The 70,078-nt window shown below is 32.2% G+C and overlaps 9 protein-coding genes, 1 long non-coding RNA gene and 1 pseudogene across 10 annotated transcripts; 6 read left to right on the top strand and 5 right to left on the bottom strand.

Moving 5' to 3' along the window:
• The first annotated feature begins 3,291 nt into the window (after positions 1–3,291).
• On the top strand, positions 3,292–5,720 carry LOC130509178 (probable galacturonosyltransferase 12; annotated as a pseudogene).
• A 196-nt stretch (positions 5,721–5,916) lies between these two features.
• Positions 5,917–6,910, bottom strand: LOC108845786 (transcription factor ILR3-like). Its single transcript, XM_057004900.1, has 4 exons — positions 6,833–6,910; positions 6,672–6,739; positions 6,423–6,585; positions 5,917–6,333 (listed from the first exon to the last, which is right to left on the bottom strand). Exons 3-4 carry the CDS (start codon positions 6,579–6,581, stop codon positions 6,049–6,051), a joined length of 444 nt encoding a protein of 147 aa, XP_056860880.1. The 5' UTR covers positions 6,582–6,585; positions 6,672–6,739; positions 6,833–6,910; the 3' UTR covers positions 5,917–6,048.
• Positions 6,911–8,396: 1,486 nt separating this feature from the next.
• Positions 8,397–12,129, top strand: LOC130509618 (formin-like protein 5). Its single transcript, XM_057005775.1, has 6 exons — positions 8,397–8,917; positions 9,172–9,646; positions 9,726–10,296; positions 10,381–10,580; positions 10,655–10,890; positions 10,974–12,129. Exons 1-6 carry the CDS (start codon positions 8,735–8,737, stop codon positions 11,829–11,831), a joined length of 2,523 nt encoding a protein of 840 aa, XP_056861755.1. The 5' UTR covers positions 8,397–8,734; the 3' UTR covers positions 11,832–12,129.
• A 7,374-nt stretch (positions 12,130–19,503) lies between these two features.
• Positions 19,504–26,313, top strand: LOC130509489 (ankyrin repeat-containing protein BDA1-like). The gene is made up of 3 exons (XM_057005604.1): positions 19,504–19,826; positions 20,651–20,938; positions 25,419–26,313. Exons 1-3 carry the CDS (start codon positions 19,514–19,516, stop codon positions 26,147–26,149), a joined length of 1,332 nt encoding a protein of 443 aa, XP_056861584.1. The 5' UTR covers positions 19,504–19,513; the 3' UTR covers positions 26,150–26,313.
• An 882-nt stretch (positions 26,314–27,195) lies between these two features.
• Positions 27,196–30,182, bottom strand: LOC130509567 (calcium/calmodulin-regulated receptor-like kinase 1). The gene is made up of 8 exons (XM_057005711.1): positions 30,035–30,182; positions 29,090–29,473; positions 28,770–28,923; positions 28,489–28,615; positions 28,265–28,350; positions 28,097–28,168; positions 27,811–28,014; positions 27,196–27,727 (listed from the first exon to the last, which is right to left on the bottom strand). The coding sequence occupies exons 2-8, from the start codon at positions 29,419–29,421 to the stop codon at positions 27,386–27,388; spliced, it is 1,317 nt and encodes a 438-aa protein (XP_056861691.1). The 5' UTR covers positions 29,422–29,473; positions 30,035–30,182; the 3' UTR covers positions 27,196–27,385.
• Positions 30,183–35,862: 5,680 nt separating this feature from the next.
• LOC130509586 (uncharacterized) lies at positions 35,863–37,209 on the bottom strand. The gene is made up of 3 exons (XR_008943613.1): positions 36,496–37,209; positions 36,188–36,302; positions 35,863–36,103 (listed from the first exon to the last, which is right to left on the bottom strand). It is a non-coding gene; the product is annotated as an uncharacterized LOC130509586 (long non-coding RNA).
• A 2,531-nt stretch (positions 37,210–39,740) lies between these two features.
• LOC108846225 (uncharacterized) lies at positions 39,741–40,713 on the bottom strand. The gene is made up of 2 exons (XM_018619450.2): positions 40,239–40,713; positions 39,741–40,049 (listed from the first exon to the last, which is right to left on the bottom strand). Exons 1-2 carry the CDS (start codon positions 40,556–40,558, stop codon positions 39,992–39,994), a joined length of 378 nt encoding a protein of 125 aa, XP_018474952.1. The 5' UTR covers positions 40,559–40,713; the 3' UTR covers positions 39,741–39,991.
• A 2,202-nt stretch (positions 40,714–42,915) lies between these two features.
• On the bottom strand, positions 42,916–44,097 carry LOC108848035 (organelle RRM domain-containing protein 2, mitochondrial). Its single transcript, XM_018621438.2, has 4 exons — positions 43,796–44,097; positions 43,491–43,559; positions 43,294–43,400; positions 42,916–43,195 (listed from the first exon to the last, which is right to left on the bottom strand). Exons 1-4 carry the CDS (start codon positions 43,983–43,985, stop codon positions 43,088–43,090), a joined length of 474 nt encoding a protein of 157 aa, XP_018476940.2. The 5' UTR covers positions 43,986–44,097; the 3' UTR covers positions 42,916–43,087.
• A 66-nt stretch (positions 44,098–44,163) lies between these two features.
• On the top strand, positions 44,164–46,059 carry LOC108848033 (uncharacterized). Its single transcript, XM_018621437.2, has 3 exons — positions 44,164–44,629; positions 44,693–44,839; positions 45,095–46,059. The coding sequence occupies exons 1-3, from the start codon at positions 44,284–44,286 to the stop codon at positions 45,952–45,954; spliced, it is 1,353 nt and encodes a 450-aa protein (XP_018476939.1). The 5' UTR covers positions 44,164–44,283; the 3' UTR covers positions 45,955–46,059.
• Positions 46,060–55,383: 9,324 nt separating this feature from the next.
• Positions 55,384–57,877, top strand: LOC130510098 (uncharacterized). The gene is made up of 3 exons (XM_057006441.1): positions 55,384–55,471; positions 57,184–57,485; positions 57,564–57,877. The coding sequence occupies exons 1-3, from the start codon at positions 55,384–55,386 to the stop codon at positions 57,717–57,719; spliced, it is 546 nt and encodes a 181-aa protein (XP_056862421.1). The 3' UTR covers positions 57,720–57,877.
• A 6,548-nt stretch (positions 57,878–64,425) lies between these two features.
• Positions 64,426–66,717, top strand: LOC108847289 (indole-3-acetic acid-amido synthetase GH3.6-like). Its single transcript, XM_018620495.2, has 3 exons — positions 64,426–64,840; positions 64,980–65,908; positions 66,039–66,717. The coding sequence occupies exons 1-3, from the start codon at positions 64,515–64,517 to the stop codon at positions 66,620–66,622; spliced, it is 1,839 nt and encodes a 612-aa protein (XP_018475997.1). The 5' UTR covers positions 64,426–64,514; the 3' UTR covers positions 66,623–66,717.
• The last annotated feature ends 3,361 nt before the right edge of the window (positions 66,718–70,078 follow it).

Below are 70,078 nucleotides of genomic sequence, written 5' to 3'. Positions count from 1 at the left end.
TTCTACCTATGACAAGTAGTGGTCGGAAGAGACGCAAATACTATACCCAGTTAGAGTTATCAGGTCAGTTTCGTATACTAACATGGTCCAATTAGAGTTATTAGATTATTCTAATAGTAAAGAACATATCGGTTCAGTTGTTATAAGTTGGGATGCAATTAGTAGATTAGATTTTAAGTACTCTGGTTATATCATTTATTAAGCGTGAAAAATATTTGCAACAACGTACTATCAAAACTGAAAGTGTCCAAAATTTAAAATGAATTTTTAAGTAGATTTTTCAGATGCTTCTGTTTTAATAGTATAGATTGTTATGTGTTGGGATATTTAATTTCAAGATTTTAAAAATAAATAAATTATTTTGACCCTGGTAACACAAAATCGTGGATCCACCGTTGTCATGAACTATAACATCTTAGCATTTAAACAAAAATATTAAGGTTTATCACTTTTTACTGCACATTTGTAGTCAAGTTTGCTATCAATTTTATAAAATTAAATTGATAACAAACTTAATATTTTTTAAAGATCTTTTAAAATTTTATTATTGACCTTGGTAACAAAAAATCCTGGATCTATTTAGCAAAAAAAAAACCTGGATCCACCACTGTTACGAACTATATATATTAGCTTGTAAACAAAAATAGTAAGCTTTATCACATTTTATTGCACATTTGTAATCAAGTTTTCTATCAATCTTATAAAAAAGTTAAGAGTATTTCCATACAAATATTAGATTGTAAGTAGTTCCTGGACCAAACAAAGAAAACATGGGCTTATAAATAAATAAGCCGGCATAAGCCCATGTTTTCGTTTTATAATTTCATGAGGTCGTAGTTTTCGTTTTATGATTTCTCTTTCGTTTGATTTTGAATGATCTAAATATTTCACAATCTAAATAAATATTTCTCATTTCATGAGGTCGTAATTTTCGTTTCATGATTTCTCTTTCGTTTGATTTTGAATGATCATGGTTGAAGTTCCTTTCTTATTTTTAAATCGATTTTATTTATGTTTTGGTTACAAAAGGTACAAATTAGGTATTCAAAACCAAAACAAACCAATTTTACTTATGTTTTGGTTACAAAGTAGGTATAAATCAGATATTTTTAAACCGAAGAACCGATTGGGACCCGGATCCGAAAGAACATTGGGTTGTACCGGTTCTTTGAAGATTTACTAACCCCGACCCGAACCCGATAGAATCCGAACCGGTCCCGAAACCAAACTTTTAAATAATCCGAATGGGACTGATTTTGATAAACCCGAAAAACCGAAACCCGATTGGATAAAACCGAAACCCAATTGGGACTCCGAATGCCCACTAATTTTTCCAATCAGAATTATCTAACTTTTTATATGCAACCGTAATTGCCGAGAAATACTTATTCATTTTTAAAAAATCAATCAACGAAAATTATTAATTGATTACTAACATTAATTTGTCTATGCAGACTAATTTATTTTTCAAATTCAACACAATGGTATACATAGATAACATGTCAAGGTTATAGCTTAGTTCATCTCACTTAAACAAAACTTGCGATTTCGGGACGATATTTCAACAACAAAATCGTGTGATACAATTTTAAAAATTTGGATACATAATCTACTTTTCTTTATATACAACTGTAATTGCCGAAAAATACTTAACGATTTTAAAAAATCAATCAATGAAAATTATGAATTGATATCTAAATTAATTTATCCAATCATACTAATCTAACTTTCTTTATATACAACCGTAATTGTCGAAAAATACTTAATGATTTAAAAAAATCAATCAATGAAAATTATGAATTGATATCTAATTTAATTTGTCCAATCAGACTAGTCTAACTTTCTTTATATACAACCTTAATCGCCGAGAAATAATTATTCATTTTTAAAAAATCAATCAACAAAAATTATTAATTGATTACTAACAATAATTTTTCCATGCACACTAATTTATTTTTTCAAATTCAACACAATGTTATACATAGATAACGTGTCAAGGTTATAGTTTAGTTCATATCACTTAAACAAAACTTGCGATTTCGGTACGATATTTCAACAACAAAATCGTATGATATAATTTTAAAACTTTGGATACATAATCTACCTTTCTTTATATACAACTATAATTGCAGAGAAATAATTAATTATTTTTAAAAATCAATCAATGAAAATTATGGATTGATATCTAATTTAATTTGTCCAATCAAACTAATCTAACTTTCTTTATATACAACTGTAATTGCCGAGAATACTTCTTGATTTTAAAAAACCAATCAACAAAAATTATTAATGATTACTAACGTTAATTTGTCCATGTAGACTAATTTTTTTTTCAATTTTAACACAATATTATACGTAGATAACATGTCAAGGTTATAGCTTAATTCATCTCGCTTAAATTATGTAGAATAATATAATTAACAGAATCATGTTACTGATGATTAAATTATGTAGAATAATATAACTAAAACCGACATGTGAACTCGCGAGAAACCGGTCAGACCCATAGTCTAGGCAAAAAGGGAAACCTTGGTTCAAACCTTCGGTAATCAATATTTTCTTAAGTGTTGTTTTTGCTTCGAACGTCCGTCTTTGTAGCTATCCTATCAAGGGCCGCCGTAGAACTAGGACCAAAAGGTTTCCACTAATAGCAGAAAATGAAGCATGCAAAAGAAAGGCAAAATAGACATCTAGTTTGGGTGGGTACGAGATAGAATCAACTGACAAATTAGAGAGGAAACTAGTCTTTAAAAAGTAAATTCTGAAATTGAAGCCCCAATGTCTTTGTTCAAAGACATTATTTTAGTGGTGAAGCTATGTTATTCTTGTAACCACCAAACCAAACAGCTCCTTCTCATCTATAACATATGTTTGTGTTGCCTTTGCTTTGACTTGTCCTTTCTCTCTCCAACTACCCTCCTTCCACCCAAAGTCTAAACCAAAATCTCCAGACCGAACTGACTTATACCGAAATGTACCAAACAGGACCCGGACTATCGGATAATCCAACAATAATATGTTGAACTACCGCTATACTTAACAACATTCCGTGATATAAAAATTATGAGATTCAGTTGCTTGATTCGACTGCTTAATCAGTGGTATTTCTGAGTAAACCGGAAAACCCTGAATAAACCGTAATCTTTTCTTTTTTTTTTGCTAAAATAAACCGTAATCTTTCTACCTGTAACAAACACTCATCTCATTTTCTTCACATGGAACATCAGGTACGATCTGCCACTAATAACCTAAACACAAAGCAAGGTTAGGTACATGAAACAGACCCTTTTGAATAATCATAACACATACATAACAAACGTAAGATCATTTTCCCTCTTGGGACATCCATCTCCTTTCAGACAAAACAAAGAAAAGAGGGAAACAGAGACTTAAACAGAAAGAGAGCAAAAGCAGAACAAAAAACAGAGAGAGAGAGAGAGATGCAGTTGCAAATATCTCCAAGCTTGAGACATGTGACGGTGGTCACAGGAAGGGATTGAGAGAATTCATAAAAGTAAAGGTTGGCTCAAGGAGATTCTCGTATCAAATGATGTTTTATTCTCTACTCTTCTTCACTTTTCTTCTCCGGTTCGTCTTCGTTCTCTCCACCGTTGATACTATAGACGGTGATCCCTCTCCTTGCTCCTCTCTTGGTATGTTTTTCTTGTCCGTTCATTTATTCGTTAGAGTGTAATGGCCGCCGAGCTTAATAAAAATAGCTTATATCCGTAAACATTTCAAGAGAACAGATATAAATTAATTAATCTTATAGTAGCTCTACATGTTTTCAAATTTTTTTTTTTGTGTTTTCATGCATGTTAAAAACAGAATAATTGATTATAAATACATGATTCTCCATGATTAATTTTATCCATCAATTTTAAATTAATATTAATCTAATAAATACATTTACTTTCTTGGAATAGTAAGATTTATCATTTTTTTGTTGACAAAAGTCAAATACTACAATTTATCATTATATGTATACATAAAAAACAAAATTTTAAATAAATATATGGATCTTTTTAGAATGATGGAAGTATTTTAATTATGAGATAATGCCTTTCTGTTTTATTTAACAGCTTGCTTGGGGAAAAGACTAAACCCAAGGCTTTTAGGAAGTATTGAGACTGGTGTAAATTCTCTAACTTCAGTTTTAGACTCTTGAGCATATTCAACTTCACTGTTAATTAATATCTTTTTGGTTATTTATCTAGAATGTACCAGAAGCTATGTACCAAGTTCTTGAACAGCCTTTAAACGAACAAGAGCTAAAAGGAAGATCAGACATACCACAAACACTTCAAGACTTCATGTCAGAAGTCAAAAGAAGCAAATCAGACGCAAGAGAATTTGCACAAAAGCTTAAAGAAATGGTGACATTGATGGAACAGAGAACAAGAACTGCTAAGATCCAAGAGTATCTATACAGACATGTCGCGTCAAGCAGCATACCTAAACAACTTCACTGTTTAGCTCTTAAACTAGCAACGAACATTCAATAAACGCAGCCGCACGTCTCCAGCTTCCAGAAGCAGAGCTAGTCCCAACCTTGGTCGACAACAACTACTTTCACTTTGTCTTGGCTTCAGACAATATTCTTGCAGCCTCGGTTGTGGCTAAGTCGTTGGTTCAAAACTCATTAAGACCTCATAAGATCGTTCTTCACATCATAACGGATAGGAAAACTTATTTCCCAATGCAAGCTTGGTTCTCATTGCATCCTCTGTCTCCAGCAATCATTGAGGTCAAGGCTTTGCACCATTTTGATTGGCTATCTAAAGGGAAAGTTCCGGTTCTTGAAGCCATGGAGAAGGATCAGAGAGTGAGGTCTCAGTTCAGAGGTGGATCATCGGTTATCGCCGCTAGTAAAAGCGAAAACCCTGTTGTCGTGGCTGCCAAGTTACAAGCTCTAAGCCCTAAGTACAACTCCTTGATAATTCACATCCGTATTCATCTACCGGAGGTAAGTTTGATCAGTGTGACTTGTGAAGAATGCTCTGGCCATTTAAGACTTATCAACTTATTTGTTTTTTTTTTTTTGCAGTTGTTTCCGAGCTTAAACAAGGTTGTGTTTCTAGACGATGACATTGTGATACAAACTGATCTTTCACCACTTTGGGACATTGACATGGATGGGAAAGTTAATGGAGCAGTGGAGACATGTAGAGGAGAAGACAAGTTTGTCATGTCAAAGAAGTTCAAGAGTTATCTCAATTTCTCAAACCCCATAATTGCCAGAAACTTTGATCCAGAGGAATGTGCTTGGGCTTATGGGATGAATGTTTTTGACCTAGCTGCTTGGAGGAAGACTAACATAAGCTCCACTTACTATCATTGGCTCGACGAGGTAAAATCAAGAACAACCAACTAGCTAACAAACACTAGTAATCAACTTAACTTTGACAATCTTTCATGTTGCAGAACTTAAAGTCAGACCTGAGTTTGTGGCAGCTAGGAACTTTACCTCCAGGGTTGATAGCTTTCCACGGCCATATCCAGACCATAGATCCGTTTTGGCATATGCTTGGTCTCGGATACCAAGAGAACACAAGCTTCTCTGATGCTGAAAGTGCAGCTGTTGTTCATTTCAATGGAAGAGCTAAGCCTTGGCTTGATATAGCGTTTCTTCATCTACGTCCTCTTTGGGCTAAGTATCTTGATTCCTCTGACAGGTTCATCAAGATCTGTCACATTAGAGCATCATAATAATAATAATCACATATCTAAAACTCAAATCACAAGTTGGCTACCAACCCAAGAGAAGAGATTCACAGATCAACACATGGGAGCAAACCTACAGATCATGTTTTGCTGTCTCTCCTGTTTCAATTTTTTGGACGTTCACAAGACCTATTCTATGTATTAATGTAAGAGCTCATAATGTGAGAGACGATCTGTCAGACTCTGCTTAAATTTACATGTGAATAGATAACATTGCGTCAAGGAATTAGAGTTTACAATGTCATAACATTGTTCCAACAGATAACAGTTATATAAACATAAAACATAGATAAAACAAAAGCTGAGGTTTCTTTTCTCCCCAGTTTAAGCAACAGGTGGACGAAGGACATGATCCTGAGAAGTATCGACAGAAGCAGGAGGCATGAACTGCCACATGGCAACTCCAGTGTAACTGATGAATGGCACCATCTTGTTTCCAGGAGCTTGGCCATGCGGAGAAGAAGCAAAAGCAGTTTTTGGCATCATAGGTGGTGGGGATGGGAAAAAGCTTGGTTGAGGAGGAGCATTCATGGCTTTCAGATGTTGCTCCAGCTTCTCTTTCTCTGTCTTTAGTCTCTGCTTCTCATCTCGCAGCTCGTTCTTCACGGTCTGATCGAGACATCACAAGGACGCTAGTAATAAGTATACAATGATTTTTTATAGGGAGAAAGGAGGATTGCAAGTTGAAGGAACTTCACCTTTAAGTCTTTGATTTTGTCTTGAAGATTTGAATTAGTGTCCTTCAACTTCTTTGCCTCGCCGCGTAGCTGTGTCACCATGCGGACAGCATCGACCAAGATTGCAGCCTTGTCTGTTTTGGGAGGATGTCCAGGTTCCAAAATTACACCCAATTCCATAAACCTGTTATTCATTTTAATGAAGCTGATAAATTTCAATTCCTACAATATGAAAAAGAAGTAAAATACAAAAATTTTAAAAAGATTTACTTGTCATTCGCTGCTTCTCTCTCTACATGCTTTCGAGCCTAGTGGAAGAGAATGATTCACATCTCGCCCTGAGAAAAAAAAAAAGGTAATAACCTTGTCAAGCCAAGAAAGTATTTCAAGGGAGCCAAATAAGTTGACTAGGAGAAGGAAAGCTTTTTAACCTCTTTCTGGAGGCAGGTTCATTGCTGGCTTCTGAATTTCCAGCCGAGCCATCAACTCCCACGACGCTGAACCAACAAGAAAAAAAACATCAACGAAACTGAGTTATAAACTAATAATACAATGCAGAAACACACAACTGCTCACTTCCAAGGAAGAAATATATCAAGAAAGATTGACAATGGTAAAGGTCAAACTAGCCACACTCAGATAGAAGGAAGGCCCTAGAGCTCACTCAGACAAGAAGGAAAGATGTAGTTTTAAGAGAAACCTGGAGTTAGAAGAGACGACGGCGATAGGTTGTTGGTGAAGAGGCCAAGAGAAACTTCCGTAGTCCTCGGCATCGATCAGTTCGCTTATCCAATTACCGTTTTCGTGCGAAACCATCTCCTGATTCGGAAAGAGGGAGCTTTAGCCGAAGCTATTTCTGCTGTTAACTCTTTTTAAAAAATTCGGTTGAGGAAGGAAGGAAGGAAGGAAGAAGAAGAAAAACCGTTGGGAGGAGAGGAGAGGGAGGGAGATGTGGAATCCAGAGATTGCTTTCACGCACACTCTTCCAAGAAGCTTGTGCCTTTTCAACAGCAAGTCTTGCTTCTTTCTCTTTACCAAGAGAATCATTCGCAGCCTAAAGCAGACCATATTGAATAAAATATGAGATAGACATAAGTATTAAACTAAAACTGCTACTTCTTACCAACTTTTCCACTTGTTCCCTGGCAAGTTCTTGTTTATCAGATTCTAAATTCATTCTTAATTCTTCAATTATCATACTCAGCTTCTCTTCCTTGCTTTTCAAGATAACCTGTATCACCAAATTGCAATAATATAAAGTTTAAATTCCAAAACTACGAACTAAGAAATATTCTCAACAACTAAACTCTAACTTGGAAAACGAACCCGTATCAGCACGATGCTTCTCATTCAAATCCAAATCGTTCTTCAACTTCTCTTGCTCAAAGAAAGAGTTTGGATTCTGATATTTGCGGCGTATGGAACTAATAACATGTCAGTTCAAAGAAGGCGCCAATGCGACAAATAATGATTTTTTTTCTTTGAAAAAAATTGTAATGCATAAAGCCATTTTTCAAAAAATTAAAATAAAATTGTAATGCATAAAATGGAAAGGATAAATAAATTTTGTTATTTCTTCCAATACTCCAAAGTAGCATTTACTTGAGCAAATTGAAACAAAATATACTTTTTATTAAGTGTGATTACTATTTTTCTAAATTTATGCCCATAATATTTATATTTAAATATAAAATCGAAGTAACACGAGGGACTAACATTTATTATTAACTTTCTTTTTTTTTAATAAAAGATCTATTATTAACTTCCATGTAGTATTTTTGATTTTATTACAAAACCTTTATATATTTATTATTATTCGTAATGAAAAATGAATATAAAACAACTATTTTCAAGTTACCTTCGTTTTTTTTTCTCTTACATCAGAGAAATTAAATTAAAATAAATAAAGAAAGAAAGGAAAAAACAAATATTTCCAATAATATTAATAACTCAGCGTAGTTATCGCGTGTTTGTGTTCTGGGGAAAAGAATGAGGCACAAACAATTTTGACAAAAGAAAAAAGCTTCCCAAGTTTGAAAGCTAATTTCTTCCTGAAAAAAATTTCGTCGACATTAAAGGTTGAAACTCTCTGGGGACAAGAATTGGTTTGGTTGAGCAGCGCACCAACGACAAATCGCATTTTAGGATCTGGCCCGCAAATCATCATTAAACACCAAACTCTTCTCCTTCCTTTTTGTTGCTGTCTCTTTGTTTTCTCGCAACGTGTGTATTTATTCTAGAATTTCGGATAAAAGTTTCAGCAAAAAAAAAGTGTCTGCATTTCAAAGCTGTAAGAAGAAGCCTTTTGCCTTATGAAATGAGAAGCAACAGATATGCTTGGAATGATTCGAGGAGGAGGAATGTGTAATCAGAATTGGGCTCGTTTGGTTCTCTGCTGGTTGGTTTTGATCTCTGGGTTCTTCTTGGTGATTACCTTGGAAGAGAGTCCAGAGAAAGATGAGACTTTCCTTACCCAATTCATGGCTCCATCTACAGGGCATGTCGATGAACAAATGGTATTTATTTATTTTTTCCTTTTCAAGCTCTTTTGTTTCTTTTTTACATCATTACCTACAGTCATGTCTGATGGGAGTTGTATGTTAGGGTTTAAAATTGTATTTTGGATATGAGAGTTGAAAGACATTTTCTAAAGTTCAGGTTTAGAGACAAAATTGCTTTCTTCTTTTTAGTTAGTACTATGCTTTTCCTTTCAATTTTGTAGCTTATAAAGTTGTTTTGTCTCTTGTGTCTGTTGTACAATATTGTACAGGTAGAAACATTATGGGCACATCGTTGCTGGCAAGATCCAGATTGTGTGAAGGAAACTGTTGCATTATTCAACTTATGTTTCCCAGGATCAAAGGATAATAACTTGGAGCTATTTGGTTCCACCCCTTCCCATCTGAAACAAACTCTTCTTGTTTGTATCCAAAAACAAGGAGATCTGAATGCTCATAACCTCAAGCTCTTACCATCTCTCCTTGATAATGCTCCCAGGAGAAATCTAGCTTCTTCTACACATGTCTCTTCCCCTCCTCATGCTAAGAAAAGCGCTTCATCTGCAAAAGGAAAAGAGGACCATCAGAAGACAATCATCATCGCGGTTGTCACCACTGCTGTTTCCACCTTATTGCTAGCTGCGTGCCTCTTCTTGTGCTGTACTAAGGTTTGTGGAAAGGGTTCAGGAAGCAGGATCAATGATGAACGTCCTCTTCTTAGTTTAAGCAGTAACGAGTACTCTCTTGGTAATACAACATACTACTCTCCTCTTTCTAATCTATTAACAACATATTAAACAAATACTCTTTTAATATGCTTTTTCAGGCTCCTCTAACAACTATGGTGGTTCTGGCAAAGGTCATCAGTCTTTCAATGAAAACAACTCTGACAATTTTGTTACCTTAGAGGAAAGGATGTCCCAAGACGGAATGTTTAATACTACCATCACCAGTCATGGCATTCCACCGTTGAAGGCTCCACCTGGAAGGAAATCTTCTAAAATTTCATGGAAGCCTCCTTCTGGTAGAGTGGAGCCACTTTCACATGAACCACCCAAGTTTCTCAAGGCATCCTCTTCAAAAAAGTCTTCTCCTGCTTCTGCTGCTTCTCCACCGCCACCGCCCATGCCGTCTTCTGGCGGTCCTTCAAGACCACCTCCTCCAGCTCCTCCACCTGGTCCTGGTGGTGGTCCTAAGCCACCTCCTCCTCCTGGACCAAAAGGACCACGTCCACCTCCACCGATTGGCAAGAAAGCTCCTCCAGCGTCTCCTGGGCCAGCGAGTTCAGGAGATGATGATGCTCCCAAAACAAAGCTGAAGCCGTTTTTCTGGGATAAAGTGCAAGCAAACCCTGAACAGTCTATGGTTTGGAATGATATAAGATCAGGATCTTTCCAGTAAGTCATGGGCCTTTGGAGTTATTTGCTTTTTAAAAAATCCTTTTGAAGTTTAATTATTTATTTTCTTATGCTTTTTCTCAGGTTCAATGAGGAGATGATAGAGTCGTTATTTGGATATGCAGCTGCAGACAAGAACAAAAACGACAAGAAAGGAGGCTCCGGACAAGCTGCTTTACCTCAGTTTATTCAGATTCTTGAACCAAAGAAAGGACAGAACCTATCTATTCTCTTGCGTGCTTTGAACGCAACAACTGAAGAAGTGTGTGATGCACTTCTTGAAGGTATAAAACCTTATAAAGTTTAGGCTGCATCATTCTCCTATGCGTTTCTCTTAACACAATCTTGGTTGAATCAGGAAATGAGCTTCCTGTAGAATTCATTCAGACTCTATTAAAGATGGCACCAACACCAGAAGAAGAGCTAAAGCTCAGATTATACTCTGGCGAAATAGCTCAGCTGGGAACAGCTGAACGGTTCCTGAAAGCTGTAGTTGATATCCCTTTCGCTTTCAAACGTCTAGAGGCACTTCTCTTCATGTGTACACTCTATGAAGAGATGGCCTTTGTCAAAGAATCGTTTCAGACGCTAGAGGTAGTCCCTTTCCTAATCTTTTACCAAAAGCTATGTTCTGTTTTAGTCTTTCTCAATAATCTTTCTTCTCTCTTTGGTGAAAGGTTGCTTGTCAAGAACTTAGGGGAAGCAGGCTGTTCCTGAAGCTCCTAGAGGCGGTTCTCAAGACCGGAAACCGAATGAACGACGGCACATTCAGAGGCGCTGCTCAAGCCTTCAAGCTAGACACTCTCCTGAAGCTAGCAGACGTGAAGGGAACCGATGGGAAGACGACTCTCCTCCACTTCGTCGTCCAAGAGATCATAAGAACCGAAGGAAGGAGAGCCGCGCGCACCATCAGAGAGAGCCAGAGCTTCTCCAGCGTCAAAACAGAGGATCTAATGGCAGAGGAAACAACCGAGGAGATGGAAGAGAACTACCGCGGCCTCGGGCTTCAGAAAGTCTCTGGCCTCAGCAGCGAGCTCGAGCACGTGAAGAAGTCTGCGAACGTGGACGCTGATAGCTTGACAGGGACTGTCCTCAAGATGGGACACTCGCTGACCAAAGCTAGAGAGTTTGTGAACTCTGAGATGAAGAGCTCTGAGGAGGAGAGCGGGTTCCGTGAGGCGCTTGAGGATTTTATACAGAACGCTGAAGGAGGCATTATGGAGATTCTCGAGGAAGAGAAGAGGATCATGGCGTTGGTGAAGAGCACTGGGGACTACTTCCATGGGAAGGCAGGGAAGGATGAAGGGCTGCGTTTGTTTGTGATCGTGCGTGATTTCTTGATAATCTTAGATAAGTCTTGTAAAGAGGTGAGGGAGGCGAAAGGGAAGCAGGTGAAGATGGCGAGGAAACAGGGTTCAACGGCTTCGTCAGTAGCTTCTGAGATTCCGAGAGCGCCTTCGTTAGATCCTAGAGAGAAGCTGTTTCCTGCTATTACGGAGAGGCGTGTGGATCAGTCTAGTTCAGATTCAGACTAAAAGAAAAGTATAGTAATCTTTGGGGTTTTGTTACTTGTGTTAGGAGATGCGGTTTTTGCTGAGAGCTTCTGATGGTGTTTAACTTGCAGAGATGTCAGATCAGGTTTTGAGGTAAATATAGCTGCAGGGAGTTGTTGACTTCGGTTCTACTGACATTCTTAGCCTTAGTTTTTAGAAACACACGTTTTCCATTTATTTTTGTCTTGAATCTTGTTGGAAATGGAAGAGTAATCCTTGTGTGTTTGTTTGCTTTTGTACCATTACTAGCAATTACATTATATGTTCATTTCGAACTGAAACCTAATTAATTTAATTTTTTTAAAGGGTACAAAGTTCTTTGTTGCAGAAAGAGACTGTGATTTCAATGATTTTTTAAAAATAAAACTGAATATAGTATGCCTTGTTTTTTATTTGATCAAAGAAGTAAACACAAAGAGATTTACGGTAAATCCTTGTGTTATTTTATTAGAATAAATCATTTAGCTAAGAGTATTTTCAATATATTACTCTATTTTTTGTTCTAAAATAGTGCAACACCAAAATGGAATTGGATTTTGTATAATGTATTATTCAATTTGTACTCCAAAAATAAATATTCTAAAATAATTGCTCTTTTATTTAATTAATAATTATTAGTAATATCTTCGACTTATAAAAATTATCAATTAATCTGTGACAAAACTTTCAAAAAAATATAATTTATTTAAATTAAATATTTATTATTAAAAATAAAATAATCATAAGTATATAAGATAACCTATTTTGGTTCAATAATGACCATTAGAATTTTTTTTCCACAAATGGTTAATTAATGCATTTTATAAATATTATATTTAACTTTTTATAAATTAAGCAAGGAATATTTAAAATCGGTCATTTTTATCGTTTAGATAATACTTCACCCATCTTAACGGTTCCAGAAATGATTTACTTATATTTTTTATATTTATTTTTGGTGTATTTATTATTAGTTTATGCATCTTTATTTAAAATTATTATATAATCTCTTATGAAAATTTTGTGATTAGCTGTTTAAATTTAATTTTTTGTTACATCGAATATATAAATGTTAATAGAATCATATGAGTATAGAACGTCTCAATAATAAATATTTATATTAAAATATACTATAAATCTGTATCCATATTATTGAAATTTAATTATATACTAATAAAATAAATAAAAATGAGTGTTTTGATTTATTTACCAAAAAAATATTTATACAATTATCTTAGAAGTGAATTTGTTTATGGGTCATACTATCTGTAGTTTTAGCTAATTTTACTTATTTTTCATATTCTCCATAAATAATTTTATTAATTTAGTTGCTAATTTATCATTATTTTCTTTAAATAATTTTAATGATTTATCTGATAATTTTAAATAAAAATAATTAAAAAGTTTAATGATAATATCAAATTTATATTACATCTACTTGAGTAATATTAAAATATTATATATGTATTCATAAAATTGCATAAAAAAACCTCGAAAGTGTCATTTACTCATACTTTAAATCTTGAAGTGTTTTCACTAACACCTTTAACCTCGGAAGTAACATTTGTGTCATAAAAAATCTTCCAACTAAAAAGTTGACCTGTTTAACAGGTAAAAATGTGATTTGTCAAAAAAAAAATTAAAAAAGATTATTTAATTCATAAAATAAATAAAAATTAAAGAAAAATATAAAATTAAATAAAAATTCATAAAATTAAAAAAAAAATCAGAAATTAAATAAATATTCAGAAATTTAAATAAAAATTCAAAAAAATAAATTAAATTCCGAAATTAAATTAAAATTCATAAAATTAATAAATAATTCAAAAATTAAATAAAAATTCATAAAAATAAAATAAAATTTCGAAATAAATAAATAAAAATTCATACAATTAAATTGAAATTCATAAAATTAAATAAAATTCAAAAATTAGTAAAAACATAAAAATCAAATAAAATTCAGAAAATTAAAAAATTAAAAAATAATCATAAAATTAAATAAATATCAGAAGTTAAATAAAGTTTCAAATAAATAAATAAATAAAATTAAATCAAAAGACATAAATTAAATAACAGATCATAAAATTAATTAAAAATTCATGAATTTCACAAATAACAATATTTTTAACAACCATCAAATTGGCATTTTAATCGTGAAAATCGCATAATGGTTGTATTACACTAACTTTTAAACGATTAAAATGTCAATTTAATGGTTGTTAAAAACATTGTTATTTGGGAAATTCATGAATTTTATTTAATTTTATGATCTTTTATTTAATTTCTGTCTTTTGGTTTAATATTAGTTATTTATTTATTTGAAAATTTATTTAACTTCTGATATTTAGTTAGTTTTATGATTATTTTTTAATTTTCTGAATTTTATTTTCTTTTTATGTTTTTACTATTTTTGAATTTATATTTAATTTTATGAATTTATATTTAATTTTATTAATTTTCTTTAATTTTCTGAATTTCTATTTGATTTTCTGATTTTTTGAATTTTTATTTAATTTTCTGAATTTTTATTTCAGTTTTATTTCATTTTCTGATTTTTTTTAATTTTTATTTATTTTATGAATTAAATAAATATTTTTTGAACACAACCCGACATATCACATTTTTACCTATTAAACATGTCAATTTTTTAGTTTGGAGGTTTTATATGACACAAATGTCACTTTCGAAGTTGAAAATGTTAGTGAAAAAACTTCAAGGTTTAAAGTGTGAGTAAGCGACATTTTTGAGGGTTTTTTATGCGACTTTCCCCATACATATATATATATATATAGCTCTATGTGACGTTAAGGCGAATAGAGCTCTACTGGAAACATCGATCTTACAATGGCGGGAGAATTTTCTCCATCTATACTTCATTATTTCCTCCAACCCCTCTGGAGAAGATTGAGAAGAGCTCTGGATCAGCTTGAAATTAACAGAATCACATTGATCCACAAAGAGTGTAATATGGTGGCTTCGTCAATCGCTACTAGTGCCTTGCAAGTTCAGTGGCAATAATCTTATGTGGCAACTAATGGGCCTACTTGGCTGCAACCTCTTATCAGGAAGGAAACAGCAAGTACTGCCTAAAGACTTTGCTATGAAGTATCTCGGAGCTCATGGAAGCCACCGAGCAAGAAGATTTTGAATCTTTATCCCTATGTGTTTGGGGTTCGATGCCTATTGGTATCTTATGTTATTTTGCTCTGTTATGTTTTCAATTCTTCCTCAACTTTGGTTGTTGGTTCCAGAAGTTTATTCAATGACAAAAAAAATTAGAATGTATAATCTATATTTTAAAATAAATTTGTTAGAACAATCAAAATCATTCATTATGATAATTTCTGAAAAAAATTTAAAAAGTTCAAAAATATTTATAGTATTTACAGTATTATTTTCAAAGTGATTTTTCGCTCTATGTTAAAAATTAGAGCATTTAAAATCTTTGTAACCCTTATTAATAAACAGTTATATTGGATTTTTAATAGATAATTACCCTTAAATTAAAAATAAATTTCATTAGTTTGATAATCATCATTATCTAAAAAAATTCTATAATAGTTTAAAAATAAATAAATCCATGTATATTGTTTTATGTATATATGAATTTATAAAGTTTATTTATGTAATAAAAATATTTTATTGAATTAAACTTTATATATAAAAACTAATATTTAATTAATTAATAAATATTTTAATAGCATGTTTAATTTATTCTAATGGTTTTTAAATTGATAATGTATCTATTTATATATTTTTTGAAAAACTTTAAGGATTCAGTTTGAGTTATAAGATTTTACTAGAACTTGGTCCGTCATCCCGAACAGGTGTTTGATTTAACTTGTGTTCAACGTAAACTCATAAATAGCTGGTTTTATAAAAAAAATCTCATGTATATTTTATATTTTTCAGTTTACATATATAATATACTATTTTATGATATAGATGTTTGGTAACAATTTCTTATTTGTAGATAATATTACATTAAAAAGTTGTAACTTGTTGCAGTTTGATGTAATTGTACTATTCATATATTAACATGTTATTTTTTTTTTTTTTTTTTTAAAATGAAATAACATACTAAATATTTTAATTATTTGCATTATTTTTCTATGAATTTATTATTAATATTATGATATAGTATTTTGTTTTCTTGAAAATTGAACTCTCAATTATATTTGACTAAACTAAAGTTAATAGTATTTTTATGTAATTGTACTATTCATATATTAACATGTTATTTTTATTTTATTTTAAAATGAAATAACATACTAAATATTTAAATTATTTGCATTAGTTTTCTATGAATTTATTATTAATATTATGATATAGTATTTTGTTTTCTTGAAAATTGAACTGTCGATTATATTTGACTAAACTAAAGCTAATAATATATTTAAAAGTTGCTTTATATAGTATATACTATATATTTCAGTTTGTGTTTTTTTATTTTCACCACAAAAAAATAACAACTTTATAATTAATTAATTTTAAATGCAGTCGCAGAATCTGTAAATAATACGAAATACAAAAAGTAAGTACTTAATTCATTATAAAAGCAATAGCTAAATGTGTAAATAAAAAGAAGTACTAATCTATTATCCATGTTTTTAAATAGATCTTATTTATATTATTATCCATGTTTATAAATAGTATCAAAAAGTAATTCAGTTTTAATAAGAAAAATATATGTTAATGTGAAAACCAAAACTTGTCATTAATTTGGTGAGATATCTTTAAGTTGATTTGATTGATTTTAGGTTTGGAAATATTTTAGTAAACTTTAAGGATTTTGTTTAAGTTATACTCCCTCCGTTTCTTAAAGAGTGTCGTTGTAACATTTTTCACACAGATTAAGAAAGTTGTTGAAATATATGTAAGTTGTAATTAATTATATCTCTTTGACCAATAGTATTTTAGATAAATAAAATTATTTATAAAATCAATGCAGTTTGCAATTAATTTTCAGCTGAAAGTTAGTATAATTTACATTGGAATTGTAAAGTGACATTCTTTGTGTAACAAGAAAATAAGCTCAAAATGACACTTATTATAAAACAGAGGGAGTAAGATTTTTTGTTAATGTAAAAACCACAAAATGGTCATTAGTTTGGTGAGAAATTTCTTTATAATAAAGTTTTAAAGTTTTAAAAGTATTAAGTGTGGTACGTGATCGGTCTCTTTCTCGGAAACAAATAAAAAGGAAAGGAAAAAACAAAACATAAATCATGGATCAACTAAGGGCCTGACTGGTGTAACCGCAGCGGTTGCGGTTGCGGTTGTGGGAGTTTGCGGGTGCGGGTGGTTGCGGTTTTAAGCATTTTTTAGAGATTTGTACGATTGGTACAACTGTTAGAAATTGTTGCGTTTGCGAGACTTTTATGACTGGTAAACTACCAAACGCAACATCTGTTAAATAATAAATTAACAATATTTACATTTTATGTAATTATAAAAATATTAAAAATCATAATAATATGATAAATATAAAAATTATATTTATAGAATCATATTCTTAAATTTTAAAAATTTATAGAAAATATTTTGGTTTTAAATTTTTATAATATAAATTGAAATATAATATGAATACATTTTATAATTTCTATTATTTCAATTTAAAATTTTTATTCGATATTTTTAATATTATTTTTATTTATTCTATTTTTTTAAAAAAAAATTTACCCTCCCGCAACCGCCCGCAACCGCAAACGCTAGCTGGAACCAGCTTTTGATTTTAAGAGGTTCGGAGCGGTTTGAAGCGATTTGTAGCGTTTTCTGTGATTGTTTCGAAACGCCAACAACCGCTATAAACCGCAAAAGCTGTGTTTGCGGGTGATAGCGGGAAAACCAATCAGCCTCTAAGTCTTCTTGGGATTATACTTTTGGTAATTTCTCCTCCATAGTGTCTGAAAATAGGGCCGCACACTTTTTGGTTACTATTATAGTGAGTTTTTTTTTTTTTTATAGTGAGTTTTTTTTATTGATAAATTTTAGAAGATGTTGAAATACTTTATACTATGAATAAACTAAGGTACAGTAGGAAAAACTGTCCTACTCGACTTTTAGTTATTATTATTATAGTGAGATTTTTTTTTTGATAAATTTTAGAAGACGTTGAAATACTTTATACAATGAAGAAATTAAGGTAGGAAAAGACTATCCCACTCGTCAAAAAATCTCTAGTGCCTATTGGGCAAGAAGAAACTCTTGCACACATATAACATAAAAAATTTCAAGGTAATTTTCTAAATCTAAAGATATACATAAATCTTTGTTACTATGTTTTCGATAGATAGTGGGGTCCGCCTTACGGTAGTCCAAATGCGTCTTCTGATTTGCTCTATTAAGGGCTTGTAGTCCTGAGCTCCAATTCGCTTAGTCAGTAATGGTAGACCGAGATATCTAACTGCCAACTGGTAACTCATCTTCAAACTGATATTGCGTTTGCACTGCTTGTATGGTAGATTGTTTTGATTTCTCCATACTGATTTTTAATCCAGATACCTTTGTTACTATGCTTTCGATAGATCAAATTTTTTCCATTAGTGAAGACTAGAATATCATTAGCAAAATTCAAGTGAGTGAGCTCAAGATTCTTACAAGTTACAACTTACAACCATACAAAAACATATATTACATTTACATACCTAAAAACATAAAATGTGCACAAATCAATATGATTCGGTGAAGAAATCAGATAACAGGACAAGAATTATTTAATAGATGGATTATTGAAAAAGTCAATAAACTCATCCTCCGAAAGGTTACGTCTTTGAACCGCAGTAAGCATTTCGATGGTCCCGTGTAAATTAATTTCTTTTCATCTTAGCGGGGCCCACAGTTTGATGTCAAATTTAGTAAGTTACATGGAAGTTTCATCGGACGTTCTCGTTTCAGAATTTGAATCGGAATCAGAAACCTTGTGAAAATTTGTGTAATTTCGTTTCTCAAACGCTTCTAAAATATTTTCTTTAATAACACGTTAGAAATTTACAATTTCGTTTTAGAATCACGCTTCTATTTCTAAAGACACAATGTTATAAATCAATAAAAATAAAAAATTATAGTTTTTAATTTATATAAAATTTAAAATTTAATAGTAATAAAGTAGAGAGAATATAAATATAAAAATATTAAAACTAATACTATAAAACATGATTTCTTTATGTATTAAGACTTTTATTAAAGATATAGCATATATTCAAATGTATTGTGTCAATTATTTATAAAGTACTAAAATAATTAATATAATAATTTATATCAAACTTATTTTATGTGTATTTTCACAGTTTTAATATGAATCATTTCAAAATTATTACAAATAAATGAATTATTTATTTTAAATTTCAATCATATAATATTTAGTCCTAGTTTTATAACATTTTCTTTTATATATATATATTTATGGATATACTTCCATCACGTACCGCTTTCTAATTTTTTTAAAAAATTTGTTTCTATGTTTCTGAACGTTTCCGCTTCCACAAACCTGCTTCCGTATCCATATAACATAGATGATGACTAAGTAAAAAAAAAAAACTAATTTCTCATTAAAGATCATGTTCATTTTAACACATAAAAGAGATCATGTTACTATACCCCAAAAACTCTATAAAAGACAATGCTTCGCCTAGTGTCTTCCTGAATTATGGTCCTTTCAAAAAAAAATTTCTTTATTTGCAAGTATGGATCCAAGATTGCTATGGGTTGCTCAATCGGGTAGCGTCAATGCTTTATATTCTCTTATTCAAAAGGACCCATGTATTCTTCAGAACGTCGATATTTTACCTTTCATGCACACACCTCTCCATGAAGCTTCATCAACTGGCAAGATAGATTTGGCGATGGAACTGATGATTCTAAAGCCATCTTTTGCCAAGAAGCTAAACGCAGATGGGTTTACTCCATTACATCTTGCCGTCGAACACCAACAAGTTGAATTAGCACTAGAGCTAGTCAAGTTTGATCCCAGTCTTGTTCGTACTCGTGGTAGAGGAGGTATTTACTGATCAAAATCTTAATTCTTGTTTGTTCTCTTGAGTTTGTTTTTATTAGGTTAGACTTTAGACCATCTCCAATAGTTTCCATCATTTTTCCTTCGAAATAAGTTCAAGTTTTACTATAATGGTTTCCATCATATTTTCTCTCAATTCCTAATATTATTTATTTTTCAGCTACTTGTTTATTTATTTGTAATATTATTTTTAACACTCTTTACTTGATAAGATTTAAAATTAATACTCACTTATTTTAAAATTTTAATTTTTGCCTAAACTTTAACTTTATTGAAATAAAATATTTATTACATTAGTAAAATACTAAAATTATTCACATACAAAATAATAGTTTTTTTGCGTATTTTTATTTTTGCTAATAGTTATGTGTTCTTAATGTTATTGTTATATATATATATATATACATATATAATATCATTATTGAATTAGAAATTTTATACTCAACTATTTAATTATCTTATTATTTATAATTATTTTTTAAATTTTCATATTAAATAAAAAACTGTAATGGTTTTATAGAATTTTTATGCATAAACTGAAGTTTTGTCAAAATATTAGGAATTATTATGCAAATTGAATTTGTGAATAGTACTGTCTCAGATATAATGTAACATTATTCATATTCTAATCTCTTCCCCCATGTACCATTAAGAGAGATTTCCTTCATTTTTAATGTTTCTCTCAATTTGATGTATCATTGCAGATGATCCTACCAAAAAAAATTCTCAAACATATAACATAAAATTATTTATTTATCAATTAATGAAGTACTCAAGTATTTTAATTAGTTATATCTCATAAGAACAGGTATGACGCCATTGCATCTTGTGGCAGAAAGTGGGGACGTGGATCTTCTTACAGAGTTTCTCTTGGCATGTCCTGAATGTATCAGAGATGCAAATGTAAATGGAGAAACAGCTTTACACATCGCGGTTATAAATAATAGATACGAAGAGCTCAAAGTTCTCAGAGGGTGGATGCAAAGAATTCGCAAAAGTGATGCTTCAACCACCGAGATTCAAGTGCTGAACAAGCGTGATCGTGAAGGCAACACGGCCTTGCACTTAGCGGCATATAAGAATAACCACCAGGCATGTTCTTACCTTTCCTGAACTCTTTTCCAGGGCCGTGTCTAAACTTTTTGATGCAGTAAACAAAATAAAAATAATAAATAGTTTGTAACAGTATTTTATTATGACACACTAATATATAAGTAATCAATTTTGAAATAAAGTTTTGATAAAAATATAGAAAATATTTTATTACCATTTTATGTTTATTTTACAAATATTAAACTGCAACATACAAAGTCTTAAATAAATATTTGTTCAAAAAGGTCTTTTATATACATAGTTTCTTTTAAATTGGTAGACTAAGCAATAACAAAAGAACAGACAAAATAGTCATATAAAGATGAAGAAAAAATAAAGTAGTGGGATATGTAAAAAAAAGAACATGAACATGTAGATACATACAAAGAATAAAACTAGGATGTAATTATAATTAATTGATTATATCATCTAAGTTGTTATTATAGAAAAAGAGCAGAAAATATTTTTAGTGATTTACTGTAATCATGTTAACAAGAAGTTAAATAAGTTTGTTTATGTAAATACTAGGTTAAGATCTGCATCTTGCGCGGAATGAATTTTTTTTTACGTATATTATTATTTATTTTGTATTTTTCATATTATAAAATAATATATATAATATTGAATAATTAAAAAGAAATTAACTATTAAATATATAATTATATTGGCATGAACACATATATAAAAATAGTCACACTTTTTATTTATAATTTTTATGATAAATAAATCAAAACAATTATATCTACCTATTTTATATAGTATATAATTAAATTTAAATGATATTACAATACATATATAGTACAATTTAATATTGTTATCTATTAAATAAGACTTCATACTCATATGATAATCATTTATATTTTTTAAAACAAAAATTTTGAACTGCCGAAAACAAAAACTTTAATGTGGACTTTAATAATTTATGTAATTTATAATCGTATTAAAAGTCAATACAAATTTAAAAATTAAAATATTAAGTTTTCAATACTTGTTCAATGAAAATTTTAAAACTAAAATATCTATTTTATATGGTATAAAATTTAAGTTAAACAGTACTAAAATATATACATTTAATATGAATAACTATTAAATGAAATTTTCTATTCATATAGTTTTATGATCATTTTGTATTTTGTTATAACAAAAAATTTAAACCATTTATCACAAATTTTAAATATGAGACTTTTTAATTTTTTAGTAATTTAAAGTTGTTTTTACAAATTCAAAATATAATATATACAAGAAAAATTAAACTTTTATTATATGGTGAATATGATTTTTAATTTATTTAAATAATATTAAATTTTAAAAAATAAATGAATGATATTAAATTGTTACCAAATATTTATTATTCAAAACCATTAATTGCAATATATATTTAATCATATTAGGTAATTGCATAGAATTTTTGTTAAGTATTATTTAAGTGATTGATCTGTAATCATTGTTAAACATAAAACTAGATTTTGACCCGCACGCCCGTGCGGGTTTGTTTAATTTATATATATTCCCTCTGTTTCAAAAAGATAGATGTTTTAGAATTTTCACAATTTTCGGGTAAAACATATTAAAACTTAGTTATAAATGCATCGTTTTCTGTAATTTTATATTTATTATACTTTTAAACCAATAGGATTTTACGAATTACAATTAATGTTTTTGAACTTCACAATTTTTCATTATTAGTTGACAAAAATTGTATTGAAAATATAAAATATCTATCTTTTTGAAACAATTTTTTTCTCTAGAACATCTATCTTTTAGGAATAGAGGGAGTATGATTCTATCCTAGCTTTGTTGAACAACATTGATTTTAGGTTTATTTAGATTGTAAAAGAACATTCATAATTATCTACTGAAACCCATTTAAAATTTGCTCTGTTAAAACTGGTTTTAGGATTAAAATGACTTGAGTTTAGTATCCTTGTCTCTGATTGGATTGATTAATTTTGATGTTGTTTTGTTTGATTATTTGGATTAGGGGTGGGCGTTCGGATACCCGTTCGGGTTCGGATCGGATATTTTGAATTTTCGGATATTTCGGTATAGAGCTATAATACCTGTTCGGATATTTCTGTATTTTGGGTCGGGTTCGGGTATTTTTAGTTCGGGTTCGGTTATTTCGGGTCGGGTTCCGATATTTAGATTTTGAAAGAAAAAAATTTAATTTTTCATTTTTTAAAGTTTATTATATTTAAAATATAGATTTTACTTAACTTATTTTTAAATTTTTAATAGATTAAATGATTAATAGATTTAGAAATAACATTTCAAAAATAAATAAACATTAGTTTTACTATTACTTTTAAAATTTGGAGGTAAATTTTGTTAATACATGAAACAAAAAGCTTGACATATATTTTAAGTGAGTGGCGAATCATTTTTCTATAATTATATGTATATTATATGATCTTGAAGTATGTATAGCATCAAAATAAATATTTTAAATAAAATGAGAGATGTAAACTAAAAATATAAGGGTAAGTATATATACGTTCGGTTATCTTCGGATATCCATTCGGGTTCGGGTATTATCCATTCGGATTCGGATATCCAATCTCTCCTAACTTAATATCCGTTTGGGTATTTTGCTACTTCGGTTCGGATTTCGGTTCGGGTGCGGTTTTAGATATCGGTTAAAGTGCCCACCCCTAATTTGGGTGATCATTGCATCCAAGTCCACTAATAAGAGTATAATATATAAAAAACTGTGGTAAAAGTCTATACAAAATCTTCGGTTCGGGTTTTGGTTTATCCAATAATGGGTTCTAATTTCTCAAATGGTATATATACTTAGAGGAGATTGGTTCTCCGTAGAAAATACACTTTTCTGTGAGGTTAGACATTTTTCTATTACATAAATGAAGAGATTATAAAATTTTCTTGTGTGTGTGTGTGTTTTGGTTTTTATAGACACAAAGATTGTTAAAGAACTTATTGAATGAGATAAAAAGGTGGTCTCATGTAGCCTAATATAAAGAAATATTTATGGTGAAGGAAATGCTAAAACTAAGAAGAAAATGGTAAAATCTATTTGCCTGACAAACAAAAGTTTTTTTTATTGCTTATGGATGCAAATAAAATAGAAGGTAAGAGATGAATACAGTATAAATTCTTTAAATTAATAATTTATAAATTAATATCTTCATAAATTAATATAATTTCATAGTCCTAAATTAAGTTTTTGGTTCAATTAGTATCTTGATAAATTAATAATCTCTATAAATTAATAAAAAAATATAGGTTTGGTGTTGTCCCAACATTATTAATTTATAGAAGTTTCACTGTATATAAGAACGATGGTGTGTTTAGTGTGCTAATTAAATTTGTATTTAATAATTAGATTTTTCATTGATTGTAGGGATTATATATCTTGGAATCTTTTTGTAAGTTAGTAACTGGAAAGAAATTTTATAAAGCAATTTATAAAAACTGAGTGTATCGTGTTCCAAAAAGAAAAAAAAATGAGTGTATCACGTCAAATATATATGCTAGATTGTAGGTGTAAATATGTAAAGTATTTAATATTCCAGAGATTTCTATGAACAATCTATAATATTTTAAAATATTTTTATTGTTATTAAAAGCTCGAAAAATATGTGTGTTGTAGGTATATAGATATTGAGTTTTTATATACTGGATAGAAAGTGGGATATCTTCCTACTCATCTAGATTAAATTAGATATCAACATAATTAAATTTAGATTTTCATAAATATTTTAGATAGATATCTCAGTATACAAATTGTTTTTTTAATGGTTAGTACATACCATTATTTTGAATTGTACATCAAGTTTGTTGTGAAAACAATTCGTTTGCAATTAATAAACCGGTTTGATCATTGATAAGGTGTAAAGTAGCAATTGCTAAACCAATTACTCTGTAAGCCATCAACTGATACTATACTCCATAGGCAACGTTTAACAAACAATGCTAAACCGTTTAATAGATTGTTGCAATTACGAAAATGAATTTTATTGAAAAATTAAACCAATTAATCTGCATTCCACAAAATGGATACTATAATCCCAGACCTTGGATTTATTTTGAAAAACGTCATAATGCGTTATATATGATATGAGCACTTATCCACGTGTGTAATTGTTACATTCATAGTTTCCATAAATAAGGACCAAGTCCAACGAATGACATGGTTAGCATAGAAAAAAATAGTAAGAAATTAATGGGTTAGAAAAGATGTAAAACTACTGTGTTTTGATTAGTGACATTTAGTTGTAATTTTTGTGCAAAACTAAGGGAACATATCTAAGTGTACTTCAGTTTTAATAGTTTAGATTAATCATTTTTTGGAGTGCAAACTCTCCATAACGAAAACTAAACTCACTTGTTTAGATCCTTAAAAATTAACAGTAATCATACTACCATATTGATTTGGTATATAAGCTTAAACTATTAGTGATAGACATTAAATCCACACACTCTCATATCTTTGAATGTCAATATAAATGTGTATATACAGGCAGTAAAGCAGCTTTTAAAATGCATGCCACTGAACCGGAACATCCAGAACAAAAGTGGTATGACAGCCCTTGATGCCTTGCGAGTCAATGGACCACACATGAACAGAGAAACGGAGAGCACTATACAGAAATCGGGTGGTAAGAGTGGGATGTCTCTATCCAGGGTTAAGACAACGTCTCTTTTCCTAAGCAAACCTGTCACTTTCTGTGAATATTGCTCTACCGGAATGGCACGTTACAGGAGTCGCATGTCAGACGGAACAAGGAACTCTCTTCTTGTAATAACAGCCCTTATCATCACAGCTACTTATCAGACTGTGGCACAACCGCAAGATGACAAGTATGAGGCGGCACAACCGCCAGGAGTCTATTATGGGGCGCAAGATTACAATTATGTGGACTTTGATGCGGTAAAAACAATATTAAAGATCGTGCTACTATGGGGATTCAATACCATGGCCTTTTTCTTGGCGATTGCCTTGACATTCATACTCTTACCAGTTGGCAGAACATATACTTGGTGGTATATCTTCATAATGGGGCCTCTCCTCTGTTCATATACAATTTTGGTGTACCAGGACATGACAATATTCATATTGATGTATCTGATGATTGCGTTCATATTTCTCATCTATCTACTTGTATTCTACGTGAAGTGGAAGCGGACTACGCGGAAGAAAGTACCAAAACCTAGAATCGAGCTGATTTCCGAAGGCTTAGGAACGATGTTCTAGGCCAGTTACACTATTACAAGATCCCAAATGTGAGCTGAATATCCAAAGCATCTTACCATGGTCCAAATGTTTGTTGTAAAACTTCGATTGTTATAAGCATATTCGGTTGCTTTGTAAAATACTTAGTAAAGATTGTAATCTTTTTGAATAAGGCACATGTTTAAGTATCATTCTTACCTGACTTTTAGGAAGCAAAAATGTGTTTATTTGGGAGATTTAAAACATGAGGAGGGAAGATGATAAGATGCGAGGCAACTGCAACTTTCTTTTTGTAACTGAGGCTAAGGCAACTGCAACTTGAGTTGTTTCTTTATCCTTTGCCTCCTTAAGTTGCTTCTACTTCTCAATGGTGTCGATAAGTTCACCAGTTTTGATCAGATATATTACCTTCTTTCCATCTTCAAAGACCTTGTGACCTACCCTGCTTACAACCTCTTTTTCTTTCGAATACATCATCCCATTTGATCTGTGGATCGGTGCTTCGATCTAGAATAAACGTAGTACATTTTGCACAATCTTCAATTATCATCACTCAAATTTCGCCAAAGAAAAAGTGAAAGAGAGAGAGAGAGTCATGTCTCGTGGTACTGACCTTAAGAATTTGGCCAGACTCATTTTACCCTTGTCTCGTCCAAATATAACTTTGACCGTATCACCAAACTTGACTTGCATTTTGTGCAGAATAGGAAGACTGTATGGTTTGCATTTTTTTCGTTTCCAACGCGTACGCTGAAATAAAAAAGCACAACATACAAACAGAGTAATGTTGACACATTATCTCTTTTGGTTCAAAGCTACTATACTAACAGACAAATGCAGAGTGGGAAACTTAAAAGTATGTGGTAACAGGATCTTGCTTACTAACCTTAGCAGAAACAAGACATGGGAGATTAAAAAAAAAAAAAAAAAAAAAAAAAGACATGGGAGATTAATACAATTTTTTCTAAAGTCAAAACACCCAAAACTGAACAAAAAATATGTATCCATAACCAATACATCAAATAGTTGTATTCCTTGCATAATTTCCCATTTCTAAACGTGGAAACAAGCAAAAAAATAAACTTTTTCATTCACAAAATAAAGATATAGACAAGCTCTTGTTAACCAACATTCAATTGCCATCAAGATCAGTGTATTCCTCCTAATAAAATCTACAAATCATCCTAAAACCCACCCAAAAATAAATAAAAAATTCAATAAAAACAATAATAAGAAACTTAAAAAACACATTTTGTTTCAACAATATTCTTCAAGTGTACTGTCCAAGGAGTTATCTCTCCTATGATTTTCCGACCGAACTGATCTGTTTCCAGTCTGCTCACCACCAGACTCCGCCGTAGGAGCAAGTGGAGAAGGCGAGGCAGACTTCTTCTGACGTTTTCTCGAATGTCTCACCTTAATGACACGCGTCAAAACCTGCACAACGTCCCTCATGTTGGGACGTTTCCTCGGTGCACGAGAGATGCATTTATAAGCAAATGCCGCGACTTCATTCACTTCTTGTAGATCAAATCTCCCATCTAATCTCGAGTCCACGATCTCTTCCCACCCAACCTTCTCCTCTCCATTCATCGCCGCCTATGTTTCCATCAAAACAAAACGTTGTCTTTTAAATCGAATCCTTCAAAGATGTAAAGGATCAGGTTGGTTTTTATTTTTACCAGCTCAACGTATTCCATTAGACCTTGTTGGGGGTTTCTTGCAGCTATAAGCTCGAAAAGCAAAACCCCGAAACCATAAACATCGCTTTTCTTGGTGAATGTTCTTGTGGAGATGTACTCTGGATCGAGATAACCAAACGTTCCTCTTATGTTAGCAGCATGCTTGTCTACCATCTCTTCTCTAGACAGACCAAAGTCTGCCACCTGTGAAGTTAAAAATGCCACTCAGAATGAAGGTTTCTTGAGGAAACGAGATCTCAAATGGGTTAAAAAGAAGTTTATTTACCCGAGCTCGCATGGATTGGTCTAACAAAATGTTGGAAGATTTGATATCTCTGTGGATTACAGGAGGAACAGCCTGGAAAAAGAAAGGTTGAATATAAACATAGCTCTTCAAGTTGTGTTTCTTAAGAGATACAACAGAATGGTTTTTCAACATAAATCAGAAGCTTACCCCATCGTGAAGATACTCTAGACCGCGTGCCACGTCTAAAGCAATATATACTCTCAGATCCCAGCTCAGGGGTTCATGTTTTTCACCTGTATAAAAAGCATATTATACTGTCTATCAAATTTTTATTAAAGCAAATATTTATATATTGCATTCGTTTTTTTTTTTTTGTTCAAAATATATTGCATTCGTTTACTGACAATATATTATGAAGAGAAGTTGCTTACTGTATAAGTGAGAAGCCAAGCTTCCTTTACTCATGTAGACATAAATAAGCATGTGTTGTCCTTTCTCTGCACAATAGCCGACCAAGTTCACTAGGTTACGGTGATGCAACCTTCCCAATAACATTACCTGATCCAAAAATGAAAGTGATCAAGTTTAGGATTAAACTGAAGAATGACAATAAGAAATACAGATGCACCAGTTACTACAATAGCCCGTCTTGTGATGTCATAGAGAATCATCATCAAAGCATATTTCATAGAGATGCTATATATGTAATTACCTCTGTCTGAAACTCTTTCTCGCCCTGTTTAGAATCGGTGGCGAGAACTTTGACAGCAACGGTCTCACCGGTGGACATTTGAGCTTTGAAGACAGGTCCAAACGCTCCTTGGCCTATCAAAGACGTGAAATTACACGTCGCTTTCTGCAAATCCCTGAGTCAACCCACCAAAAATAACATATGTTCAAAAACAATATATAAAACCAAGAATGCATAGATAAATCCATCAAGATTCAACGCAAGAACCAACTTAACACTCCAACACAGTATATATCCCCTTCTTACAACACAAAGTCTAATCCATACATTGGTTAACTAACCTGTAAGAGTATTCCAAAATACCAGAAGCAGAGATGACACTGGTCCTCCTACTAAACCCATCAAGCCAACCAGACCTCCCGTTGTTGCTCGAGGATCTGACAGGGGAATCAGGACCAAGAGTGGAGTCAGACATAATGTTGCAAGAGTTAGCACCGTTCTCTCTGATGGGAAGCGTCGCACTTCTTCTGCTCGAGCCACCGCCACTGTTGACAATCTGAGATGATGTCTTTCTATGGTACCTAAAGCAGAAGAACGCTGAAACAGCTAACAACACACCAATCACCACGCCTAGTGAGATACCAACGATCAAACCAAATGACTCTCCTTCCATTTTAATTCAAATAAAAAAATGTAATCAAAGCCTCAAGCTCTTGTGCACGCCTCTGCAGAAGAAAAACAAAAAAAAAAGTAAATAATGGGAGAATGTGAGAGGGAAGAGGAGGAGGAAGACAACTAAAATAAAATAAAAGGGAAAATAATAATAAGCCGTTGACAAATCAACTCTTCAACAAAAGCTTGCGGTGAAAATTCATAATCACGGATTCAGCGTGAATCAATTCGTATCTTCAATTATCCTATAGTAATATATAAATAAATATATTATACCCTCCCAAGATGATAAATATTTAATGAGGTTTCGAGAAGATCAGAGGTCACATTTGACTTTTTTTTCTCCTATTTTCTTCTGCGAAATTCAGCTTTGGAAAATTAAAAGTTTCTTAGTAAAATGGTTATACTAGTTTAGTTTAGATAGTTGGTTAGAAAGGAAGAAGGAAGGATATGAAATTAATCTGGAGAAATGTGCAACTTTTGATAACGCCGACGACAAACAAAAAAAAAAGCTCAGGAAAAACTCACCTACTACTACTACTACACAATAGAAAACTCGCATAGGATCCTTATTAGAAGATGAAGAATAAAAAACAAAGGAGATGCGGATTTACCTGTGAATATATGTATGCATTTTCGATTCAAGAAGCTTTGAAGCGAGAGAAAGTTTTTTGAAGAAGAAAATTTTCCAAGAGCTTTGCTTTGATTGTAGAGAAAAGTATCCAAGAGAGAGAGAGAGAGAGGGAAGTAAGAGGTTCTATACTTCAAGCAAACTATTACAAATGTCAAATTTAGAACTACTACAAATGTCAAAAAAGACATTGGATAAAAACAAATGGCAAATTTGTAACTCTTTAATTTTTCTTTATTGATGTGTAAAAAGAAAGAGATTCCAGTTTTTTTTTAAAAATACTCTTTAGCAACGTCTGCTTCAAAATTAAACGAACGAAACGGGAAAGTTTTGTTTTTTTTTTTTTTACTTTTAACCATTGTTTGAATTGGAAATGACGTTACTCCTTCCATTGGCTATGGAAAAGAAAATTGATTTCTATAAGATTTGAGTTTTCTATATTCTCCAATCAGAACTGATTAAAGATTTTTTTGTTGATGTTTGGGGATTAATTTCCATTTTTATATTGTCAAGAGTAATTAACAACATGATTATTACGGTAATAAACTAGAGAAAATAAATCTTTATCTTCAAATTTTGACTACTGACAGTCTAACACACATTCGACAATTACATTGTGAATTTGTTATGTGTAAAAAAAGATGTTGTAGAATGTAGATGTAGTTTCACAAAAAAAAAGAATGTAGATGTAGTTTCATAGAAGACCTTGGATAAAAAGATGTAACAAGAAAGAAGGTGTATATAAAATTAATATATTGATAAAAAAATGTAAACTGTGTTTCTGTCGTGGGCGTTTTGTGGGTCCCACGATAATGGCTATGCTTATCATGATTATATGGATTTTATCTCTTGGGATCCGTACATTCGTTCGTAGTGGACTTTTTTGTTTCTCGCGATGCATTTCAAAGGTTGTGATTACCGGTATCGCGGTCTATCATATTGTATTCTGTAATACCCTTTTTTGTAAAAATGTAATCCCCTGGTCTATATTTGAGAAGTGATTTGACACATGTCTACTCTACAATCGTTTTCACAAAAAAAATTGTGACGTGACTATTAAGATTGATGACATATCATATGGTTAAATATGACATGGACAATTACATTTAATACTAATATATATTTTTAGAAATCTTTTTAGAATATGGCAATAACTCATATATTACATTTAATATTGATTTATATTTTTGGTAAACTTTGTAAAATATTTTAATAACTCATAAATCATCACTAAAATAAATATATTCAAATATGACATTTTGAATTTCAAAATATTATATAATTTTACTTTTATAATTATAAAATTTTTATTATCTAAAATTTTCTAAATTTTCTGAATTTAAAAAAAAATCGTAATATCATTAGTTTCTTTTAGATATCTACAAATAATATAAATATTATTTAGTTTTAATTTTTTGATAACTATACAATTTTATATGATTTTTAGTAATTTTGTACAAGTTGATTTAATACATTTAACCAAATGAAATAAATAATTTGTTTATCTAAGATTTAAACTTTATATATATATATATATATATTCTTAAATATAATTTAAAATAAAAAATATTTCTCTTAATTTTATGCTTAATTAATGATATTTATATTAATTATTGGTCAAAATAATAAAATATATGATATTAATAAATTAGGTTTTAAAATATAAAATTTAACTTTTACAAAATTCATCACTACACATGGTGCAAGAAAATATCTAGATTAATAATTGTGACATGGCTACTAAAATTGATGACATGTCTTATAGATTAATATGATATGGACAATTATATTTAATGTTATTTTTTTTTTGGTAAACTTTTTAAACTATGGTAACTCATATATTACATTTATTATCGATTTATATTTTGGACTTTTTAAAATATGGTAATAACTGATAAATCGTCACTAAAATAAATATATTCAATTATGGCATTTCAAATTTTAAAATATCATTTAAATTAAAAATATTTCAAAATATATACATATTTTTATAAAATTATAAAAATTAAATCATAAAATCAAATTAAAACGTAAAATCATTAGTTTTTTATATATATATCTATAGATTTTATAAATATTGTTTAATTTTAATTTTTGACAATTATGCAATTTTACATATTTATTTAATATATTTAATTAAAATAAATAGATAGAAAAATCTACCTATGATTATAATTATATATATATATATATATATATATATATATATATTTAAATATAATTCAAAATAAATAAAATTGTTTTTATCTTAATTTTAATGTTCAGTTAAATCAAATTTATATTAAAATATTGATAAGAAAAAAAAATTATAATATTAATAAAAAATTAAAAATAATTTATATTTATCTATTAAAAATATTTTAAAATTTTTTTACTGCACATAGTGCAGGAAAACACCTAGTACCCTTTATATTAGTAATATCTTTATTTTGTCAACAATATTAGTAATATCTAAGAAAATATATATTAGTAATATCTAAAACCGAAAATAACATCCCAAAAAAAAGGAAATTTAATCTACTATCATCTACGGTCCATATAGTTCATAAATGTGTTTTTATCTTATGCTAATTGTCAAAATCTTAGTCTACTTTGTAAATTAATTGAATCATTATACCCTTTTCACAATTTTATTCAACCAGAACTAGATAAGCTTCACATAATTATATTTTTAGTCACCTCACTATGAACAAGTTTTTCCAAAATGATGATGATCTTTATCAATTAATCTCACCAACTCACGGGAGATTCATGTATGAAATTAAATAGGAGTAAGTTAATTTTGTAAAGGATTGGTGACAAATTAATCTTATCCAAATATGTCGTAAGAATGCAGTTGGAGTTTAGGTTAATAGGTGAGAAGATAAAATGTGAAACTCTGTCTAAAACCAGTAGCAAGCAGTTACATATATCCACCTAATCTGACCTAATGTCACATTCATGATTATTTGTTTGGAGTTCATTTTCATCAAACGACAACTAAAAATGTTGCTAAAGACCGAAAAGATAATGCACATATTCAAAAGTACAATATGAACTTATAGCTGATTTCTCCACCATTATTCTAGCAATTCCTTAATATTAAATTGAAATATCTTTAACTTGTTTCAGTTCTTCTGATATAATATGGAGACATTTTTTAATTTATAACTTTTTAATTCGAAAATTTAGCAAAATTGAAGTATTATTTACTTTGTTTGTGCACAAAGATGAATAAAAAGAAGATAAAATCCCAGAATTACTGCCGCAACTAATTCTAATATACTTTGGATATGACCAAATATAATACCAACAGGCACACGACACGGCACATCTCGCACAAAAATAAGATTGTCCAAAAGAGACATTCCTTAAACTTCAATGATGCAGTTTTCAAATTTAAGAGTTAAAGATCTTTCTTTTGTCTACAAATTTTATCCAAAATATCGAAAGAGCTGGAAAGGTGTTTTAACGCTAATAAACGGTATCATTTGACTGAAATTTAGATGTTAAACTTTATGTGCACTTTCTTTGATTAAACAGAGTGGCTTATGCCAAGACAACCAAGAGAACACGTGCAGATCCTCTATGTTACTGCATTTGACCTCTTTATCTATATATTCTTACGATATGATGTGGGAGAGATCATTTGTACATACTACACTTATTATTTATTGTTAGTTTATATATCAAAATTATAATGTTTCTTTGCTTAGATTATTTGTCATTTTCATGTTGGCGCGGAGAGAGTGGGCGCAATACAAGATCCTATAATTTCTCTTCTTTGATATATATATATATATATATATATATATATATATATATGTAGATCTCAAACTTCTTTGTATCTTAAATTTGTGAAGATGAGATGGATTTGATAACTTAGAGAGCAAATATTCCTCAAATTCAAAGTTTACTTGTTCCATGGTCGCATGATCATTAAGCAAGACATGTCTTCTCCACGTGCAACCCCATGTTCTCATGTCTCCATCTATATATATTTACATAGTCGTACTCGTACACTCGTATACATACATGTAGATACACCCAACTTTGGAGTTTAATTGATTATAGAAAGAAAAGGTGATATAAGAGACTACATGTGATGGTAATGTGACTAAAGATGCAAAAAAAAAAGAAAAAAAACCGCGTTAACGCCTTCAGATAGTGTACAATATCTAAGGGTTTAAGAACCTGAGTTCACCTAATTTTACATTGTAGTTTTTGAGCCGAATGAAGACAGGTTTTTCCGGATTAAAGATTTAATGGGCTGTGGCGATTGGTCTCGGCCCATGATCCGGACACAATAAAAAGCATTCAAATAAACTATTGATCTGTGGTTATCACGATTGCTTTGAACCTTCAACTATTTTGTAACGTCCAGTGTAGTATATGAAAATTAGATTAAGAGAACTGGTTTCGTTATATATGTCACTAAAGTGTATTATATCTATAAAGAATTATAAAATTAAGATGTTTAAGATAGAGTAATGATGATTTCTTGGGAAGTGTTCTTGATATTGTCTAAGTGTGCCCAAATCATGAACAGTGCCGGTCCTGAAATATTCATGGTCCAATACGAAATACAAAACTGAGGCCCTTAGAAAATATATAAAAAATCTGTCGATAAAAAGTTCAAGTCTATAATAAGAAAATTACGATATCTTCAAAACTAATAAAAATTATCAGTTCTTAAATATAAATTTTCTTGTATTTTTTTCCTATAAAATTATCCATCTGATTCTCGTAATTAAGGATCTTGATCATATCCTTTTCAATCGATAATATAGCTAAACTATTCAATTTTGTGAAATAGTTGACCGTAAATAAGACTTAATCAACTTCAGCTTCGAAAAGTTTCTTTCGGCTGAAACAACTGAAACCAGAATTGTAAACATTACTAGAAGCGTAAAAGAATGTTTGCTAAGAAAAAAAATTAATTTAGAAGATAACTATTCTTTTTTTTTGAGTAACCAGAAAAAAAACTATTCTAAATCAGTTATTTTCCTTTTTTATTGTCATCATAATATTTTTTCATTTTTTCTTATCTTTCAATTTACTCATGTTTAATAATATAAAAGATGTCCACGGCCCACCACCTTCCTTATTTATAGACAATATACAGCAATACACATAACAAATTTCTATATTTATAAGTAATACAAATGAAAAAACTAGGCCCTAAAATTTTATCAAAATAGTAGGCCACATACGGTTGCATCTAATGTTTGTGGTCAAAGCCGGGCCTGATCATGAAAAAGATTATGTGATAATTGCAGGGTCAATAAATAAACAAGATTTTAAACCTGCGAAAAATTAACGCATTAACATCGCAGTGAACAAGGTCGAGTGAATGGGTGTAGAAAACTTATTAATTGTGGACGATCGGAATGGTATAAGTGGTATCAGAACCTAATCCAAACGAATATAGATTCATGTGTGGGCTCTCTATAACGATCTTGGGGCATAACGAAAAATGTTGCATTTTGTGATAGAGAGTAAATTGTAACATTCTGGTCTATGGTATATGTGAATTGGTTTAAAATAATTGATTTAGTTATTTATGTCATATCAGTAAAGTGATTTTCGATCACATATCCAGAAAAAAGTTCTTAAACTTGAGTAATGGATGGATGGTAACATATTGGAAAGTGATTCACATGACGTGTGAATGAAGCCGAATCATATCACAAAAAAAGATCATATAAAAATTGAAAGATCAGTATACAACACTTTCCAACATGCTTGGAGTCCACAAAAATTAGGCACGGCCCTCTATAGAAGGTCCATTAAGAGCATCATTAACCCAAAACCCCAAATAGGAGTGCTTATTCTTTTTTTAATAATTTTAAGTTGTAAAAGTGATTTAAGATCCAACGCTAAGCACCCTGAACATTTTTGTGCTCCAACGGGAGGTTTTTATTTTGGGATTCTTAAAAGAAAAAAAACTAAAACAATACATACTTGGTAAGTTGATCCAGGCTCGTGTACTCTCTGAGGGTTGGAGTTAAGATCGATCATGCTATGATCACCATTCCCATTTGAACCAACACGAGGTGCTTGTTGGGACCAGCTTGCATCACCATAACAATTAACAATTACATAAACGTGTGGAGACAGGAGAAGATATCTAAATCAATAGCACAATAACACTCACCTCAAACATTGACAAGTCTTGTTAAGTCATCCCCACTCTGCCCCTCTCCATATCCTTCTTCTGTCTTAGTATCCTCATCCTCATCTACAACCAATCCGAGCTTCCTCTTTTTAGCCTGAAATGCATTAAGTGAGACCAGATACACAAACAGCATAACTTTAAACTTACATATGATTACATCAAAGTGTTCTATTAAACAAAATCCAAAACAATCAAATCTACTGAACATATCATTATGATCAAAGTACTTGTATTCAAAGCCAGAGAGAGTCAAATTACAAACATGAAACAACGAGACATTCACATACTAATCTCATCTTGTCTCCTCCTTAAAAGAAAGTAATGAACAGAGCATCTATGTGTGTCCAAAACCAAAACGTTAAACCAAAAAAACAAACTAATCTCATCTTGTCTCCTCCTTAAAAGATCCCTGCAAGAACACAGATGAATCACAACAAAGAATAGATTCAGTCAGACATCAAAGTGAAGCAAAATCACAAAAACTAAACACAACTAGTAGAGATATTTACCCAGAAACTAAGTTCTACTCAAAAACAATACGAGGAAGGGATATAAAAGTTTCAATGGCGGTTTCTCTCCCGAACTCGTTTCTCCAGATCAACCCATGCGCTCCTTCTCTGGTAACTAGAAAGGTAAAAGCTTTTTCTTCTTCGTCTATAACACTCCTCTCCTCTCCTCAAATCACTAAATTTTTTGTGTAGGGGATTCTGAATAGCCAATTACGGCGGCAGCTATTGGCGCGAGAGGAGGAAAGAAACCGGCGGTTACCAATCCGGTGGTGGCCAAAGTTTACTGCAACGGAGAGATCACCAGATGGAGTCGGAGTCGCCGAGGAGTCACCAGAGAAGATGATTCGATCGTGAAAGATAGAGGATGATGAATGTGTGACACGTGTGCATAAGCTCCGTTGCTTGTGAGTCTTAATTAAGCGTCGTTGTTTGTTTAATTACATAATTTTCTTTTTCTTTTTAACCTAAAAACACTAAGCACCCGCGTTAAGCATCCGCGTTAATGATGCTCTAAGTGTGGACGGTCAATACATTACATATTCAATGCCTAATACAAATTTTGATGATGATGTATATCTCATGCAAATAACTTATACACAAGCTCTAATCTAGTAATTATCAGTAAACGTTAAACTTGATTATTGCTGGGGAGTTGTTCACCATATGGTTAGTTCCTTGGCCATTGATTTTTAAAGGACAACATCTTTGTTAGGTATTTGGCTAGCATCGGGTAGAAACCTGACAATAGGAGGCGAACTTAACTAATTTCATCTGCTCGTGTTTCCGGGTGTTAGGTAGCGCTTTTTAGACAGTATCATAGTTATGATAGCTTTCCAAATGATTCAATTCTACACAAGTACGAGATGGCTTCAGGGCAGTGTATAAACCGGGCAAAATCTGCAATCACTTTCTCTTCAAAGACAAATCAGGAATGCAGAACCCGGGTAAAGAGAGAGTTGAACATTTGCAATGAGGGAGGTATCGGGAAGTATCTAGGACTGCCGGAACATTTTGGAAGGAAGAAACGGGATATCTTTGCGTCTATTATCGATAGGATTCGACAGAGAGCCCAAAGCTGGACTAGCAGATACTTATCTGGGGCAGGGAAGATGGTTCTCCTGAAAGCAGTGCTTGCGGCTATGCCTACCTACACGATGTCATGCTTCAAACTCCCCGTCTCCCTCTGCAAACAGATTCAGACAGTACTTACTCGCTTCTGGTGGGACGTCAAACCAGAGGTGAGAAAGATGAGTTGGGTTTCTTGGGACAGGTTGACCTTCCCTAAGAGTGCTGGAGGACTTGGGTTTAGAGAAATAGAAGTTTTCAACGATGCACTCTTGGCGAAACACACCTGGCGGCTCCTAAAAAATCCAACATCACTACTTGGGCAAATCCTGCTTAATCGCTACTGCCATGACACTGACCTTCTCTCCTGCTCAGCTCCTAATTCAGCTTCTCATGGGTGGAGAGGGATATTGGCAGGAAGAGACATCATTAAGAGAGGAATGGGCTGGAACATTGGAAATGGAAGGTTGATTAAAGTCTGGCAGGATAATTGGTTAGCCACGGATGCCCAGGAGAGCCCGATAGGTCCCCCTACGGAAGCTGATCAGGAGCTACGGGTTTGTGACCTTATGCTCCCTAACTCTACAGAGTGGAACGTCGAGGAGCTCAGGCGCAAAGTTCCTGTTTATGAGGCGCATATTAGGAAGCTGACACCGAGCGAGAGCTACCTTGACGATGAGATCATCTGGCTCCATGACAAGACGGGGAACTACACCACAAAGTCAGGTTACGCACTTGCAAAAGTCCACAATGGTAATCTTCAAGATACCTTTAACTGGAAGCAGTATGTGTGGAACGTTCAATGTTCTCCAAAGTTGCGCCAATTCTTATGGAAATTGAAAAACAACGCAATGGCGGTTGGAGAAGCTCTAGTAAAACGTGGTATGCAAGTTGATGGGAAGTGTAAGCGATGTGGAGAGCCTGAAACGTTGTTACATGTTATGCTCACTTGCCCAACGGCGCAAAAGGTATGGGAGTTGGTCCCGAGCTTAGCGAAACCTACGTTAAGCCCCTGCAACTCCATGGAGGATCTCCTCAAGACCTGTACGCGCATGACTCTGCTCCCACCAGTAGGTCTACAAACCCCCCTCTACCCTTGGCTATTTTGGGTGCTGTGGACTAGTAGAAATCAACTACTTTTCGAGGACAAGTGTTTTACTGAAGCAGAGATGGTAACTAGAGCAATCAAAGCGGCAAAAGAGTGGCAGGCTTCTTTGCCACCGAAGAAACATCTATCTGCTTTACCTAAAGACTGTCCCGTGGGGAACAAACTGCATCAGGTTCCAGCACACGCGTCTCTCCTTTATACGGATGCTGCTTGGAATGGATCCTCTTGTGCAGGTGGGCTTGGATGGGTTTGCACAAACTCAACAAGTACTGAATTGTTCCAGGGATTTGAGACTCGCCGATACATAGGCTCTGCCCTTTCAGGGGAGGCTTTGGCGATGAAAGCTGGCCTCTTGAAGACCATTGCTGCTGGGTATAAAGACTTGATCTGTTTTTCAGACTCTAAAAGTCTCATTGAAGCAATCACAGGAAAGAAAACTGTGGTGGCGCTCCAAGGGATACTCCATGACATTGGCGTGTTGAGTAACTCCTTCTCATCTATCTCCTTTAGACATATTTCTCGTTCTGATAATGCCCCGGCTGACCGGTTGGCAAAGCAGGCGTTGTATTTGCTTTCGAACAATCGTGAGATTGAAAACTCTGTTTCGGTTTAAGTAATATAATGGAAGGTTTGACCAAAAAAAAAAAAAAGCTTTCCAAATGATAAAATGAGGGTTTTCTTTCCGAAAATTCTCCAATGTTATTAACTTATTATGTAAAAATAGAATATGACGAGACAAAGAGCTGGGAAAGTGTAGAAAGAAGAAATTGTCAAGTTTTGAAACATGTTTTAGAAGCGATATTTTGTATAATCTAATGTTTTTGTGAGCTTAAAATAATGGCTCAAGAGATAGAAACGATCGATGATATTGTTGGGGGAAACTGGATTTCAACCACATATTGAGCAGTACTCACATAATTACATTTAACATTCAACATTGATAGACAAACGATCATGAGAATTATTTAAGCTCGGCGAAACATATTTGTTGATATATGCTTATATATCGGTGGCAGTTACTAATTATCAAGTATATATACATAATTACATATTTCCATTACTTTTTGTATACATAAACAAACTTTACGAAGAAACTGAAACTCAAAACATGAACGGAGTTGGTGAGAATGTCGGAATTACTGGTTCGAAATCATTACTCCTGCAAAACCCATCAAACAAAAGTAAAATAGAAATGTGAAAACTATATAATCATGAAAACAATAACCTTAATTAAAACAAAATATATCATGTGAATTTGTTAAAAAAATTCTATATATAATTTTGTAAAACAATTCATTATAATCATTCTTAAATAACAAACTAAAAGTTCAAGAATTGTGTGTCATACCCGAAACCGTCACTGCGGAAACGAACATGACCACCACCGGGTCGGGACGACGCGTCTCCGCCGCTTACTTCACTTTTCCGACGGACTTTCCTCTTTTCTTCCGATCTCTCGGTTAACGCCGGTTTGTGCTCGGAGATAACGCTGAGGGACGGTCTCCACTCTTGTCCCGGTTGGCCCGCAACTCTTACGCGTTTCCGCTGCCTTCGCTGTTTCATTAGCGACTGCGTTTCGCCGGAAATATGATCATCCACGGACGCGGCGGATTGGTGGAGCTGCTGCGAACCAAAGCAAGGCACGACGAGCTCCAGTAAGAACTTCATGCCCTACCACACCACTCCTCACCTGAACTCTTCTCTTCTCTTCCTTTTTTGAATTTTAAGTTTGAAACTAATATGTAAAAGTGGCTAATATTATGACATGGATACTGATGTTTTAAAGAAAATGTTTGAGAAGGTTACTGGAGTGGTGTTTCTCTTCTGAAAGCGGCAATTTATAGAAGCAAGTGAGAAGCCATGACTCCCTTGATTACGTAAACATGTGATCTGTGCGTTATTACTAAACTGCCCCTTACCACCTTATCTTAAAGAGGACTGGAGTTGGTTTTACGTTGAAATCAAGAGGTGGGCTCATTGCCAAATATCATAATCCCCGGCGTTATTACTGTTTCCAAATGGGATTATTTATAGTGACCACCTCAACCACAAATTAACTGAGAATAGAGTCGTCTCGTCTTTCATACCAATATGAGTTATGAAATCGATTCTTTTGCTGAAAAAGATACGGTATCTCATGGTGGCTCAACTCTTAGTGAAGTTAGGTACTGAATTAAATACAAAACCGGCTTGATATAGCTATAATATGCTTGTTCTACTATTATATTACTAGCTAAAATCCTTCAAATTCAATGTCACTGCCATTTTTCCTTCGGATACTTGTAGTTTGTAATCTCAACTCCCTAATATTGATATGATCTGATGATACGATCTGTATACTCTAATAAAATGCATGTGTAAATAATACGTGGCGATGAGAAAACCTTATATTGCAAGAATTTTTTTTTTTTTTATATTGCAAGAACTTATGTTTAAACTCCGGTAGATAAGAAGTACATTAAATGGATAGACCAGATTCATATCTCCTAGCCATAACCAACATGAAGCGGTCCAACATAGGCTAGTTCACGAAATGAAAACAACTCCATCAAACCCTTATTTAACGACAGAGGACGACATATCCAAATTGCTGCCACGTTTGAAATAATCACACATGCGATGCAACAAAAGCGACGATGAGTCATCTCCTGTTAATTTGTTTGTACTAATTAAAATGATACAAATACGCTTGTTCTCATTTTCTTATTCATACGACGACTTGATAGTAACATATAGTTTTTATGAAATATTGGAGTTTAATCTGTTAGTTATGTTGCTACTCGCTAGGTAATACCTAGTAACTATCAGGTGCCAATGTAATTGTAAGATGTCTTGACACTAATATATATATGATCCTAACCCACACCACCGACTAAAATAACAACCTTAAGAGACAACAAGAGTTTGATGAACATTCTCAAGATTATAGTATGTGGTTTGCATTATGTCATTTTATCCAATATAATGATAAAATTATCGTAAAAAAAAAAACTTGTTTGGAAACGTTATCCAATCGACTTGAAGGAATCGCTTTTAGTTTTTTGATCCAGTTAAATTTGACCTGGGCTTATTCCTTAAACTTAATAGTCGGAAACAAAAGCCCTTCCACACGTTGCGGTCGATATCCTCACTATAACTAATTTTTGCGTCCAAGAACTAGACAATCAAACAACAAAACATATCATTATCACCATTATAAGCTAAGAAAACTCTAAAAATTCTAGCTGAAATAGATCTAAAAGAGAATTGGTTGCATGAGAAAGAGGGAACTTCGCACCTAAACATAATTGGGACAGCGGAGGAATGTTGTAGTATGAACGGTATCTCTTTTGTTTTGTTTCCTCTTTTGTCTCTGTGACATTTATTGCATAAACTTATATAAGCCATTAGTATTTTGATATTTTTTTTTGTTCTTTTGCTCAGTCCACATGTTTAGAAATGTTCGTGTAGATTCCAGATAACTCCAAGCTAAGATTTGAGAACTCAATGGTGGTTTGTGGTGGCCCAATAGTGACATTCCCATATGTTGAAATCATCATGATGGTTGCATAATGAAAGTTTTTAATCATCTCAAGATTCTCAAAAGATTACGAGTTGGTGATTGGTTAGTGGCTACGGACCCATTGGGTTACATGAAAATGTTCATTCAGATTGGGGTTCAAAGTTTTTCAGTTCACAATTTCAGATATAAATTAAAGCAAAATTAATATATTACTTTTTTTTTTGTCAACTAAATTAATATATTACTAAAATCAAGATATTATGGTACTTATGATAGGTACGTTAATCAAATATCAACAGACCAAACCGGATCTGAAATATCCATGATATAAAAAGAAATCAATCTCAATTTAAACCGGCCGATACAAATTCGTGTTAGGATTAGATCAATTTCAAAGAATCTATCTACGTGCATCTTACCAATCGAAACCACAAATAACAAAAACGACACGTATACATTTTTCAGACTTAAACCATGTTCATGTATGCTTAGATTGGCATCTCAGACGCTGATACACTTAATATTTGTCTTGTAAATGAGATTCTTTTGGTTATTACTCACGAACATAATATAAAGTTTGTGAAACTTCTCAAGGCACAAGACGCTACTAAGAGGACAGTTCAATCATAGTAGATAATAGAATGACGCACAACACTGGTAAAAAAAGATTCGTCCTCAAAAGCAAGAGTCTTGTTTCAATAGCGGTTACCATAAGGAGAAGAAGGAGGAGGCATGTTGTTGTGAGGTCGATATGGCTCTCTTGGTCTTGCATACTCTGCGAATATGACCCAGCCGTCAAGAAACTGCAGAGAAACAAAGCGGAGGGAATTAGCGCCCTGGATGTCAGTATACATAGTTGATTTCGATTACACATTTTGTAAATGAGAAATATAAAAATTACCTTGCCATCCATACCAGCAATGCCTTTAGCAGAATCTTCTAAGGTGGCATAACGAACAAAGCCAAACCCTTTTGAATATCCTGAGACTCTGTCTGTGACAACTTTGGCTGTAAAAACCAATCTGACAGTTAGTTCTCTGTTCGAATTAGCTTTGATGCGCATAAAATGATTCATTAAAAAAAAGGAAGTTTATATACCATCAGCAACTTCTCCAAACTGAGCAAAAGCTGTCCTAAGACCTTCAGAAGTGGTACGCTTACTAAGCCCTGAAAAAACAAAAAAGAACAGATGGCACAAATATAAACCTTTAGATTTCAGAACATATTCAACTTCATATATAAAGGTAACATAACAAAAACGAAACTGAGACACAATATAAGAACAGAACAGGGCCCTCTTAGTTAGGTTCCACACACCTAATGTTAATAACTTTTGTTTTAGGCATCAATTAGAAATGGAAAAAAAAAAGAGAGGTTTAAAAAAAGAGGCGTGTTTTACTTACCGGAGACGAAGAGATTGGTGCTGGGATCCGCCTGAGGACGAGCCGGAGCTTCGGTATTAGCCTGTGGAGAAAGGAACGAAAAGTTTGTAGCGTTCGTACTGAAGAGACGTCTCAATCCAACGGGAGCCGCAGCCATTTCCGTCGCGGCTCTCGCTATCGCCGGGAGTCTCATAGCCATCATCGCCGCCATGGATTCGATTAACCGATCGGCGTGTTGATCTCTTCTTCTGATATGAGAGAAACAAAAGGTTTTAACTTTGAGAGCTAAAACCCTAAACTAGAAGCCGATCAACCGATTGAGATTCTGCGAACAAAGGGTTTTTATTTTGTGGCTTTGATTTTAATATGTATCGGCCCATTAAGGTGGCCCAAAATAAAGCCTGGCCCAAAATAAAGCCCACGAAGGTTCAGCTAAAATCGAATTCCAATTCAGTTTACATTCCGATCTACAAGCACCTCTCCGGTGGTTCGAATCACAGAGTCTTCCGATGGATCTCTTACGCAACTCCTACGCCAACGACTCCGACGAAGAACCCGAACCGGTGACCGATAACCGGTTAAAATCTATAACCGCCGCACCGTCTCTTCCTTTTAAACGCCCATATCCTGAACCGGAGGACCGACACTACAAACCAGCTCGTAAACCGAATCCTCCGTACGGTTCCTCTCATCCCGATCCTCAAACCAGCTCTTCAACTACCCCAGTTCCGATCACAGTCCCTGGTCGTTACGTTTCCAAGAGAGAGAGATCGCTTCTAGCCTCTCTTTCAACTGTTCCGATTCAAAATCAAAGCTCCGATTCGATTCAGAAACCTTCCGTTAGCTCTCCTACTGGTAACTTGCGATTTGCTCTTAATCTTCCGCTAATAAAGTATTGACCTTTCTTAAAAATCTCAGTTCTCGGGAGCATCTCTGATTCACAAGTGCCTCGTCATGTTCTGTCAAAAGGATCCTCTTTTCGAACCGGAATGCCCGGTAGGATGTCGGTTTCGTTAACCGGTCATACAAAGGCTGTAACTTCCATTGATTGGTCAACAAGTCATGGTATGTTCTTCCCTAAAGTTTCAAACTTTTATAGAGTTTGTGAATTGATTAGCTTTGTTCTTGTTGGGTTTATGTTATGAACTTTATACAGTTTGTGATTTGTTAACTTTGTTATTGTTAATTTATGTTTTAAGTATTAAGCAAACTCTGTATCTGATGTGGTTAGGGCTTCTTTATAGTTACTAATCTTCGGTTATGCCTGTTGCCAGTGTCCTTTGCCTCATTCATTTGTTCATTTTTAGAGTTATTTTGCAGTTCACCTTCTTGCTTCAGCGGGGCTAGATGGTGCTGTCTACGTGTGGAATGTATGGAGCAGCGGTGAGAAGAAAGTACGTTCCTTTCTCCATCATAGTGCCCCGGTCAAAGACGTGAAGTGGTCCAAGCAAGGGCTGTCTCTGCTCTCTTGTGGATACGACTGCACGTCCAGGCTGTTTGATGTTGAGAGAGGGGTGGAGACGCAAGCCTTCAAGGAGGATCAGGTTGTTGGAGTTGTGAAGTTCCATCCAGACAATGCCAACCTGTTTCTCTCGGGAGGGCTCAAGGGAAGTCTTAGATTATGGGACATCAGGAGCAACGAAGTCGCGCATGAGTACGTCGTCAAGGATCTTGGCCCGGTTCTCGATGTTGAGTTTATGTCCTGTGGGAAGCGGTTCATCTCTTCGAGCGATGTTTCGGGCAGGAACATAAGCGAGAACGCTGTTATGGTTTGGGATGTTTCGAGGGAGGTCCCTCTATCTAACCAGGTCTATGCAGAAGCATACACATGCCCTTGCGTCAAACACCACCCTCGAGACTCGGTCTTCGTCGCGCAATCGCACGGGAACTACGCGGCGATCTTCTCAGCAAACCCGCCTTTCAAGCTCAACAAGTACAAGAGGTACGAAGGTCACTGGGTCGCTGGTTTCCCTATCAAATGCAACTTCAGCCCTGACGGAGAAACCTTAGTCTCTGGCTCATCTGATGGTTACGTATACATGTATGGATACAAATCCACTGAGCTCATTAAGAAGCTCAAGGCTTATGAACATCCCTGCGTGGATGTTGAGTACCACCCTGTATTGCCTAACGTGATTGCGTCTTGTAGCTGGGACGGACAGGTCTCTGTTTTTGAGTAATCTCACATTAACCACACAGTGGTTACTCAAAAAACTCATGGTATGATTTTTTTTGTTTCTTAACGCCTAAATTGTGGTTTGTGGATCTTCTGACACTGTGACAAATAGATGTTCGAGGATTAGTTACTTATAACGTGAAATAAATTATATTACAAACACACACAAAATGTAATGGTCATAAAAGTTTTTTTTTTGTTTTTTAAGGATAATAATATGATTACTCATAAATTTTTATTAAGGATAATATGATTACACAAAGTACAAAGTAGTGTCAACAAAACAATACATTTAAATACTTTCAAACATTGAAACACTAGTGAAAAATTCATATAATTTTGTAAAGCTAACTATTCTAGAAAAAGTGTTTTGTTCAGCGAAAAAAACAGTCGTCGTATACAGCACAACTGTTCACGTATATAGGAACCACATACGGTTTACATAATTATGCCGTAGACGTGCATACAATCTTGAAAGATCAATTAAATTTAAAGCACACTAATCAAAAATATCTAATAAAAATTTGAAATATAATAAATAAAATTATTATACATTATTTGTCTGATATCGAAGTTCTCATTAAAATTGTAAACACACAGGATAATGAAATGGTGAGATATATACCTTTTTCAAGGGGGAGCAATTTAAGATAGTGGGATACCAGCAAAAAAGAAACGAGAAGCCTCCTTATCTTTCACACCCAGAAACACATAAACCATATAATATATATTATTGACAAAATACATACACCACAACTCGAGAAAATGAGGAAACAAATATCTTTAGGAAAAATCCAATTCAGAAAACATATTCGTTTGAAAAGGTTAAAAAATGATTCATCACATTTTCGTCTTCTTCGTCTTCCTCTTTGTCTTTTTGATCGCACTGAGTAGACAACCAAACAATTCATATACAAGACATCGATTGGTCCACAAACACAAACCCTTTAAAGCTTAAAGGCTTTCCAATGTTTCCATTACCAAAGTTCGTCTTCAAACTTTTGTATTGAATGAATCTAATAAGTACAACATCTTCAATTGGCAAGGTGTCTACTACTTATTCAAATGCTCATACATTTTTGCCGTCCCGTAAATTTTTGATACATTAAAATTTAAGTGATCATTTACTAGGTTTTATATATCTTCTCGGCTAATTGGTAAAACAGTATTTAGTATTACAATATATTCATTCCGTTTAAAAAATACATATTTTAGATTTTTCGCATATATTAAGAAAACACATTAAAATTTGATTGTAAATGTATCGTTTTTTTTGTGCATAATAATTTTTCATAATTTTTAACCGATAAAAATTTAATAAACACTATTAACTTTTGAAAACAATTATAATTTTTCGTTAAATAATACATTGAAAAAACAAAAATGTATCTTTTTGAAACAATATTTTTTCTTAGAATATATATATTTTGAAACGGAGGGTGCATATATTTTTTTCTAAAAGAATCACCACATTATGCTAAAGAAAAAGAAAACAAATTTCCACATTATTGTTTGATTCGAGTTTAAAATATTTGTTAGTTATGATAAATGGTAACCGAATCGCATGTTATCGAACTAGTAAACTGTAAACCGTCAAAAAATACACAATCTCTGACGTATCTGTATATGGTTTCTAAACAAAATCAATTTCACTGTCAAAGAACAAACATTCAAAAGTTCCACCAAAGACTACTTGTGCATGACGTATGCGCATATAATTAACTTTTAAAAACTAGCTAGAACTATGCCCTAGTCTAAGTAACATTGATGTACTAAACAATAGTCAAATGTGTGATTTGATTCGATTTGTTTTGTTGTTTATTTTTCATATCTACTTCTTGATTTCTATGGTCAACCCCTTTTCGCATATTTCCTATAGTATTTTCCCCGTTTAGTAGATAATTGAACTGGAATTTTCCAGATTAGGGTCGAACGTATGCGTCTACTATCCTTACTATATTCCTGACCTCCTGTTTAATATTTTGATTTATTGTTTTGTGCAAACATATTTATGCACCCTATTTGCCTAGCTACGGAACCTATCATCTATACATCTCTGTGTTTTCCACAATGTCTTGAGTTTGTTCCCCACCTTCTTTGGTCTCCAACAAAAGATCTTCTCCTTTTCTTTTCCTCTTTCTAACTTTTCCTTCTTTCTTCTATTATATATCCAATATAATTTTGCTCTCAAAATTTATATGAAGGGCACTAACTATATCTAAGCTACAAAATACATCATTGCATCATCCAAAATGTCACAATCTAAATTATTTTCCATGCCATCTCAGCCCCACATCTTATGTTTTTACAATGATCCGACAAGAATGAGTAGAGTAGTATTGTTGCTACGATTTACTCTGCAAAGTCCTAGCAAATTCATGTGCTATAGCATCGTGTAGATGCGTTATATCATGCATCCAGTAACTATCTTTCATATATGGATGAAACAATTTTTTTTTTTGACAAATGGATGAAACAATGTTGAAGAAAAATTACATGGCTATATAGTGTCTTAAACTTCTAATCCAAGTTTTGACTTATTAACAATTTTATGTGTTTATAATATTATAAAAATATATAAATTATATATATAACATATTTACTGATCCAAAAATCATTCAAATTTGAGACTAAAAAGAATATAGCATAAATATCAAAATTAGAAGGTAGAGAAATTGTTTCACAAAATAAAGCAATTATTCTAACTAAAAATTAAATCTGAAGCATTCATGTGAAATTAATGCCTTCACTTTAAAATTTTACGATGAACAAAGTTTTATAAAATAGGTTTTCTTAAGAAATCAACTACAGTATGAATTCTAATTGTCAAGTGAGTTAGAATGAAATAACGCCATGTAAAGTGAAGTGATGACATGAAATTAGTGTTTTGTGTGACATTGGCACGAAATAAATGAAAAGATTTAATTTGTTGTCATGGAAAAGGATATAAAGAGTTTTTGTGGTCAATTGAGTGTTATATGGACCCACCAGATCGTGTTATTGGAGACATGACCGATGGGCTTAAAAGTTCTTACGACTTAACTAAGAGTTAATTAATTCATCACTTCTCATTGGATTTAGCTTCATGGTCTCCGGAGATTTTGATGCACCTTGTGTTTATTTATATATACTAGTATCATACAAGGAGACTAATTTGTTAATACCAACTTGGTTTGTTATTGTGCCTCTATTTCATTTATTTCTTTAGCTTAACCATGACTCCATGACCCTACCTTCTTAAAAAGCACAACCTTTGCCTGAAAGAGAGTTGATTACATTATAGAACACAATATGACTTTCTCTTTCATTTTAGGACACATTCAGCATGTGGAACACTTTTTCTTGGCAGTTTGTGTATGTTATGACAACAATGCCCTTAATGAAAGCAAGAATGCATTGTATTTTAATAATGTGAACCGGTTTGGTTATTCTTTGTTTCCTCCGAAACATTATGTTGGTTAGGTTTATAGATAGAGCTGTCTTATTTTTGACCACTGGATGCTTTAAATCCGAAAACCAAAATTAAAAATTGAAAGTTATGGACAAGGTTGTCTAAAACAATTGTGTGGACATGAGCATAAAATATAGAGAATCCATGGACATAAACTGAAAGTTGTGGACAAAATTTTATTTTACAAGATTCTGGTTTACAATTTGTGGACAGAAAACTGAAAATTGTGGACAAGACATTGATGAATCTGAATCACAGCATATAAAAGATCCACAACCATGGCAGCTCTTGAGTAAGGATCCATGGCAAATCATTGTGGACAAGACATTGATGAACTCACCCAAAGCAAATCTCGAGCTTATCCACGGTGAATCCCGAGCTCATCCACGCACTGAAACTCTATCCAACTACCCCTGGAGATTGCGTCCATACACATCACTTGTCCCCTTATTAACCGTCCACACACAATCCATCCACGTCCACACACAACCCATCCACGCTTCAGTATCCACACACAGCCCATCCACACACCACCCATTCAATCCTCCCGAGTCCACACTTTACTCGTCAAATTAAAATCGAAAGCTTCGCAGATCTGGGTTTTGAATCCGCAATGACCCTAAGAAACCAATAAAACAAAGACGAATCTTATAGAACCTAAATTTGGATAAACTAATTAAATCCCAGAATCAGAACAAATATGTATGGGTTGTGGAGAAACTAACTTTGCATGTCTTGAAATCGAAGCAAACTGAACAAATATGTATGGGTTGTGAAGAAACTAATCACTTGTAGTAAATCAAGCCCAATTTTCACACCTTACAGACTAAGTGACAAACTAAAATTCGATTCAAAGAAAAGAGAGAGACAAATACATTAGAAAGGGTGTTTGGTTAGAGGATTGAGAGAGAAGATCTAGGAAAAGGTCGTGGAGTTGGAGAAATGTTGGTAAGATGTCTACGCCGGTGAGAAGCAGACGCAAATTTTTTATCGACTGGAATTGAAGAGGTGAAACCGACGAGTCTGTAACTAGGGTTTTTCATCTCCGCCGCAAGCGTTAGGAGAGAAAGTAGGAGAGAGAGAGAGAAAGAGAGGAAATTTGGAAAGATCGATACTAGTTTTCAGGTTGGTATAAGTTGGTTTTGGTAGGATTGGGTTTAGGAAAATAGATGTCCGGTTTGGTTTAATTTAATATAAGGGTATCGATGTCTTTGAATAATAAAAAATGTTGCCTCAAGTGTAATATGCCTTATCATGAAATATGAAACTCAAAAAGTGTCTTAAAAAAGTAAAAAAAATCATAATATTTTAAAATTTAGACATTCTGATTACTGTACCACCACGCATAGAAGTAGAATCATCTATTTTATTTTATCTTAACATACTTTTTTTCTTTCTTATTGATCAAATATAGGCGAAATTCTTGAATAGTTGACAAAAAATCAGAACTGTTAAGAGTATAACTAATTTTATATAATATATATTACTATCTTGAAACTAATTTATAATAATCAAATCGGCAGTCATATATATATATATAAATATATATTACTTGATGGGTTATTATGAAATTGTAGGAGCATCCGCTGCACTGAAATTTCAATGATTTTCCTACTAATAAAATAATTATATAAGAATGAGACGAGTTTTAAAATTAAAATAGTTTAATAAAATTTTGGAAAGGTTTACTTAAATTATATTAAAGTATATTTATTATATTAATTATATACTTAATTTTTGTGCCAGTGTTGCTCAAAAAGTTTTAACCAGTGGTTTAAGGATGATCTCTCTTTAGATTTGTAACTGTGCGCTATCTTTTCTCGACCCATCTTGTCAAACTTTATATATATGATTCATATGAAGGTTTCTTTTTCGAAATTGCTAATTACCGTGCTTTTCAGCGTCCCGCTGTTTGTAAACCTATGTCTAAAGTCTACAATTAGTGATAGTTAGCTAGAGTGATAATATATTAATATGTTATATATACCAAATAGAAACTATTAACATAAAATTATTATAAAATACTCTAATATTTTAGTGAAAGGTAAATCGATACATTCTTTTCTTTTTCTTCATATTGTAGTAGCATGTGTATTGTTTCCATACCATCCATTTTTTTCTTCAAGTTTGTTAAATATCAACTTTGTTAAGTCATATATAGAGAGCGTCTTACAACATCATTCCGTCTTGCTATATAATATCCCCGTTCCCATATATATAAAGTTGCAAGTTTGAATACATCATCACTTACGTAAGCCAATAAAACTAAAAATCAAATGAAGTTGTATCAAAATCAATTAACGAAATATTGGTTTATAACCTGATTAGAAATCAAAGGGACTCCTTGGTAAAAACTACTTTATGTCTGAAACTGATCGCATAAACAAATCTTTAAGCATGCGCATATCATGCGGATTATAACATATCGCCAATTATGTGCTCACAATATTAAAATTTTTCTGTTAAAGAAATACAACTAGTAGTTTTTTTTTTGACCAAAATACAATTAGTAGTTCTGTTACTTAATTTCCAATATACTCAATTTTTTGGTGAAGCATATCAATTTTATGTATTCACCAAAAAAACATATCAATTTTATTCAGCGTTTTAGTCAAAAAAAAAAATTATTCAGCGAGTGACGTATCCAACCCAATTTTTCTTTGAATCTTATACAGTATTCAACTTGATTTCATAAAATTCAATTTCAGTATAGAAGGTACACATTCAATTCTTCATCTATTAATTTTTTAATAAATGAATATAAAATTCTACTGGTTCGTTTACCAGCTTTCAACACAAAAGAATTTTTCTATTTATAGAAGTATAGTTATTCCGTATCTTATCATTTCATTGTGTAACTACCTAGTAATGGATTAAATACTGATTGTTATTCAGATTTAATCATGCCGCAAATCAAATCTTCAGTTATGTTAGATATCATATCTTTTAATTAAATATAAAATGTAGTTCAAATGATTTATAACATTCATATGTAGTAAATAAATGAGCACTTCAGACAAATCCCCCAAGGAAACTGTAGCTGAAAGCTTGTGTGCATGGTTTCAACTTTGAGTGGAAACAAAATGTTTGGGGAAAGTCTCATCTTAATCATATATGTTTCCACAAAAGCACGCGGCAGGAGGTGAAATATATAAAGCTGAAATTTTTGTCACAAAATAGATCGATCTCTTGATGAACTATTTTACTCGCCCAATTGAATCTGATGAAACATTTTAAGAGAGCGATACTTAGACATCAATTATAACACTATTTGGAAATCCATGGTTGTACAGCAGAGCAAAATCTTCTTCTTCTTTTTAACAGAAAGGAGTAAAGAGATAAGACATGAAACTCAGTTTGCCATACCTTCTTTCAATAGCAAGAGGCTTTATTTGCCCTAGTTTTAGTAGGTTTCTTTTAGTAGTTACCTCTCAAAAATGCCAAGGATAAGGATAAAAGTACACAATACTTCTATATTTTTTTCTTTTTTTTTTCTTTGTAACACACACAGTAATTCTATATAATTTTGAAGTATTCACGACCGATCCATTTCAAGAATAATAGTTGTCACGACAAGAGATAGAACAAAGATGTAGACATTATTAAGTTTTACACGGGGACGACGATGTTAGAAGAAGTGTAGTAGGTACACAAGTTAGGTACAATCGAAATACATCATCAAAAGATTAGCTGGTAAATGTTATATTTGGGATAACTATTGGTGCATGCAAAAAGCCCTTTCTCAAAAAAAAGGAACTATTGGTGCATGCAGTTAAAATTAGGCCTAGGCACGGATCGGATATTCGGGTTTTTGAAGGTATTTGTGGTTTGCTTCGAATGTTACGAATATCTGATTTTTCGATTTGCTTTGCTTCGGAAAAATACGGATATTCGGAAAAACGGATATCCGGAAAATAAATAGATATTTGCGGATATTCGCGGATACTTACGGATCTCTCATTTGTTTTGATTAATACAAATAATCTTAAAAATTTGATACAAATTTGTTTTGTAAAATATATTTTTTGCATGATATAAAAGATAAAAATTAAAAGAAGTAGTGAATCTTCATATTTTGTAAATTTTTAAACTTAGTTAAAATTACAATAACACAAAACTTAAGAAAAATTATAATTGTCATAAATATTTTCTCTTCCTTTTATGTAATACTTTTATATAAGTAATAATATGAATAGAATCTATCAAATAATATATTAGAATAATAATTATATAATTTTATACATTTAAAACTTTAAATATAATCAAAATATACATGTATTTATATATTGACGGATCGGATCGGATATTCGCTTCCCAAAATTTTAATATTTGTGATTTGCTTCGATTTTGACGGATATTGAATTTTAGTATTTGCTTTGCTTCGAAAGCTTACGGATATTCGGAATTTTCGGATCGAATAGTAACGGATAACGAATCGAATCAAATTTAACGGATAAAATGCCCAGCCCTAGTTAAAATGATGATTAAAATGGTTCAGATTTATTTTTCAACGCTGAAGATGAAAACAAAGATCATTAACTAATGGCTTGGTTTTCCTTTTAGAATTGACTAGACCATTAGGTCGAATATTATTTGGTATGTCTAATTTTTTAAAAATATAATCATTCCAAAAAAACATTTAGAAGTAAATCAATAAGCACATGCAAGAAATCGCCTTAAAGATAACGCAATAATGTTATTATGGACGACGCAGATGCAGTAAGGGACAAGACTTAGGTTCACCCCCCATGGTGAACCTTTAAATTCACCACACCATTTATGACCAATAAAAATGACATATAGATAATTAAATAAAACATTATAAATTTATTTTAAAATAGTTAAAAGAAATAATGTCAATTCTAAACCACAAATCTTAATTTTTAAACCCTAAATACTAATTTCTAAATCCAAACTCTATACCCTAAACAAAAATCCTATACCCTAAACCCAAATCTTAAACCTTAAACCCAAACCATAAACCTTAAATCTAAATCTAATACCCTAAATCCAAATCCTAAACCCTAAATCCAAATCGTATACCCTAAACCCAAATCCTAGATCTTAAATCCAAACCGTAAACCCTAAATTTAAATTTAAATTTTAGGGTTTACGGTTTGGATTTAAGGTCTAAGATTTGGGTTTAGGATATACGGTTTGGGTTTAGAGTTTACGATTTGGGTTTAGGGTATAGAATTTGGGTTTAGGGTATAAGGTTTGGGTTTAGGGTTTAAGATTTGGGTTTATGATACTTGGTTTAGATTTAAGATTTATGATTTGGGTTTAGGGTTTAGAATTTGGGTTTGGGTTTAGGGTATAGAATTTGGGTTTGGGGGTCAGGGTCTAGGATTTGAGTTTAGGGTATAGAATTTTGATTTAAGGTATAGGTTTAGATTTAGAAATTAATGTTTAGAGTTTATAAATTAAGATTTGTGGTTTAAAATTGTCATTATTCTTTTTAACTATTTTAAAATAAATTTAATATGTTTTATTAATTTATCTACATGTCATTTTTATTGGTCATAAATGATGTGGTGAATTTAAAGGTTCACCATAGGGGGTGAACCTAAGTCTTGTCCATGCAGTAAGATATTCAAATTCTAAATACAGTAAAATATTTAGAGGTTTTGACAAATTATAAAATATGTCACTTTGATATTTTTTTTCTTGTTACCTAATGAATGTAATTTTACTATCTAAATGCAATTTATATTAACAATGTTAATAACAAAATATATTAGTTTTATAAATAATTTTAGTTATCGTCGAAATTATTGGTTAGGTAGGTATAATTAATAAAATTATATATGGATTTCAATCATTTTTAGTATATGTAAATAATGTTAAAATGACAATTTTTACGAAATGAGAAAAAAACTTGTAACTTATGAAAGAAAAAAAAACTTGTAACTTATGAGTTTTTTCGTGTTTGTGTAGTTCTACAGATTATCAGTAAAAAAACATAGATGATATGATAAAAAGATGTGGCATGGTGCAATGATAATGCATGAAGAAGTGACGCATCGCATTGGAATCATGCTTTTTGATAAAGTTTTAGAATCAAATCAAAGTTTTTATTGTCGACATCAAACCTTTATTTATTTGCTCGTGATTTTTTTTCACCTTTCCGTCCTTCATTGTCCTTACCTTCGTTACCAAAATTCAAAAGGTAACTGATGTTATTATCCTTTTATTATTTCAAAGTTGTATGTGGCATTTGTCATTTCATTTCTTGCTTCTTTATATGTGCCATTGTCTTTGTGCGATGACCGTACGATCTCTTCGTACAATAGTCAAAAACATATTCATTGAGACCTGGTTGTTTTCTAATTACGAGTCATATTTCCCTTTGATGTTTCTAATTTGAACATTTCGTAATATAGTTGGAGAAGAAAAAACACGACCATACCCTAAAACCAAATTCGTTAAATGAAAATAACCTACAAGTACTTCTAAAATTTAGCCTGGTTTTGTGGGGGAAAAACATGTATGCCAATATCACTACAAAAAAAGTCTACATTGATAGCAGATTATTATAGCACGTTTTACTGAACTGCTATCGTAGATAAGTTAAATATTTTTATATTTTATAATAGCGTTAGATAAACGCAATGGTAGAGCGAAACCTAAAATAACACTTAACTAATGTTATTTTGAAAATTAAATGAGCGGGAATTTAAAGTCACCGATTCCACCAATATTTACCGGGAAATGAGATTCAAGCGCCAAAGATAATATTGAAACGACTTTAGTAATGCTATAAAAAACATGTAATAGCATTTTTATAATGCTAAGAAAAGCTATTCGAACTCCTAACCCTAAACATGTTTTAAACCCTAAGCATAGTTTTAAACCCTTAACTCTTAAGACAACCCTTATAAATCTAATATTTTCATATTATAACTTCAAATATTAAAATTAAACTCATAATTTTATATTTCTAATTTTAAAACTATAATCTCCTAAACACATATCTTTAATCCTTAATCAAATTCTATATCCTAACTCCTAACTTCAAACATAAACTATACTTTCAATACTCTAAATATAAACCTATAATCTAGATTGTTAAATATTTGACTATAAATATTGTATCTAGTCTTCAAATCTATTATTTTCCAATTTTAATCCAAAATACTAAATTTTAATCCTAAATCTCATTTCCAATATCCAAACCTTAAATCACAAAACTAAACTTTACTCTTAATCATAATGTTTTTTATAAACCATAAAATTTAAATTTAAAAAATTTCAACTTTTGAATCAAACAAACAAATTTATAAATGAATTATATATCAGATTTCTGTGTAAGCATATAAATTTTTAAAATGATCACCAAAATCATAATTTTGATATTAATCTAATATATATTCGAACTTAATTATACATCAATTCCTAAATAAATAACAATTTACTATGTTCAAAAATAAACTTTAGATTTAAATTATAACCTACAAAATATAAATTCTGAAATAAGACATAACTTTTTTTTTTGTCAACTGGTCACTTTTGGACCTTTAATCCTCAAACTGAGGTAAGTGGGGTTCGAACCCCCGACGTCAGGGACCGAAGACAGAGCTCAGCAGCCACTTGGCTACGAACAACCCGACCTGAAATAAGACATAACTAAGAAAAATTATTTGCAAAACAAATTATCAAAATATTAAAGGATAAAACAAAAACAAAAATAGAAAAAGAAAAAGAAAAAACAAAATTTTCTGACCAATCAGATTGAGATACACGGATCACACTTCTGAACCATTAGATTAAATTAGATCTAAGGGTTGAGATTTATTCCTTTTAATTTTTATTTTTTCTCCCCCTATCTCTCTTTTCTCCACGACAGATCTGAAACTTCATCTTCTTCAGTCTCATCTCTCATATCTCTCATCACTCCCATCTCTCTCCAAGCTTACTGTTTCTCTCATCACTCCTATCTCTTTGCACGCCTCTCTCATCTCTCCCATATTTCTCCCATCGCATCTTCTCTTCGTCTCCCATCACTCCCATCGCATCGCACCCCCACAACCACCACCGCGGTCGCCCTCCCACCACCGCCACGTTCGCCCTCCCACCACCGCCACGTTCGCCTTCTCTCCCTCTCTCCCTTTTCGTATCTGTTTTCCTCTTATGAATCTGAATTTATTTTGTTTTTGGTAAAGATAGGTGAGGAGTCAAGGATCTTGGTGGCTGCAGTAGGCAAGGTTCATGGCGGCTTGAGGACGGCGGCCAGGAGGAGGCAAACTCATGACTGTTGGAAGAGGGGCAAGGGCTGCAAGGCCGTAGAGGAGGCGGCGGCTGCAGTCTTAGTTTTTTAGGTTTAGTTTTTTTTTTCTTTTTAAATTTGGTTTAGTGTAAACCGGGTTGGGGAAATTGTAGTGGTCTAAATTTATTTTTAATTTCTGGTTTAGTAATGTAAACCCAAGTTAATTTGTAACCCAATTTTAATTTATAAATAAAATTTATTTCATTTTCAGTATAAATTAATTTTTGATTTAATTTTCAATTATTTTATTATAATTATAATTATTTTTTTATTTATTATAGAAAGATCTATCATAGCACAAATATATGAATCGTAATCAATTTGTAACAAAAAAATAATGTTATATTAAAGTTAATAACAGCATTAAACTATCGCTATCGTATGAAACATTAAATAGCGTCATTGAAAAGTGCTATCGTAGAAGGGGTACCTATGATGGCTGCCGATGACATAGCAGATCGTAAAACGCTATGAAAACCCTACGATAGCGTTTATCGTGAGCTAACAATGTTGATATTTCTTGTAGTGTATGTTAAAGTATACAACTGAATAAATTAGATGATATTGACGAAAATAATATTAAAATGGACAATATCTCTTCTGAGAAATGTTTTTAAAACCCAAAACTGTATAAATAAGCCAAGTAATTGGCAGGATAATAACTACATCAACGTAGCTAGGGATGTCAAAATGAGTTAATTCGTTCAACTCATGGTGAACTCGGATCTTTCATGAGTTAACTCATCTCAACTCATTTATTATATGAGCTTCAATATGTAAACTCGAACTCAGATCAATTAGATCATGAATTAAATGAGTTAACTCTTGATCTAATATTAAATAGTAATAATAAAATAAAACAAAACAATGATAAAATAACTTCTATAATATTATTCATAATTTAAATATAAAAAATCCCAAACATAAATATTAAATACTAAATAAAAACCAACACATGACAAAAATAAAAAAAACCCAACACTTAAAATAAATTACATTAAATTATAAAGACAACTTTCAAAAGTTTAATTTCTATATTACTTATGTATATTTTACATTTTAATTTTGGAAGATAAATATGATTAATATATAAATTATCTTTTTTTGCATAAAAATAGAAGTTATCCAAATATATAAATATAATATATATAGCTGTAAGTATAAAAATGAACAAATTCATGAACCAATTCATGTTTGTTTAAAGATCGGCATATAACTCATGATCTAATTTAAGTTCAATCAATAAACTCATTTATTAAATGAATCTAAAATATAGAGATTGTACTTATGAAAAATTGAGGTGAGTTGAGAATTCATGAACTATACATTTTGATATACTACTAGTAGCCACAAATTTGGTCTTGGAATCAGTGATATTACGGAAAATTTTATAAAATACTCCCTCTGTTTTTTTAAGATGTATGTTTTGGTGTTTTCACACATATTAAGAAAACACATTAATTATACATCATTTTTAGAAATTATGAAATTCCAATGCATTTTAACTAATAGTCTTTCAATAAATTCAATCAATTTTATTGAAATTTGCAATTTTGTATAGAAAACATAAAAAATACATCTTTATGAAACAATTTATTTTTCTAAAATATCTATCTTTAAAAAACAGAGGGAGTACTATTTATTATGACCTGTAAAATTTAATGCGCTTGTAGAAGATATATCACACATATATGCGCATATATTATGTATCCATAGAAAAGAAAAAAAGTCCATGATTTATGTCACTATTTATAGATTCCATCTACATAAAAAGATGAGAATAGAGATTTTTAACACAATCTCCAAAGCCCTTTTCCGACTGTCAAAGATAAGCCACTTTTTGATGTGGTTTTTGAATCTTTCCTTACCCAACCAATTTCCAGTCGTCTCCACTTTTATTCTTACTTGCAATCTCTGATTGCATCACTTAATATGCCAGTATCGTAATGCAATAATAAACTGCATCAATACTAGGAACTAGGAAGCGTCCAAAAACGTTAGTATCTGTTTGATTCTTTACTGGAAGATAAAAAAAGATAAATAAACGAGACTAATAAAGATGAATTCTCATTTTCTGAGAATTCATCTTAAAAAAAAATAAAAAAATAAAAGATAAAAAAATAAAAATAAAGATGAATTCTCAATATATGCTAGAGATTGCAGCAAAAGAATGGAGATCTGGTTCGATGCAAAATATATTAGAAAATTAACCTGAGAGTGTGGATGGTTCAGCTGACAGTGTGGCCAGTGGCGTAGGAAAGCACTCCAAAATATATAGTCCGATTGATGTGTCAGAGCATCTCCAATGTAAAACTCCATTTTTTCCTTCAAAATGGAGTAAAAGTGAATATGGAGTAAAATTGTTCCAACCCTACTCCATTTTTCACTCCATAATGGAGTCATGAACAAACAAAAAATAGATTACTCAATTTATGGAGTAAACTTCAAAATGGAGTGAGATATGTAGTTGGGTTGGAGCATATGTTACTCCATATTTATTTTTACTCCATTTTGGAGTAAAAAATGGAGTTGGGTTGGAGATGCCTTTAGACTCCAAGGAAATCGAAGAGCCAGTTCAACACTTCACCTAGAATTACTGAGTTTAACAAGGGCACTGAAATGTTATGTACAATTATTTTGATAAGGTTGTATACATTTTGAGACGACCATAAATTTAGAATTTCCAAAGACTAAATTTGTATTATCTGCAGAAGATATTTTTCATATTTTAAGTTTTGGAGTGTTCGACAATTTGTCGAATCATGGACCTACAAAACATTGTTTACTGAAAAATTTGCCAACTTTCACTTTTACATTGAACCAGAAAACTGGTGTGTACACATGTAACAACTAGGGTTTCGAGTTTTGAATATATCTCACGGGATCGAGAAACAAGAAACAATCAGGGACCACGTCATTGGTTCCATGAACTAATTTGATATTGATGAAAATTTAGTTTTAAGCAATAACTAACAGTAATTAATTAACGCTTATATCCTATGTGCTGTTCCCTGTAAGTAAACCATAAAGCCAAAAAAGAAAGAAAGTAAACCATAAAACCAAAAAAGAAAGAAAGTAAACCATAAAGTCATCTCTCAACTTCAACCATCCACATGCACTTTGTGATACCATCATTATAAGTTATTCCAAAACCCAGTAATTAACGTAGATTAACAGCTTTTTCAAATATACTATCCATCTTAGAGCATACTCATTGAAGGGTCATGCAATAAGTTCACACGCAATCTAAAAAGAACCGAGTCATAACTATTTAGTGGGCCCCACCCCACGTGGCGGCCCACTATAGGTCAATTCTATATTTTTTTTTTAAAAAGACAAACGAAAAGAAAAAAACTATAAAAAATTGAAATTATGAACCCCAACTAGGGGTTCATCAATGGGCATGATCTTATAAATTAGCAGCTTTAGTTATCTGTTCTCCTTTTCTTAGTTCACAAGAAAATTCATCTGCATGTACTTATAAACAAACATATACAAGTACAACACAAGTAGGTAGATTTTGTATAATTTATAGAATATAGTACGCTGTATAGATTTTGCAATATCACGTGCGAAGTATATATGATTAGGTTTAGATATAGATTACATATGCATGGACGAGACTTTGGATATTTAACATTTAACACTTTATAAGAATATTTTTTTGCTCCTCTACTATAATTCATAAAATTCTAGAAAATCAAAGTAAATAAAAAAAAAACTGACACCTTCGGTAAAAGTTAGAGAAGTATCAATGGTCAAAGATTTGTAATGATCTGTCGGTGCCTCCCAAATCCTTTCCGTATAGCACAAAAACTCTCTGTGTCGCGATGAAAACGTATGGAGTCAGAACCCACTAATTAAGTACGGGTTGTACATGATGGAAAAGGTTCAGAAAACGCCCACACCACTATATATGTTCATTTATTACGAAACTGGCCTCAACTCAAAGAGTGCAGTTCTACCTTGTATATCGGTGCACCCGCCACCACCTGATTTTCGGCCTTATCGGTGGGGAGCTCCCACGTGGCATTATCGGATGGCTCTTGTCAAGAAAACAAAATAAACTAAAACTATTCTCTTTTGATAAAAGCTTCAGGATTAATTTGTTTTGTCATTATTTAAATAGTTTAAGATCGTTCTAGTTATATTTCTTGGAATTGCCTAGTGAATTTATGGATCATCCCCAGAAATAACGGAGATTGCGACCCCAAAATCGGCAACCGGATATAAAAAGCGCAGGCCCGATTGCTGACCTTATCTTGTGATGTTATTTACTAAATTTTTCCCTTTTGAATTTTACATCTTAAAAATTCTTAAGAATGCTTTTCGAATATATGATGAAGTTCAGAGTTCATTTACGCAAAGAAAAAAACTCATTATAGTATAAGTATAAAGTTTAGCTACCTACCTTCTTAGCCAAAACTTTTTTTGACTACTTGGGATTGTTTCGCTCTTTTTGGTAAGTCAATTTTTACCTAAGTATTTGACTTCTTAAATACAAACACGGAAGTGAAAAAAGGAAAACGAATACGAATTAGAGAATGTTACCTTGTATAGTTCATCTACGCATATGTTAATTTGTTAGGCACCGATTCTAAACCTAAAGTATATAGTAGTGTTTTTTCAAGTGCTTATGTAGTACTAATTTGCACCTATATTAGAGTAGTTGACTTAGCCGCCATATGTTATTAAGACCTAAAATATTTATTTGAATCTACTTTTTATTTTTAATCAATGATATACATTTCTACGAATTTGACAATATATCTACTGAGCATCTGTGACAATATATGTATACTACTACCATTGGCTTTAATTGATGTTGGGTTTGGAAGATCCCCGATTAAACATTGCTGCTTGTCGAATAGAATTTGAGCTTACTTTGTCAACAAAAGAATATCTATTTTTTTTCTTTTGATAAGACAAGTACTTCGTAAAGTGTTTGTATACAGACTAAGTTATTTTTTGGTTAAATATTTTCACAAAAATTCACAAACATATCGTAATAACTTTGTCCCTCTCTACAAAACACTTACATAGTTTCATTAATCCTTTATTTTTCACAGAGTTGTTTTTTTACATTTCTTAAAAATTCAAACAAAACCTGCAACCAGTACTTAGACGTTATCCTTTATAAATCATTTCCCCTAGTATCCTTCTTATTTTTTCCTTCTAGAGTTTTCGTGCATTATACATAATAGAACATTCCAAAACAAACACTGATAATTTAACTTAGATAAACAAGAGTATAAATTGAAAAGCAGACGACACTTTGGCGGGAATAATATCTTTGCTAAATATTACCAAGGTCTCGTATCTAATTCTAGTTAATATCTGGACTTTCAGGTCAACTTGTAGTGTTCCCTATGTTATATAATGCATTAGCGAAAATTGAGTTTAGCAATCTAATACGTTTGCTAATATTTGGAAGACATTTTCTTTATAAAACCATCTAGAAGGAAAAATATAAGGTGTTCACACTCAACAAAATGTTGATTATATACACTCATTTGATTTTCATGGATGATCAAACTTCTAACAAATCCAGCAAGTAAACTACGTGAAGGCACCAAACTAGTAGAGTATAACACCACGTACACGGGTCAACCAAATAGCAATGGAGTCCAGCTGTAATGGTCCCAACTCTTGCTTTCCACTTCTCCTTGCCGCTAGAAGTTCTAAGGGTATGTGTGTGTGTGTACCGGGAAACGGAAGATGGTGTGACTTGGGGTTTAGTAAAAGGCTTTTGGGGGGAACAACTCCGTTATAAACTACTGCGGATTAACCGAATATTGCCTGTTCTCACAGTCCTGGTCAACCGGTTAAAATCCCGTTATAAAATCTGTGCCCACATTTTTTTCCCTTTTTAGGTTATGTTTGCATTCATCGTTCTTGATTATTGCTCTTATGTTTTTGTACTCTTTAGTTGTACCCAAATATCGAGTCTAATCACCCTAATTAGATCGAAAGATAATAAGAACTTAATATTGTGGGGAGGGGAAGGAAAAGAAATAAAAGGAAGTTTGTTTAAAAAAAAAAAAGAACTTAATATTTTAGTTTCACGTATGCTTAAAAATATGAGATATATTCAATTTTGGGAATATATCCTTTTCAGAGTTTTTTTTTAAAACTGAAACTAAACCAAACCAAACAAAATGTAAACCAAATCGAATTTAATCAAAACATTTTTGTCACAAATTTCATTTGTTATCATTTTTTATAAATGTATATATATGTATCACAATAGCAAATAAGTAAACACAAAACACTAACTAAACACATGATTATTGTGAATAATATACATCTGATTGAGTTTCAATCTAGCCATGACAAAACTAAAACATTATTCCAAGTTCCAATTGCATATGAGTCATCCATATTTAAGAGAACTATCTAAATTCAATGTCGGGTAAAAAAAAACTTGACCAATATGTAATGTATTTTATAAGGTGAAAAAAGTAGGCCAATTAGAGAGTATTATATAAGTTTGAATGTCCTAAAAATATTACTCAATCGATTATTGTGGGTATTGACCATTACGAAAAATAAGAAGATTATCATTACTTTTTTCTTCTAATGAAACTAAATATAATAATTTAGATCAAATTAAACACGAATAGTAAGCCGTTCACTTAAATCCTGGATATAACATATTGATATTTTACATTTATACCCTTCGACAACGTCTTCACCATCTTCCTCCTTCCCTCTATATATATGAAACCTGTCTCTTGCATTCTTCCTCACACCCTTAAAGCTTTAATACCAGACCAAGCTTATTCACCATTTTCTCTTTTCTTTCCATCTCTCTCCTTGAAACCACAACAAAGACAAAACTTAAACGATGCCTGAGGCACCAAAGCTTTCAGTTTTGGAGGTTTCTGATCATACTCTCGAAGAGAAGAACCGAAACAAACTCCAATTCATTGAGGAAGTGACCTCAAACGCTGACGCTGTCCAGAGACGGGTTCTTGAGGAGATCCTTTCACGCAATGCTGACGTTGAGTACCTCGAACGACACGGGCTCCAAGGACGAACCGACCGCGAGACTTTCAAACACGTCATGCCTGTCGTAACCTACGAAGATATTCAGCCTGATATCAACAGAATCGCTAATGGAGACAAGTCCCATATCCTCTGTTCTAGCCCCATCTCTGAGTTCCTCACCAGGTTTGTTTGTCCACTGCTGCTCTGTTTCTTGCTCTGTTTTTGCTCTGTTTCTTGCTCTGTTTTTTGCTCTGTTTGTTTCATCACTTTGGCTGAGATTTAAGATTCGAACCTTTATTTATTTTTCATCACTTCCAAACAGTTCTGGAACATCTGGAGGAGAGAGGAAACTGATGCCAACAATCGAAGAGGAGCTAGATAGAAGATCGCTTCTCTACAGTCTCTTGATGCCTGTGATGAGCCAGTTTGTTCCTGGTCTTGACAAAGGCAAAGGAATGTACTTTCTGTTCATCAAATCCGAATCCAAGACACCGGGTGGTCTCCCTGCTCGCCCTGTCTTAACCAGTTACTACAAATCTTCCCACTTCAAAAACAGACCCTATGACCCTTACACCAACTACACAAGCCCAAACCAAACCATCCTTTGCCCTGACTCTTACCAGAGTATGTACTCTCAGATGCTCTGTGGTTTATGCCAGCACGAAGAGGTACTTCGTGTTGGCGCTGTCTTCGCCTCTGGTTTCATCAGAGCTATCAAGTTTCTCGAGAAACACTGGCCTGAGCTAGCTCATGATATTAGAACCGGTACCCTCAACTCCGAGATAACCGATCTTTCGGTACGCGAGGCGGTCGAGGAGATTCTTAAACCGGATCCAAAGCTTGCGGATTTCATCGAAACCGAATGCAGGAAGACATCTTGGCAAGGGATCATCACTAGGCTTTGGCCCAACACTAAGTATGTGGATGTGATTGTGACTGGTACAATGTCACAATACATTCCGACTTTGGATTATTACAGCAATGGTTTGCCTCTTGTTTGCACGATGTACGCTTCTTCCGAGTGTTATTTTGGTGTAAATCTCAAGCCGCTTTGCAAACCAAGCGAGGTCTCTTACACTCTCATACCAACCATGGCCTATTTCGAGTTCTTGCCGGTTCATAGGAACAATGGAGTCACTAGTTCTATCAGTCTTCCAAAGGCACTCACTGAGAAAGAACAGCAAGAGCTTGTTGATCTCGTTGATGTCAAGCTTGGTCAGGAGTATGAGCTTGTCGTCACCACCTATGCCGGTAAACAAAATAAATTTCATCTAAATATATTGATTTTTATAACAAAAAATTAAATGTTACTTTAAATTTGGTTACAAAAGACTGAAAAATATGTTGAAAGTTGTGTTGTTTTTTGTGATCTTATTTTCAGGATTGTATAGATACAGAGTTGGTGATGTCCTAAGAGTGGCTGGTTTCAAGAACAATGCACCTCAATTCAGCTTCATATGCCGCAAGAACGTGGCTCTAAGCATTGATTCAGACAAAACCGACGAGGTCGAGCTTCAAAACGCAGTTAAAAACGCGGTAACACACCTTGTTCCGTTCGATGCCTCACTCTCCGAGTACACTAGCTATGCAGACACATCATCTATCCCAGGCCACTATGTCTTGTTCTGGGAGCTTTGCTTGAACGGTAACATGCCGGTTCCTCCCTCGGTCTTGGAGGATTGTTGTTTAACCATAGAGGAATCACTTAACAGTGTGTATAGACAAGGGAGGGTCAGTGACAAGTCCATTGGACCGTTGGAGATCAAGATAGTCGAGTCAGGGACCTTTGATAAGCTCATGGATTATGCGATAAGTCTAGGGGCATCGATCAATCAGTACAAGACACCTAGGTGTGTGAAGTTTGCACCGATCATCGAGCTTTTAAACTCTAGGGTTGTTATGACTTACTTCAGCCCCAAGTGTCCAAAATGGATCCCTGGTCACAAGCAATGGGGAAGTAACTAGTGTGATACCTTTGAGGAAAAAGAGACTATGTATGAGATAGAGGCCACTATGAGCTGTTTTGTAATCAGATGAATATCCAGAAAAGTGATTAATCATTATGTCTGTCTATCTAGTTTTAGTTTCAATCTTAAATTTGATTAATATTGCTTTGCCGTTTTTTAAAAAACTATGCTTAGCTCCTAATCATATGTACATAGGCAACTTATGTCTCTTAATCCATTTTTATTTTTTTCAAAAGCTTGAGTAATAGATCAGTCATCTAATGTAAAAAAAAATACATTTTTATTTTTTTCTCTAGAAATTTATTTGCTAGGGTGAATAACAAATAAAATAATAATATGAGAGCATTACTTCCAAATACGCATATGTTTCAAAAGAAAAATCATTAGAAAGCCACGATAATTTACTCTGACTGTATGTGTTTCTAGTAAACTATAGTTTTTTCATTTACAGTATATGCCTTTGAGAGATGAACAAGAATCATCAAAAATTTCAAGGATTCAAGGATCGAATAAATAGTTTATTTTTGGCGTTAAAGAATGTTATTAAGTTAATTAAATAAATAATATGTATGTAAATTTAACACTTTGGCTCCGATTGATAACCATTGCGTAATCGCGGAATCACAGAAAAATAGTAAAGCTGTAGAAAAAATAATTAAACTGTGAAATTTTTTAAATTTTGCGATGATGGAAAACATATTAAATTAATCAAAATATTTATATGGTGTTCACTTTGTAATAAAAAAAAATGTGAAAATAACTAAATTTATTAAAAATACTTTATTTCTTATTATAAATATTTAGTTTATCTTTCAATATGTTTTAATAATAAATTGACATTTTAATAATATTACAAAAAATTACAGTATAATTTTGTTTACAACATAACTATTTATCACTATAAAACTATTGCTATTTACTAATATTTTAAATTATTATTAACATATAATTTAATAATATGAAAGTGTTAGTTTTGTAAATATTTCCATGATAATCTACTAAAAATCATTTTTTCCACTTAATGAAAATTTTCTGTATATTTTTGTCAGCAAAGATGCGAACTTGCGTTTTCGTATTTTTTTCCATTCCGCAAATTTTTGGCGATTGGTGAAATACTTGTAGCGTTTTCACAAGGTTACCAATCAAAGCCTTTATGTCGTGTATGTAATATAATAATATCCTGCATCTTGAAACTATTATATAACCTTTTTGACTAAATTATTATATAAGTTGAGCAAGTATTAACATCAGAAGTAGCACAGCACTCATGAAATATATATATTATTATTGTATCTTTTATTGGTAAAATATTATTGCATCTTCATAGTGCACATATACTATAGGCATATACATACCATCTTGTAAGTAGCAATGAAAAAAATGATGAAATTTCGCCAAGTTGTGAGAACAATTGTTCCTTGTGTGGCCATCAGAGACCACAAAGCTGGCCTAATATTGTTTTTTTCTCCTTCACATGTAACAGACTCCATTTGAGTAAAGAAAACTATTCAAAACTCCAACATAATGGCAGAAGTTTGCAAAAAGTAGAAAGGAAGAAATATTATTGTAATTTGTATTAGATTTTAATATTTTATTTCTGTGCCACGGAAAAAACAGACAATATTCACAATGGCTTCTGACACTGTTTATTAAAATGTTTTAGTTAGAAACTCAAGGAGAAACATTTAAAGAAAAAAAAAAGAAACTAGATACATTATAAGATTCTTTTATGATATTCAAAATGAATGGTATACACTCGTTAGAAAAGAATTTATGGCGTTCTAATATAATCCTAGATCGCCATAAACAATTATCATTTTATTTTGTAACTTTTTTTAATGAAATGTACTACAAAATTCTTACAAAATATGATTTCTTATATGATGCCATAATCTATACAAGTACATCCCCTTTTCTAGTATTTTATTGGTTGTGTTCTTTTTTTTTTTGCTGTCTTAAATATATTTTCTGCATTTTATATGCTGTCACTTAATATGTTATTAAAAATTAGGTTTTAAAATTAAAATCTTGAAACTTATCTAAATGATTGTTTAAGCTTAAGATTGTATCTAGTTTTTGCAAGAATTTGTATAAAGTTGAGTTTATTTTTCAGTTTATCTTTTATATTTGGTACTTGAACCATTTCTTAAATAAAACTATAGCCAAACGCTTACTAATAGTTTAGAATATATTGATTATGACATCTCTCTACTAACAAATCCATGAAGATATACAAAGCTATATTTGAGGAGAATGATAACATTCACAAAGCATTATTGCAAATATTTTGATCTCACAAACTAAACGAACTATATCGTGAAACTCTTTAGTTTACCTAATATTTTTCCAGATCGTTTTCTTGGGCGCCAAAGAGGAAGACAAGAACTTCAGTGATTTGGTAATTGACTATTATGTTTTCTATGTTATTATAGTGTTCATGGCTATATTCTATATTCTTTTTGCTTCACTATAAATATCGTTTAAGATTTTTACACACGAATTTAGAAAATAATTAAATTTTCATTTTTGTCCCTGTTTAATACATTCTTTTGTTTGATTTTATTAATTAATAAGTTAAAAATAAGGTAAAAACTAGAAAAACATTTAATATTTTCTTAAAAATATAAAACAACACTTATAATGAAATAAAATTTAAAACCTAAAACGACATTTAATATGACACAAAAGCGTATATTTATTTGATGATGGTGTGTAACTATTGTCATGTTCATTATCATTTCAGTAATCTATTTCTCCCATTGTTCTTTTTTGAGAATTGTAAACTTTTTTGGGTTTCGCCGATATTTCTATACTATTTTAGAAACAATTGCTAAATTAAATAATTAGACTTATTGGTTCGAAAAACCAAATCGGTAATGGAGAATCGACATAAAACACAGTCGAAGAAAAACTCTTTCCAATACGTACAAATTTGTTTGTCATTGTGTTTTGTGCTCTTTGAAATTTATATACTATTTATTCATTAGAAACAGCTCCTCTGTTAATTAATACTAATATTGATCAGTTGTAAACGCTAATATTCTTATCCGGCGTTTTTCGTATATTGATGTTTTATTATCCTATGGTTTTTCGTATATTAGTGTCTCGTATATATATATATTTGTGTGTTTATGTTTCTTGCTGATTTCTAAAGTTTGCTTATTTGTTTCCCATTTGAATGAAGGCGTAACTAAAACTTTTTTTTTGTAAAAGGTTTCCTCGTAACTAAATTGTTGTGGTGGTCTTTTTATCTTTTTAAGTATTTAAGTCGTATCTTAGGAGCCATATGTGTAGTATTTCTCTGAGTAGCTATTCGATTTAACACTAAAGATCTATATCTAGAAAACCATATGCTCTTAGTTTGGGTACTAAACTTTGTGTTCAAGAAAAAGAGAAAGTTTGTGTTGTTCATGATAATGTTACCTTTGTATAGAAACAAAAAAAGGTGTTGCCA

This window comes from Raphanus sativus, chromosome 3 (assembly GCF_000801105.2).
Source record: "Raphanus sativus cultivar WK10039 chromosome 3, ASM80110v3, whole genome shotgun sequence".
In the NCBI taxonomy this organism is placed as follows: Eukaryota; Viridiplantae; Streptophyta; class Magnoliopsida; order Brassicales; family Brassicaceae; genus Raphanus; species Raphanus sativus.
The sequence above is the reverse complement of the archived record's forward strand: the minus strand, read 5'-3'. Positions and strand labels throughout refer to the sequence as shown.

What these genes read in the sequence shown, in the direction of transcription:
- LOC108847289 (XM_018620495.2), top strand. Translation starts at nt 64,515, where the DNA reads ATGCCTGAGGCACCAAAGCTTTCAGTTTTGGAGGTTTCTGATCATACT. An exon ending in ATCTCTGAGTTCCTCACCAG is followed by an intron (nt 64,841 to 64,979) that starts GTTTGTTTGTCC and finishes ACTTCCAAACAG; the next exon opens with TTCTGGAACATCTGGAGGAG. An exon ending in TGTCGTCACCACCTATGCCG is followed by an intron (nt 65,909 to 66,038) that starts GTAAACAAAATA and finishes TCTTATTTTCAG; the next exon opens with GATTGTATAGATACAGAGTT.
- LOC108846225 (XM_018619450.2), bottom strand. Translation starts at nt 40,558, where the DNA reads ATGAAGTTCTTACTGGAGCTCGTCGTGCCTTGCTTTGGTTCGCAGCAG. An exon ending in TTCCGCAGTGACGGTTTCGG is followed by an intron (nt 40,050 to 40,238) that starts GTATGACACACA and finishes TGGGTTTTGCAG; the next exon opens with GAGTAATGATTTCGAACCAG.
- LOC130509618 (XM_057005775.1), top strand. Translation starts at nt 8,735, where the DNA reads ATGCTTGGAATGATTCGAGGAGGAGGAATGTGTAATCAGAATTGGGCT. An exon ending in ATAAGATCAGGATCTTTCCA is followed by an intron (nt 10,297 to 10,380) that starts GTAAGTCATGGG and finishes GCTTTTTCTCAG; the next exon opens with GTTCAATGAGGAGATGATAG. An exon ending in GTGTGATGCACTTCTTGAAG is followed by an intron (nt 10,581 to 10,654) that starts GTATAAAACCTT and finishes TGGTTGAATCAG; the next exon opens with GAAATGAGCTTCCTGTAGAA.
- LOC130509567 (XM_057005711.1), bottom strand. Translation starts at nt 29,421, where the DNA reads ATGGAAGGAGAGTCATTTGGTTTGATCGTTGGTATCTCACTAGGCGTG. An exon ending in ACCAATCCATGCGAGCTCGG is followed by an intron (nt 28,015 to 28,096) that starts GTAAATAAACTT and finishes TTAACTTCACAG; the next exon opens with GTGGCAGACTTTGGTCTGTC. An exon ending in TAATGGAATACGTTGAGCTG is followed by an intron (nt 27,728 to 27,810) that starts GTAAAAATAAAA and finishes ATGGAAACATAG; the next exon opens with GCGGCGATGAATGGAGAGGA.
- LOC130509489 (XM_057005604.1), top strand. Translation starts at nt 19,514, where the DNA reads ATGGATCCAAGATTGCTATGGGTTGCTCAATCGGGTAGCGTCAATGCT. An exon ending in TCGTACTCGTGGTAGAGGAG is followed by an intron (nt 19,827 to 20,650) that starts GTATTTACTGAT and finishes TCATAAGAACAG; the next exon opens with GTATGACGCCATTGCATCTT. An exon ending in TAAGAATAACCACCAGGCAT is followed by an intron (nt 20,939 to 25,418) that starts GTTCTTACCTTT and finishes ATATACAGGCAG; the next exon opens with TAAAGCAGCTTTTAAAATGC.
- LOC108848035 (XM_018621438.2), bottom strand. Translation starts at nt 43,985, where the DNA reads ATGGCGGCGATGATGGCTATGAGACTCCCGGCGATAGCGAGAGCCGCG. An exon ending in CACCAATCTCTTCGTCTCCG is followed by an intron (nt 43,560 to 43,795) that starts GTAAGTAAAACA and finishes TTGTTTTTTCAG; the next exon opens with GGCTTAGTAAGCGTACCACT. An exon ending in GTTTGGAGAAGTTGCTGATG is followed by an intron (nt 43,401 to 43,490) that starts GTATATAAACTT and finishes TGGTTTTTACAG; the next exon opens with CCAAAGTTGTCACAGACAGA.
- LOC130510098 (XM_057006441.1), top strand. Translation starts at nt 55,384, where the DNA reads ATGTGGCATGGTGCAATGATAATGCATGAAGAAGTGACGCATCGCATT. An exon ending in AGTTTTAGAATCAAATCAAA is followed by an intron (nt 55,472 to 57,183) that starts GTTTTTATTGTC and finishes ATTAGATCTAAG; the next exon opens with GGTTGAGATTTATTCCTTTT. An exon ending in CGCCCTCCCACCACCGCCAC is followed by an intron (nt 57,486 to 57,563) that starts GTTCGCCTTCTC and finishes TTTTTGGTAAAG; the next exon opens with ATAGGTGAGGAGTCAAGGAT.
- LOC108848033 (XM_018621437.2), top strand. Translation starts at nt 44,284, where the DNA reads ATGGATCTCTTACGCAACTCCTACGCCAACGACTCCGACGAAGAACCC. An exon ending in TTCCGTTAGCTCTCCTACTG is followed by an intron (nt 44,630 to 44,692) that starts GTAACTTGCGAT and finishes TAAAAATCTCAG; the next exon opens with TTCTCGGGAGCATCTCTGAT. An exon ending in TGATTGGTCAACAAGTCATG is followed by an intron (nt 44,840 to 45,094) that starts GTATGTTCTTCC and finishes GTTATTTTGCAG; the next exon opens with TTCACCTTCTTGCTTCAGCG.
- LOC108845786 (XM_057004900.1), bottom strand. Translation starts at nt 6,581, where the DNA reads ATGGAATTGGGTGTAATTTTGGAACCTGGACATCCTCCCAAAACAGAC. An exon ending in ACAAAATCAAAGACTTAAAG is followed by an intron (nt 6,334 to 6,422) that starts GTGAAGTTCCTT and finishes TGTCTCGATCAG; the next exon opens with ACCGTGAAGAACGAGCTGCG.